Source organism: Helianthus annuus, chromosome 10, assembly GCF_002127325.2.
Source record: "Helianthus annuus cultivar XRQ/B chromosome 10, HanXRQr2.0-SUNRISE, whole genome shotgun sequence".
NCBI classification, from domain to species: Eukaryota; Viridiplantae; Streptophyta; class Magnoliopsida; order Asterales; family Asteraceae; genus Helianthus; species Helianthus annuus.
Genome location: NC_035442.2, coordinates 34,849,591 through 34,921,679, shown reverse-complemented (window position 1 = coordinate 34,921,679; position 72,089 = coordinate 34,849,591). Strand labels below are relative to the sequence as shown.

The following is a 72,089-nucleotide window of genomic DNA, read 5'->3' as shown; positions in this document are numbered from 1 at the left end:
TGAAGTTAAACCTTTTTCTTTTTTTTAAAAGATTACCGCCAACAACCATAGCTGTTAACCTTCCTTTTTGATCGAGCGGTTCCGGAAAATTTCCCAAATCATTCATCATTTCCTTTCCTATCTTTCTTGATTGCCAATCATGAGATCAATCATGATCTCGTTTCCATATTCTTTGCGAGACCCGTAGCTTATAAATACCGGCTTGACTTCACTGCCGAACCCGTACCACAACCACCTTCAAAACCACCGGAAAACCTCCGCTCCTCACACGCCTGCAACTCTCCCCGGAAATCCTCGCTTGTCTCCTGTTTACCGTCGGAAACCCGGTTTTCGTCTGTGCCGCCGCCTGAGATACCAACTGCTGCCGCTGTGACCACCGGGGACTCGCCGGAGAAGACGACCGGTCCGGTAACCCTTCTCTTCCTCCGGTTATATATTTTTTCCGATCGACCATCGTGTCGGTTGTAATGTTATCACTGATGTTATTATGGTTATTATTATTAGAATTATTAATATTATTATTAATAATTAGTTTATTATTAACTAAATGAATTTAACTAGTAATTTTATAAAAATCCAGTTATAATTCAGTCATATTTACTATCAATATATAAAATCAGCTATATAAAGAAAATATTATTATTATTATTTATATTGCCATAAAACACTGAAATTGTTTTATTTATTTTTTTAAATATCAATATTTATAATATTGGCATTCTCATTAAATATAGATTCAATATTTTTTTAATAATATTTTTAAAGATAATCAGATATATTATTATTATTATATGAATCCAGTTATATTTATTCAATTATTGTTAATATCTTTTAGCAGAAATTTTATTATTATTATTAATTAGTAATTTCAGAAATTTCATTTTAACTATTCATCAGATTTATTTTTCCATATTAACCAAAATTACTATTAATCAGAACTATTAATGATATGTATTAACAGTAGTATTGTTATTGTTATTATCAGATTTATTTTTATAATTATATATATCAAAATTATTATATATATTAATCCGAATTATTGTTATTATTAACATTATTATTGTTAATATCTATATAATTCCGGATTATTATTCTTATTATTAATGTAGTCATTATTATTGTTAATATTGTTTAATTCGAAACTTTTATTATTGATATTATCAATGCAAATATGATTTTAAATATTATTATTAATCAGATTCATTAACGATATATATTATTCAGAATTTTATTATTTTAATTGTGAAATATTATCATTATAAAATCGGAATTTTTGTGATTAATTAGAACTAATACTATTCTTATCATTATTAATAATATTATTATCATTATTAATTCCACAAATTTCCGTTATCATATTAATCAATTTTACCCAACATTAATTAACGAATTCCCAATCACAATAGGGTAAATCTCTTGCGCTCGTTTACAATTCTCTTGGACAACTCTTTCTCTTAATCTCATACCAAGAAACGCAACGCACTCTAAGGTGAGTATACATGACCCATTTTCTATTTTCCACTTTTGGGTGCAATATGTATTCTATATCAAACATCACAATCACATCAAACATTTTATGCACACTCTATCCTTACTCTATGTGATACATTTTAATCATGTTAGACATGTTATGCTAATGTAAACATTCATGACTATGTGTTCATTAACTTCGTACAAGCCTCCCCTAACAATGGTAGCGCTATAGGTTGAGAAACGCCCCTCCCGTTATATTAACGGGTATTGTTAGGTTAAACTATGTTAAAACCACCCTGTAGATTTGGGTTGGACACTTTAATTGCGTTAAACTTTGGTTTGGACACATAGAGTAACATCGTTTCGAGTATACTGTTAACATGGTATTGTATTCACATTTGGATATGAGCAACATTTTAAACACGTACTATGCTATGTAAGAAAACTTGTATACTCGCCAACATGCTTTTGTTGACTTTATTTTAATACATATTGCAGGTTGATTTATCAAGATACAAGAAAGCAAGCTAGGATGGCCTAGAAACTCATTTTACAAATAAACTATTGTTGAATTTATAATTGGATGTTTGAAACTTTGTATTATCCTTTAGAATCTAATAAAATGATTTAATTTATATTGTCACATTTAGTGTTATGTTGTTTTGAGCAATTTGTTCGTCTCATCCCGATGTTTCCGCCATCGGTTGGGGTGTGACAAGTTGAGACACCAGTTGTTTCAACAGTTGTTAGTCTACCATCCACCACAGCTCTATCCTTTCCTATATCTCAACCAAGGCTCTTTAGCAGAAAAAGAAAGCCTATTACTGCCGATGAAAGGATACATGATCCAAATGCTGAAAAATATCCACTAGAGCTTAAAGCCATCAAAAATGAGATGAGGCAGTTTTATACAGAAACAGATCCCTCAAAAAGAAAATTTTCCTCACTCATTGGCTACATAGCTCCAGAAGATATAAATGATTATCTCAGGATAAAAGCAAGGCAAGCTAAAGTTAAAGCTAAGGTTGACAGTGAGAATGAAAGGCTAAGCGAAGAAGGCATTGCTAATAGACTGAAGTTCTACCTTGCAAAGGTTAAGCAGATGGAAGAATATGCACAAGAGCTAGACACAGAAAAGGCTGATCAAAAGAAGAGATTGAGAGAACAACTTCTAGCCTTCATCATGAAAGACAAGTTCTACCCTGCTGAAGAATCTCAGTTTAAAGAATGGCCTTTAGTAGCTTTGAAGCATGAGGCTGAAAGGATCCAAAGAATCAAAAATGATCCTTCAAAGAAGAAAACTGCTCCAAACTGGAGTAAGTACAAAAGACTCATTGCTGATCTCACTGCTGAATATAAAGGAAAGAAGAAGGAGTTAGTGGATGCTAAAGTAGACACTGATGAAGCCATACAAAATGGTCTAGGCAGCAAACTGATGAAGCCTATGAGAGGCTGAAGAAAAGGAAGAAGAGAGAACAAATGATGAAGATGGAACAACAAATTGAAAACCTCAGAACAATGCTAAAATCAGCATACAAACCTATTCTTGTCTCAAATCAAGAAGAAGGTACACAGATGTCTGAAGAAGAGGTCAAGGAAAAAGAAGCAGAGTTCTTCAAAGACACCATCATGAAAATGGGTCTGAAAGAAGATAGCTCATCAAAGCTTCAAAGCCTTTTTGTGAAGGTACTAAACAGCCCTGCATCCCCAAACACTGCAACAGGCATGATAGACAATGAAAAACAAGAGCTTACTGGACAAGAAACTGCAGAAGACATAGCTGCAGCAAACAAAGTGATAGAAGAAGCTTTCAAAAGAATGTCTGAGAGTTTGCATGTGTTTTCAAGGCCATCATCCCTCAACTCATCTGATAATAAATCTCTCCCAAGAAACCCATTGGATTCAAAAATACTAAAGTGGAAGTCTGATCAAAAGACCCACGTATTGACTTTGCTCAGATCCAATGGTGAGGTGAAGCATATATCAAGGAAAGAAGCACTAGGCCTTAGTGTTCAAGATTTGCAGGATCTCCTTGAGCTTTCACTGTGCAGGGATGTAGATGACCAGAGTGCCAAAGAATTTGAAGTTGAATTTAAGGAACAAGCTAGGGCACTCTTGATGAGTAATAAAGGTCCTGAATAAGGAATGGTTTTGGCATTATCTGTTCCAGGGGGAGATTGTTGGGATTGAACCCTAACAGAGGAACAGATAATGTAAAGCCAAAACCGGATCCCATCAGTGGACACTTAATAAGCAGCAGTTTACTCTAATCTCTCCCCTTGACAGTGGTTATCTAACAGCTGATGGATGTTAAGTGCTGCTCAACTACAACAACTGATAAACCAAACTCTGATGATTATCTAACAACTGCTGAAGACAAACTCTGTTGCTCTATCTACTGCTGTATCCTAAGTACTGCTGAAGACTCAAGCACTGCCCTCTCAAAGACTGATCACCTTTGAAGAAAGCACTGAAGACTCAACATCTGTGCTAAGGCTACAACAGTGGAACGTGAAGCAGTAGTTTCCTTATGTTTTGTACTTTAGTCATTATCAGATGTTACATAACAGTAGTTTGTATAGAACAGTATTTATAGTTTGTTAGGTCGTTAGATGTCACTATCATGGTGACGTCAGCTGAAGCATATCAGTAGTTTGGTTTGCCTATAAGTATGACAGTACTCTGTACTGTTACACTTGATCGTTTTGAGTGAGTTTTTCTCCTCAATTCATCCTTTCATCTTGTGCAACCAACTCTGGTGTATCAGGCTGAGGGGGAGTTTAGATTGTAAGCCTGCACTGTAATCTTTTGCTTTTATGTAAATCTTTTGACTCAATGAAAAGCAATTGTTTATCAATCTACACTTTCCTTTGTTTGTGTTTACAAAGCTTGCTACTCATTTCCGCTGCACTTATTCGTTTTATGCAAACAAACACAATCACAGACAGCCTCAGATCCTAACAGATCTTCTATTTTCTGGACCGAATTTGGATCCCTAAGCGGACCGAATTGCGAAAGATTTTAATGGACGAAGCCCACAAATCCCGGTATTCTATTCATCCCGGTGCCGATAAAATGTACCAGGATCTTCGCTACAAGTACTGGTGGCCAGGCATGAAAAGGGATATCGCTCTCAATGTCGAAAGATGCCTGACTTGTGCAACGGTCAAGGCTGAACACCAAAGGCCCTCTGGCTTACTCGAGCAACCGCCAATCCCTATATGGAAGTGGGAGAGTATAGCTATGGATTTCATAACAAAGCTTCCACCCACGTCATCAGGTCACGACAGCATTTTGGTTGTCGTTGATCGTTTGACCAAATCAGCCCACTTCTTGCCAATACGGGAAGACTACAAGGTAGAACGATTAGCCCGAATCTACACCGCCGAGATCATTTGTAGTCATGGTACACCTCGCGACATCATATCTGATCGTGACGCCCGATTTACCTCACGATTGTGGGAAACGTTTCAAGCAGTTCTTGGTACGTCGCTTAACTTAAGTACCGCATTCCATCCTCAAACTGACGGACAGACCGAAAGAACGATCCGTACTCTTGAAGACATGCTCCGTGCGTGTGTCATAGACTTCGGTGGTAATTGGAATAAATATCTGCCGTTAGTCGAATTCTCGTACAACAACAGTTATCATACCAGCATCCAAATGGCACCATTCGAGGCTCTATATGGAAGAAGATGTCGATCGCCTATTGTGTGGCACGAGATCAGTCACTCGCAATTAACCGGTCCTGAGCTATTACAAGAAACGACTGACAAAGTCCTCCAGATTCGAGACAACTTGTTGAAAGCTCGAAGTAGACAGAAAAGTTACGCCGATAGACGACGCAAGCCCTTGAATTTGATGTTGGCGACTACGTACTCCTAAAGGTATCACCTTAGAAGGGTGTGGTCAGATTCGGCAAGAAAGGGAAACTAGCGCCTCGATATGTTGGACCTTTTAAGATTCTGGAAAGGATCGGAAAAGTCGCTTACAGACTCGAACTACCGGAGGAACTTAGTAACGTCCACCCGACTTTCCATGTGTCAAACCTCCGAAAATGCCTGGCTGAGCATGATTTAATTGTACCTCTCGACGACCTTCAAATAAACGAAACGCTGCACTTCATGGAAAAGCCTGTTGAAATCATGGATCGCTAAACCAAGCAGCTCAGACGCTCGCGCATTCCTATTGTGAAAGTTCGATGGCAAGGCAAACAAGGCGCAGAGTTCACTTGGGAACTCGAAAGCGACATGAAGGCGAAGTACCCGCAGCTGTTTAAGTGAAAGTCTAGAGAGAGAAAGTTCTCAAACGTGATTCACGGTGCTGTACATCCTTCGACCTGATTTCGGGACGAAATTCCCTAAACAAGGGGAGACTGTAACACCCCGTGTTTCCGGAAGTCAAAGTCAATATTGAAGTCAAAGGAAGAAAAGATCGCTAATTGCGATCTGTCACACCTTGCTCAATCCCTGTTTTGACTTCTTTGACTGTAGTTAGAGTATTTTATGTTTTTTTCGTTTGTTGTATTATGTGGAGTAATAAATTACAATCGAAGTAATCAAAGTATGTTTCTCGATGCAAACCGCTTTACGACTGTGAATAATAGGAAGTAACAATGCGATAAAGTCAATTAATCAATACTCGAGCTAATCTAATCATCATCGAACTCGAAACTATGCAACTTTGGTGTTATTATACGTGTGTGTGTGTGTGCCTTATGTGTTACTTGTGCATGTTTACTTTATGTTATGTGTGGTAATCAATCGAAATTCAAATCAAAATCGAAACCCAATCGAACTCAATCGAAATCGAATTATGATAATTGGTGGAGAAGAGATAGTGCGAGATATAGATGCTTGTATGTTAGATATAGTAGTTGGGATCAAAAGTAATTTGAATAGAAAACTCTATCGTACTTGCATCGTCCTCAATCGAAATCGAAATATGAAAAATCGTCGCACCGAACACGTGAATCAGGCAGCTGAACGATCAGGCTACCAGCCGATCGAACAGCCAGTGTCCGATCGGACAGGCTGTCCGATCGAGCTGCCTGGCCGATCGGCCAGCCCTTTCCTCATTTAGCATCCTATAAATACCCCTGTCATTGTCATCCTTTCCACTTTTGGAAACCTCTGTCCGACCAGCACGCTCAACTCATCCTTTTCTCAGATTTCTCTCGATTCCGGTAAGATCTCATCCTAAATCTTGTACTTTCTTGATCTACACGCACTCCTACACCTTTCTATCTTTCAAATCTTAACTTTTAACCGTGAGATCATCAAGATTCAAGTGTTCTAGGATGATGTCATCATGGTGTTCTTGAAGAACTTCATGTTTTGGCCTCAATCCACCAAGAATAACTTAGATCTAGCCGATTTCCACATAAACAAACAAAGATCTGTTATAGATCTAAACATTTACATGGTGAAAAGGATTGAAAGATGGTTTTCCAACTTTCTTTCAACTCTTTTACACTCAATGCCTTCAAAACCGATAGAAACGGAGCTTGTGCCGACTTACTAATCATCCTAGTAGTTGTGCGGTTCAAGATACGGATTCTATCCACGAGGTTCACCGATTTCGGGTTCAACGTTAAACAACCGTTCCGAACAGTTCACTGACCAGGTTGGGTGATTCCTGTCCGATCAGGAGAACCAAGTAAAGACGAGTTTTTCTATTGTTCAACTCGTTCTCAAAATACCTCAATAAAACGACAGACAAATCAGAACAGCCAAGTGTTAAACGAACAGGCTGACCAGGTCAGGATGCTGACCGATCGAACTGCTGTCTGAACAGACAGCCAGCCGATCGGACAGTCAGCCGGTCGACCGGCCAGCCGATCGGCTAGCACAAGGTCCCACACTTAATCAATTTATTATTTTATTATTTTGAAGACTAGTATTGAACGAACTGCTGTTTGATCGGACTACCGACCGATTGGATTACTCTTCGGATCATGAGATACTATGCTTCAACACTCAATCGATTTTTCAACATGTTCGATGCCCTAGGAGTGCCACCTGATCGAACAGCCATCCGATCAGGCGACACCCTGCTGAGAACTTGTCTTGCTAAAAGTACCTAACCGATCGGGTTGCCGGCCGATCGAACGACCGTCCGATCGACCGACCTTAAAGGTAAAGATACTTCAATGTTTTCAAATGCTACAACGAAAACTTCAAAAGGTCAAAACCATCATACGCAAACACATCCTACCCAAAGGGAGAAACAATCCACTCGAACAGACATCCGATCGGACTCTCGTCCGGCCGGACAACTGTCCGAACGGATTGTCAATCGAACGGTCAGCCGTCCGATCGGACTACCATCCGATCGACCAGCTGTCCGACCCTCCAGCACTTGTTTCCATTTTAGGCGTTGCTTATCGTTATGCTATCGAACTATTCAGGCTAACTCTACTCTCAAGCGCTCCCTTCAATCCATCAACCGCTGTGAGTATACTCGAACCCTTTTTGCTTTAGCACTTTTGGGTGTTACATACGTTACTTATCCTAAATCACAATCGAACACACTACTCAATTACTTTAAACGCTAACCGTTACCGCATGTATTACGTGACTAAATGAATGCTTGTTGTTATGTTTACACGTGGAATGTTGTCTACCTGCCTTAACGACGATAGTACTATAGTTTGGACTCAGCACCCATTCACACGGGGGTTGTTAAGGACAATTACTTGCATGGATTACGGTGGTAATCATGTATTGCGAACTGCCACAGGCAGTCAACCCGCAGTCATTGGTGTCGATAGATCCATGTCGATAATTAACATGCTTCATTTTCCTCTGTGTACGTGCTGGTTATGCGTAAACTATTTCGAACTCTATATGCTATTATCAAACTTGTATGCTCGCCTTTACATTCTATGTATTGACTTTATTTTAACGTATGTGACAGGCAATTAGGATGCTTATCTGCTAGGAAGACGATGCTAGAATAAGCGTCTAGAGCATAGTTGTCTGTAGATCTTGCAGCATGAGTCTCTAAAAGCAGATGAATAATTTTTATATTTAAATCTGAGTTGTCGGAACAAAATATTTGCCTGGATTTTTATCTGTAATAATTTGTTTGCTATTTGAGATACGGTATGGGACGTATTATTTAAATTGAATAGTAGTGATAATTGTTATGGAAACTTCTGGACAATCTGTTTCGCTCAGTGCCATGCCCCGATGATTCCGCCATCGGTTGGGGTGTGACATTTTTCCTACACCAATTTACAAAACACGTGGGCAAGAAGACTTTATGGGGACCGACCATCTTCGGATTACGTAAACTCTTTTAAAACAAAAGTAGCATTTCTATTCATTACAAAATACATTATGCTTAACCAATGAGTACTTTATATCCTCTTACATATGCAAACTATATTCTACCCTTCAAATCAAGCTCAATCTAATTTTGATTCAATAAACTCAACGTTTCGTTTAAACAACTATACATGCATATCATCATACATATTTTAGTCAATATCTCGGGATAACATCATTCATACCGTTCGTATTTACATACTCAACCTTTTGAATGCTTTTATACGCTTAAATCCGCTATGTCCCAACGTACACTATACACGTAAATTTTATTATTCGTACCTACACTTATACGCATACATTTTATGCTTATACTTATACTCATACTACTTGTACGTTTTATGTTTATACTCATACTTACGTGCATATTCATACTTAAACTTATACTTATACTCATACTTTCATTCATACTCATGATTCATACATTCGTACCTGTATACGAGCGTAATCCGAGTGATTCGCTTACGTGGGTCCCATACATACCTAAACATGGACTTGCTTATATACTATATTCTTATACGTACACATTCTTATTTTTAAATTATGTATACCCTGATTCATACACAACTAGTACAAGCTATGCGGATCATGCGACGATCAAAATAATCGCCGGTGCACACGAGATTATAGTGATAGGCGTATGAAAACCATAGAGCATACTACTGTGTATGGTAAGACACGGAACGTAACATGAAACCGAATAACGAGACGGACATAACATGGTTAAAACATGGTGGATACGCCGCCGATACTTCCTATATATAAGTGTTTTCACCATGTTACCAAACTTTCGTAAACGTGCCATGAGAAATTCAGTGTTTTGCAGACCTTTTGACCTAATACAAACTTCAAACAACTGACAAACGCATTATATCCGATTATCCATGACGAGACTTCATCTTTAACACGCTACTTTCGTCTATCTAATACTTATATCATTCATATACTTGCATTCATTTAGAGTCAATCGTTCGCCCCATACTCCTATTATTCTCCATTATCCTTTCTTTCATACAAACCTCGTTCACAATCAAGCTTGTTTAAACATTCAAATCCTAACTTATCTCATTACCTTTAAAAACCGTCTTTCTATTTTTTATTCTTGTGTAAACGTATTTAGTAGGCCGCTAATACTTTATTTTACCAAATTTTCTCGTTCCACTCGAAAGGCAATTTTTATGAATATGTGGTTTTATACTACCCTTAAAAACTTCCTATATAACCTACCTCACTCGTATTGATTACAAACCATTTTATAAAGGCCTCCTTCGTAAATACAATACATTGGTAAAGCAACTGCAAATTTAGCTATTCAAAAATCATTTTACCTATACACGTTTCACTCATGCTTATGCCTCAAAACCATTTTTAGCCAAACAAATCCTTTTACAAACCTATTTTGGCTATTCTCCCAAAATTTCATACTTTTCAAAACGTTTCAAAATTTCCAAGTCTCAATTTTTGCGAAAACTCTTTCAAGTCTACCTCTTGCATAAATTTCGGGATGAAATTTTCTAAAGGAGGGGAGACTGTAACGCCCTGCGTTTTCATACTTTCCATATTTAGAAACCATTGCTTGAAATCCTATTTTTGGAAATCTCGCATTCTTGTAATCATTCTTTCATTAAATACAGGACTTGGTTCTTAAATAAAACTCGTATTTCTTTAAATTCGTGATAAACATACCCTCTACATATTCATACGTTCGATTTCGTGAAACAATTGTTGCTTATTCGTAATTCTTGGAAACTATGTGCTAAACTTGCAAATATGTGAAACTTATGCATAAAACGTGTTTTGATCGTAAACGATATTTAAATACGACCTTCGTACGCTTAATTATACTTGGTTTATGTCTCTCATATTCATTTTGCCCTTAAACTATGTTTTATGGCGAAAATAGTCCCTAAAACACCTAAAAACCCTAATTTAGAAACTTCAGGGGCCAAATTGCAATTTAATGAAACTTCTGCCTCCCTCCTTGACACGGCCCGCGTAAACTTTCCCTGTTCCTTATGCGGCCCGCGAGAGAAGGTAATTCAGAGCCAGCTCGTTAACAGCCTTGGATTGGTCGCGATTTTGGTGAGTTTTGGTTGGTTCTAAGTGTTTTTCTTGCATTTATGACCCACAACCACTAACCCCAACCCTTCCCCTATGAATACCACACTAATCCAAGTCTTTCTCACTTTACAAACCCTCTCAAATCACTCTCAAGCTCCTAAAATCGTAGCTGCAAATCAGAATTCGGACAGAAGCATCAAGCTCCACTAAAGTAAGCATAACTTCTTCGTTTCTTGTCCGTTTTAGCTCATTCTTTTTCCTATGTGCTTGGATTTTCCTTAGCTTCGATCATGGGTGATTCACAGTAAATAAGACCCTGGAACTCTGGCAAAAAGGGTCCAAAGTTCACTGTTCGTTTTGTTTTGAATCAAACTTTGTTTATACTTGTTTAAACTTGAGTCTAACTCACTCAAACCCACGTCCTTGTGCTTATAACCACTTCTATGGTTAGTTAAGCTTAGAAACGGGGCTGAGACATACGAAATCAGAGGTTAAACCTCACATATATTCTGTTTTGTTTAGGGTTTTTGACCCACAAGTGATGTTCAAGCTTCAAGCTTGATGAAGGTGTGATTGTGGACTAACTTGGGTTGTCCAACATAAAATCCCCACATTACTTGATGATTTCTCATAGTGTAGTCATTTACATTCTTGTATTATTCATAGTTCATGACCCTCCTTGTATGTTTTTACATCAAGTGTAGTGGTGAACACATAAGAGGTGCCTAAATGGAAGCTTGTTCTTCCTACCTCCTACATGATTTCCATGATACTTAGAGGTACCTAAATGAAGATCCTAATCTTCTACCTCATGCTTGACTATTGGACATACTAATATATGATATATAACCTAAATGATATCTATATACATTCGAACTTTTGATGGTTAACTTTTGTTCATTCGTCAAAGTGTTAGAATAACATCATCTAAGGACATAAGACTTGTACGATTCTAATGGGTATATTACTCATGAAAACATTAACCCTTGAGGTTTCATAGTGTCAAGACAAGTACTTAATGTTACAAGATGATTACTTTTCATATACATACTTTTCATGCACTTTAAACTTCACATCCTTAGACCAAATGTATACGTCTTTTAAAAATCCCTAAATGAGCACATTCAACCTTCTAACTTCATCAACTTCGTCACATTGGATAATCGAAAAGCATATGCAAATTTTGTGAGTACACTTGACCCATTTTCCTTTTAATACACTTTGGGTGCAACATGTTTTACTTGTTAAAAATGCACGATTCACAAACATGCTTTATTCAATCAATCCTTATACATGCTTTGTTATGCTTAAGTTCATGCTAGAACTCATACTACTTGTTAACCCGCCTTAACAATTATAGCGCTATAGGAGTAGCACACCACCCGACGGGGTTTTGTTATGTTATATTCTTTACGGTCTCGATAATGTTATATCGAGGGATGCTATTATTCATACTTTACGGTCTCGATGTTGCTACATTGAGGGATGCTATTATACTAGTAGACACTTGGGTTTTGACTTTTAGTTATGCATGATAGTTTGACCTTGTATACCAAAATGCTATGTTGGATTGAAAATACTTTTTATACATGTGACACGAGTCTAAAACTTGTGTACTCGCCAATACCTTTGTATTGAACTATGCTTTTAAAACATGTTGCGGGTTTAGCGATGATGTTGATGATGCATGAAATCTTGTAGGATGCTTAGATACACACTTTAAAATTTGTATTCATATTGTATTATATTTCATTATTCATGTTGTTGTATTTTGCTTCAAATCCTTGTAATTAATTCTTTAGAAATGGAATGAAATTATTATTTAAATACTTGTCACAATTATTAGTGTTATGATGTCTCGAGCAATCTATTTCATCTCACTCCGATGTTTCCGCCATCGGTTGGGGTGTGACATTTGGCCAAGGACTGCACTACACTTATGTTTGATCAATGACTTAACTACACTTATGTTTGGTCAAGGACTACCCTACACTTATGTTTGGTCAAGGACTGCACTTTTGTAGATGATTATGTACACTTATGTTTGGTCACCACACTGCACTGCATTCATGTACATGCAATATGGACTATAATATGGTCATTTGCAATTTGGAAGATGATTATGTACATGCAATATGGTCATTTGCACTTTGGTATAGAATGTGCAGTGCTTATGGTCATTTGCACTTTGGCATAAACTATGTACTGCAACATGATCATTTGCATTTTGGTATAGAATGTGTAGTGCTTGTGGTCATTCTTCGGCATAAACTATGTACTGCAACATGGTCAAATGCAATTTGGTATAAGAGTGAAGTACTGAATTATGGTCAAGGACTGCATTTGGTTCAGGTCAATGGACTGCCAATGGCTATAATCAACAATAAAAAATTTGAAGACTGAGAAATTTCATTAATAACTTAAAAGATCTACAACCGATTACAATGACTACTTGAACAAATACAACCATATGACAATGACAAAAACCAAAGTTAACACAAATGGCTTCTTCCACATGCACTATATAGCACCTATCTGTCCTCTCAACTTATTGTTCTCTTCTGTAAACAGCATATTCTGCAATTCCAAGTTCTAAATCTTCAATTCTTGGTAACTCTTTGAACTTGAATTCTTTAAACTTAAACTGCCATTTGAATTAAATTTGAACAAATTGTCAACATCTTCTTTCAACAAGAAGAATTTGAAGTCAGCTCTCTAAACACAAACATGATAAAGATTAGATTTTCAACTCAATAACAACAATGCTTAACTGAATCCAGAAAGACGGAACTTACAAGCCATTTAGAGCAACCATAAAATTCTTGACCATTTCTTTGGTTGTTTCGTCCAACCACGCGAACAACTACAACAATCTCGTCATGACAATACATCTTTCCATCCAAATCAAGTTTTAATATTTTAGACTTCCTGTTTGCACTAGATACAGAATTTGAACAATAACTCATGACGAATTGGAATGAATTGGAGTAAAGAGAAGAACTAGGGTTTAATTATTTGGTTTCATGTATGAAGATGGAAAGGATGATTGCTTTAATTGGGGGAACGAATTAGAACTAGGGTTTCATAATGTATAACAGTGGAAGTGGAGGAGATCATAGGGTTTTATATGGAAAATGTGCCACGTAATCGCCATGTAATCATGTCTACCTACCTAGGAAAGGTGATGACATGTAGGATCAAAAACTAACAGAGTTAGTAATCTGTTAAAAGAGTGGTGCTAGCACAACCTTAAAGTCAAGTTGGAGGTGTCGGGTGTCAAAGTGTTAGTTGGGGGTGGCAATGGCCAAAGGTCGATAGTTGGAGGTGATAAAATCCAATAACCCTTTCTTTTAAAACAATATATTTTATAAAAATTCCGAGTATGTTGTTTCGATGTTTTTTATTTTTACATACGTCTAGATATAAATTCTAATAATAACCATTTCGACATTAACCAGTCCCGATACTCATTTTGGTAATTTTGAATATAAACTTAAAATCAACAAATGTTCAAAAAATTATACCGAGAAACCCACCAAAACCATATGAACAGTTTACAATACAATTAAATCAACAAACAAAATCAAGTCATAATCACCCTAGCTAATCAAAAGAATCAAAAAGGTTCTTTTGTTGTGTACAATAATATCAAATCAATAAGCAAAATCAAGTCATACTCACCCTAATCAAAAGAATCAAGAATATCGGTTAATCATGTTCACCAACTCCATCTCGGTGATCTGCTTAGACATCCGACAAAAAGCGACAACGAATTAATGAAATTCAATCTGCGCCATTCGTCGCATATCTCTAACTTGATGAAGGAGCCTCTGGAGGTCTTCGTTTTGTTATGTGCCGGAAGATTCTGTGCTAATATATGTTCAAGATTCAGGGTGGCGTATGTTGCCACCCTGATGATGTTGAGGAGCCCTGTTATCTCACGTCTTAGTCGGATCAATCTACTATTATATAAGTCGATGCGAAATTCCGCGGTCAATATGGCGCTCTCCTGTCTGGTAGTCTCCATAGTGAACTATGTGTTCTTGGCGGGTGGTGGTGGTTGCCGACCGGTGGTGGTGGGGTGGGGTTGGGTGGTTGTATGTGTGAAGGTGTGGAAAGTTTGTAAATTTGTAATTGTGAATGGGATGTGTATAGTGAACTAGGTGTTCTTGGCGGGTGGTGGTGGTGGTTGTCGACAGGTGGTGGTGGGGTGTTGGTACTAGGTAATTTTTTAAACACCGGTATGAATCGGCCGGTTATACCGGTAAAACTGGTTATCGGACACGGGCCCCGTAAGATAAATGCCGGTAAAATTTGAAAACTATATGTTTTATGTACCGGCGGTAAATCCGGTTCAAACCGTTGAACATGATTGCATTAACTTAAAATTTGATTTTTTTTAATTTTAATAGACTACGAGATTAAAACAATACCTACATTCCATATTTCCGATAATTAACCTAGCGCCTTCCATTCCACTATTCCATCACTACTAAAACTGTTACCCACCTCGTCCAATGTTATATTGTTTATAAGCATGATTGCAAAAGTCGATAGGCGCTCCCTAGTCAGTCGACCGGGGAGTTGAGAGTACCCAGACTAGGCGGAGAGTACTCGGACATGTTAAATTATAAATAAATTAGTTTTCAGAAATTAAATATATGTCAAATAACATAAATTTACTAATAGTTATAACAAAATACGTGAAATTGATATTCACTTCTTTAATATGATAGGCATAGATAATATATTTGATTTTTTTTAAGTCAAACTCGGCTCGAGTTAACCTACTAGATCCGATTTTTGCCGACGTTGACCGCGTTTGATCGATTCCGAGTAATTAGACGGAGTTGAAGAAAGTCGTCTTGGCAACCTACCTTGTAGCGACTACTCTGGGAGTACTCGGCCTTGGAGACCTTGTTTTACAACCATGTTTATAAGTAATAAAAATTCTTTTAAAAATGCTTATTATTCTTCTTGTTTTTTAGATAAAATCGTGATCGGTTACATAAATCTTGAACGAGATTTGATTATTTTTAGATGAATTTGTGTCTAATCAATTTATAGGGTTAACTAGTAACCCAGTTGAACCGTCTGGTACAACTCCATTCAACCAGTTGAACCATTTCATAGCCCAACCCGATATGACTTAAAAATCGATTTTTAAAACATTGGGTACGGGTGAAGGTGTGGAAAGTTTGTAATTGTGAATGGGATGTGTATAGTGAACCGGGTGTTCTTGGCGAGTGGTTGTGGTTGTCGACGGGTGTGGTGGTTGCCGACTGGTGGTGTTTTACGAACCGAATCGTTAAACAATTGATCCAAGAATAAAAGATAGAAGCTTGAGAGAAATTGGGATTTTTGGAAGAGACTAATTCATTTCATTCATTCATGAAAAGAACTAGATATACAGACTCATTTAAATAGAATGTTAACCATCTAACCAACTACTCCACTAACTCAACTAATAACTAATAATATGAAGACAAAAAGGAAAATCATGCAAATCATGCAGAAACAAGTAAACTGGTAGGTAACATGGTGGTGGGGTGTTGGTACGGGTGAAGGTGTGGAAAGTTTCTAAATTTGTAATTGTGAATGGGATGTCTTGTTATAAGAGAATGAGATGTGTTGTTATAAGAATCTTGAAATAAAAAATAAAAAAAGGAAAGTTGTTATAAGAATCTTGAAATACAAAAATCTTCAGAGCATTCACAATGGATCCTTTATACTTTATATGTATGTGAGTATAGCCTCTATATGTAAATTGTTGTTAGTGTAGGAGAGAGAAAAAGAAGAAAAAATTAATGTTTATCAGCAAATTTGGAGGAGACACTATTCACAATACTGTTCACTTCTGTATTTTTTTAATATTGATTGGAACTAGTTGTGAATGGATGAAAGAGAAAAGGTAATAATAAAAATATAAAAATATTATTTAGTTGAAAAGGGGAAAGAAAAAGGTAGTGTTTTTTAGTGTAACTATAGAGATGGAGTAAGAGATTTAATTGTGAATGCTCATATAAGTTTTTTTTAACGATCTTGATAATTTTTTTTAATGATGAAATATAAGAATGTAGATAATTACATGAAATATAAGATGTTTACAAAAGTTTAAAAATACAAAAGTTGATGTGTTTACAAAAAAAATAAATAAATAATAGTAGTAATAATAATAATAATTGTAGGATCGTGTCGCGACCCAAATGAGTCAAACAGAAGAGCTCTTGATCTGTTTCAGAGGCGGAAACTAAGAAACAGACTTGTAAAACAGCTTGTTTCACTTTAAATTGCCTTGTATATTGATATAAACCAGATTACAATCAGACGGCACTTCGGCAGCACTTTGGTACCGGAAACATGAACAGTTACTAATGATTTCGCATGAACACATATATATAGGCTCGTAATTCCGCACGAACTGGATCTAAACGGAATTAGCTTCACGCAAAACTTAATTCCGCACGGAATTACATGTGCATCACTTTCATGCGGAATTAGATCATTCATGCGAAATTACCTTTATATCCAATTTCTCGAACTACGTGCCCTGATCTAACATTATACGTATAAGACTCGATACAAGACGAAGTCGACAGACGCATGCACCAACAGACTCCCCCTCGAATGTTGACGAGTCTTCAGTGTTGAGTCTTCAACGTCTTCAGTCTTTATCAGTCTTAGGGCTCTTTCCAGAATCTCGATCTTACTTCTGCTAATCTCCCCCTCGGATGATTCTCTAACAATTTTTGATCATCTTCAGAATCAAATTCCTAGCTCTTGCATCTTCAGACTTTCTTTCTCTAACAGACTTCCCCTTAACTTGTACTGGGATCGTAGTCTGGCTTTTACATGATCAGGATCGCAACCTGGCTCTATACACTCAATCAGAATCCAGGTTATCCTACACATCTCTTACCCAAAACATAAGTTTCATAAAATTTAAACTATAACAAAAATTGAAACCATATGTAGATGACACACTCCAGAATGATTTATCATTTTAAGAATTCTGATGATCACTTGCAAAAATAACTTTTCAAACAAACTCTTTACAAACCTGTTCATCATGCTCAGCACTTGGAATTTTGAAAATCAGCTTTTCATCATCAGTTGCCGAAAATCTTCTTGAATTTTTGAAATGAAATGCAGAAAAGAATTATTTACAGACACTATTTTTGTGAGTTTGTGTAAGAGGATCATATCAGTTTATGAAACAAATCACTAACACCGTTAAGCTTTAACATTTTAAGTTCTAAACAATTCAGTTAGATTGTCAGTATATTGATCCACTTAAATTTTCACACAAAGTTCAACTGTTTCGAGATACGTGATTAATGTCTTAAGTACTTAAACTTATTCACGTGTCCCACCACTTGAATATACTCCCGTATCCAGATCCCAATATTCAGTCTTACAGGTGAGTATACCTAGATGATATCTGTTAAAGGGTTAAATGCGAAACAGTGAGAGCTCAGGTCAGAACTTCCGTTCAGCAGAGAGATGACGGCTCGACTTTTAGTGTGTCCCCTTTAGAGGATCTTTTCTTCAACAGCACATGATTAGCATTTTTCAATGTTTCATCATTTTTATGCTAATGTGAGCTTATATTTTAAAGCATATGCAAAGTATTATACGGGGACTAGCCTATTGCTTCCGCAAAATCAGAAGTTCCGGGATAATACCCCAGATATCACTGAGTATAAAGACCTAGTATCTCAGAAAGAGAGACCTTTCAAACAAGATTTCGAGGGTTACCCATATATTCAAGAAATGTTACCCACTAGATAAGCAAGTATGAATATTTAGGTTTATATCTCGAAAACAATTTACTAAATGTGCAAAAACCTACTGACACATCCGCAGTGAGACTGTTTATCACATTTGACTTTCCATTTCTTTAGCATGCTGTGACAGTCCACTGATGTACTATCATTTCCTCTTTTCTACAACAAAACTCATTTTTGATTTTATCATGTTTTTGGCTTTATCAAATTTCAAAATGGTTTTTTCCGGAAAATTAGTTTCATTAAAACCACTTGTAGGTTTGGGGATCATCATCTTGTTTTTCAGAACTACCACATGTATGAAGATTACATCAAGTTCAACCTAATGACCTTGATTAATCACTTTGTTAGAACAAACATCTGTACCACTTGTAGGACGAAATCACTTTTCGTGAATTTCTCAAGAAATGTGCTGATTCATGCTCCACACTTACCAACCTGGGAGCTCCGGCAAGTCAGGTTTTTAATCAAACATTATGTCCACCCAAGCCTGGCCAGCCTTGGGTGATTTTGGTACACATCTGTCCCACCAACATTTTGATTTATAAAACTCTTTGGCACCTTTTACCTTTCTGTCAACCATCTTATCGAAAATATGTTTTACTTTCCCGTTGAAAGCCTTCTCAACATCAAATTCTTTCTTATCAGCGAAGAACTGATTTGAGATCTCAACCTTCCCAACTTTTGACTTCAAATTTTCCTTTGATAATGGAGGAAAATTTTCATCGTTCACCTCTGGAACGGAATTCACAACATTTTTCTTACTTTTCTCAACAAACGACTCCTCTGATTTTATAGAATCAGATTCATTGTCAGAACTACTCTCAGATTTAACAACCCATTTTTGCTTGTTCATATCACCTTTTCTTTTGTAAAAATGTTTTGAAATCTCACTTTTTTTAGAAATAGATTTTTCAAACATTTTATCCTTTTGCAAAGTTTGTTCTGTCTTATCAACAAATTTCCTTCTCGAATCAAAGTTAGAAGATACTTCCTGTTTTGTATAGTTGGACTTGGGACAATTCCAAGCAATATGTCCAACTTCTTGGCATTTAAAACAGGTTCTTCTGTCAACTCTTGTAGCAAACTTTCTCACATTCTTCTTCACTTCAGCAAGAAACTCCTGGTTTGACTGTTTCTAGAAAGATTTCTTTTGTTCATCCTCTGAACTTCCACCTGCAACAAATTTTGTTTTTGGTTTAAGATTTTTCTCATTTTTATAATTTTCTGGTGAAATGAAACCAAGACCTTTCTTTTTGAAGTTACCATTATGGTTTGGTTTCTTTTGGAAACTATAACCACAATTATAACCCATTTTCTTGTTTACTCTTTGCTTAATTCTTGAAGTGTAAGATTTAGGTTTTGCAGAAAGATTTAAATCTTTTATTTCAGAAATATTAATTTCTGTTAATTTGAAAACCTGTTTGATCATTTCAGTCTTAACACTTATTATAGGGAATTCTTCATTAGAAAATAATTTGTCCGAATTATTCAAGGTATATGCAACCTTAAACACTTCATCATACAAATTATTCTTTGATAACAAGAATTCTTTATTGTAAATCCTCTTGACTGGCGAACTCGGACTCTTTTCTGACGAACTTGAATTCTCAGATTTAAACTCCGACTTTGACTCTTCATCCATATCCAACACCTGATCGACAACTTTCTTTACTAACTCAGACTCATGATCAGTGTCAGACGCTGTGAATGTGATATCAATGTTGTCTGGTAACTCATCAATGGTTTCAGACTTTAACTTTATGTTCACTGCCTTTTTTAGATGTTCCTCATTAGGATTCCTAGGGGAATAACTCTCATAGATTGGAGGCGGACACTTGTTATACTTGACACTGTGTCTCTTACCAGTATCAGTATCTTCAGTCTTTTTCTCCTTGAATGCCTCGAGACCTGCAACAGTAGGATACACACGATCAACCAAATAATCACATGTTGTATAACTCAACAATAACCTTTTGATTCTTTCACTCTCAATCTTTTCAAGTTCCACTTCTTTCTTCAACTGTGCACAATCTTCAATATACTCATTAATGACTTTCTGCTTTATCATTAATGTTGAGTTCATCTTTGTTATAGCAGCTTCAATTTCTGAGTTTGTCTTTTTCAAACCATTTACTGTGTTGTTCAGGACATCATACGATTCGTTCACATACTTCACATCAGACAGTAAATCTTCTTTAATCTTCTCTAATTCAGCAATCTTCTTATCTTTCTCATCGCAATTCTTGCAAGATTCTGAACATTTCTCATAAGGTTTAGTAACCTCAACTATCTTTACAACCTCGACAATCTTCTCGACTTCAACGAGTTTCTCAACTTCAACAACTTTTTTTATATTTCAATGATTTTTTCAACAATTTTCTCAACCTCGACTAATTTTTCTACTTCAACTATTTTTTCTATCACTTTCTCCACTTCAACGATTTTCTCAACTATCTTCTCAGTCACTGGTTCAACATTTGTTTCTCCAGCTTCTGTCTTTGCCTTTTCATCAGCCAGCATTTTTGCTGCTTCCAGTTCTCTCTTCAATCGGGCAATCTTCTTCTGATTCAGCATCTCCATTTTATCTACAAAAAACAAATTAAAACTATCAGGATCTATACCTTTTCTAGCTTTGTTAAGATAATCTTCTTCATCATCGGTATCAATATCACTTCCTAGATCTGGAAAAATCGATATTCTTTTCGAACTAGATTTGTCTTTTTCTTCTTCAAAAACTCGGGCAACAAGAGCTGAACCAGGTATGTATTTGTCCCAACTGAATCCCTCTGCAACTTTTTCATCATCTTGATGAATAAGTAAAGCTTTCTTCTCTCCTTCTTCAATAGCACGAGCATGTGCAGTTTGCGGTTGTTGAGCAATCTGATGGAAAATTGATTTCTGATAATAATTGTTCTTTTCTTGATTCTCGATTGCTTCTTGGTTTTTACACTCTTGTTTAAAGTGTCCTTTTCCTTTGCAACGAAAACAGGTAACTTTTGACTTGTCAAATCCTAACGGAGAAGTAGCCAAACCTCGAAACTCATCTCTACCAGTAAGTTGTTGAAACTTTTCTGCTCTTCTACACGCACTAGCCAAACACCATTTCACATCCATCAATTCAAGTTTCTCAGCATCTATTTGATCATAATCTTCTTTTGCAAGCATCGGATTTCCAATCTTTCCAGCAATCAAATTTTCATAAGATTCCAACATAGCAACAAGTGATGCCATGTGCTGCTTGGCTATTTCTGGAGACAAATTCTGACCATTTTGAATGTTCAAAGTAACATTGCATTGAAGATTTGTAGAACTTTGTTGTTGAAGACTTGATGTTTTGCTGTTTGGATCAAAACTTGAAAATGATGAAGAATATCCACCACTTTGAGTTGTAGTGCTAACATTCGGACTAGAGGATCCATCAGCACTAAAACCAGTTTGGATCTTTGGACCAGGAGTAGTAACTTCAAACTTATTTCCTCGATAATATAAACTGACATCTTGTTGAGCATTTGGATTCTTCATAATTGCTGTTTTCTGGATATCCAACTCATGCTCTTCAATCTTCTGAATAAACTGCACCAGATTCATATTTTCAGATTTTCTTGTGTGTTTTAAGATCAACAAATACGTTCCCCACTTGTTCTGTGGTAACGCATCAGCAAGTTTATCCACCCACTCATCATCATCTTTCGTTATCTCCAATCTTCCCATTTCTAGAACAAGATGACAATATCTGTCGATGGTTGTTTTTGTTGATTCACCTTCGAAGGCTGTAAATGTATCAAATGATTTCTTCAACAATCCCTTCTTGTTTTTGATCATATCAGCACTACCTTTGAACTTTTGAATCAATGCATTCCAAATCGACCTTGCAGTACCCGAATGTTGAAGTAGCACAAAGATATCTTCTTTAACTGCTTGCTGGAGAATGCTGATCATCATCTTTTCACTTGTGTATTTCAACTTATCACCATCAGAAAAATCACTAAATGCTTTTTTAAGCCCACGTTTGTTTTTCGGTTTTTCGTAATCTTTTTCTAGTGCACACCATGCATCAAACTTGTATGTTTGCACCCAGTTCTCAAACCGACTCTGCCATCCTTTAAAATCTTCAATATACATCAGCTTCGGCGGTTTTTGGTAAGTTCCCGTCTCGTTCTCACTGTAAAGTGTTTCAGCAGCAGTAACTGGAGCAACGGGTGTCGCAAACGCATTGTAGAATTCTTCTGCCATGCTTCGGTAACACAGTTATCAAAACAAACATTTTTCAAACGAAATTAATGTTTCACACGGTATCACTTCAAGTGAAATTATCTTCAAACGAAAATACCTGCACCAGACAACTTCAAACGAGATTAAAATTCAAACGGAATTATACTTTTCAAACGAAATTAGGTAATTCCGTACGGAATTACTCAGCTTCACACGAAATTAACTTTGGCACGGGATTATACACACGAAATACTAATTCCGTGCGGAATTAGATGCAGTTTGAAGCGAAATTAATTCCACAAAGTATTTCCGTGCGAAATTAAGGTCCACTTTCAAACGGAATTATGGTGATGTCATCATGTTCGAACTGAAGTTCATGCGGAATTACTGATTTTATCAATTTTAGTTTGAATTAAAATCCAGTATTCTCAAGGATTCATTAAAACACTGTTATACTTATGATGTGTGAAATTCAGATCATTTTAACCGTCACAATTTGTTTTAAATGAGAAAAGAAGGTGTAGAAGTAAGAGAATGAGATGAAATCAAGCTGAAAATTGCAGAACTCCTCCTCCTGAGCTCTGATACCACTTGTAGGATCGTGTCGTGACCCAAATGAGTCAAACAGAAGAGCTCTTGATCTGTTTCAGAGGCGGAAACTAAGAAACAGACTTGTAAAACAGCTTGTTTCACTTTAAATTGCCTTGTATATTGATATAAACCAGATTACAATCAGACGGCACTTCGGCAGCACTTTGGTACCGGAAACATGAACAGTTACTAATGATTTCACATGAACACATATATATAGGCTCGTAATTCCGCACGAACTGGATCTAAACAGAATTAGCTTCATGCGAAACTTAATTCCGCACGGAATTACATGTGCATCACTTTCATGCGGAATTAGATCATTCATGCGAAATTACCTTTATATCCTATTTCTCGAACTACGTGCCCTGATCTAACATTATACGTATAAGACTCGATACAAGACGAAGTCGACAGACGCATGCACCAACAACAACAACAACAACAACAACAACAACAACAACAATAATAATAATAATAATAATAAAAGGTTGTATACTTATTTCTCAGACTCCTCTACTTTACTTGGAGATCTAAAACATCTATTTTTTTCTGTCTTTATAACCAGAGGGTAAATATTCTAAAAAACAAATATACAGACAGTACCGGCTCAATCAATATGAAGGCCTTAAGCAAACTAAATATTTCAGGCCCCTATCCTTTCTAAAGAACATGTTACAAAAAGTATAACAAATTGTTTAAACTAAAGTATAATTTAATGAGGCTAAAAAAAAGTTTAAGAGTTCGCGGGATTAAACTATAGTAAGTGTGAGGCTAAAAATCAAGCTATCAAAATATCATACATTGAGAATAGACTGGGTAAGAACAATTGACAAAAAACTAGGACAATGACAATCAACAGCAAATAAGTCTGCAACATAATCAAGTAAAAGGTCCGGTCAATTTGTAGCGTACTTAAAAGAAGCAAGGAACGTAAACAAAATACAATACTTACAATTTCAAAACAGCGTCTTAGCAAAAACATAACAGGGCCGTGACCTTCGATTTCAAAAGAAGTGACCCATAACATTCAATTTCAAACTAAAATTAGCACATATATTACAAATTGTGTTCGATTACATTAGCATAAATCAGAAAGAACTCAAGATAGACGGTTCGATTCACCAATTGCTTGACAATCACCGCCTTTGGTTGCTGTGAATGTCATTGCCAGATGACGCGCAGACCTAAAGGACGCCTACTCGCTTTCAATTGTTGTGAATGTGCGACTGATTGAGTAATCAGATGCTTCATAAGGGATTAGAATAGAGGCGGCTTCTCAATCCATGTTCAAATGGGCTAAAAAGACCAAATAGCATGTGTAATTTTTTTTAAACGGGCGGCCCTAATCAAATGGTGGCCTAAAGCTAGGGCTTTAGAATGCTGACCCTTGGGCCGGACCTATATACAGATTACGATAAGAAACAACACCAAGATCATAATTGTGGTAGGATACAATTAGTGTACCTTTGTCACTGACGGACCACTGAAGTATTATCGTGCCACCGGTGGAACCACCTTATCATATTCATCTCCATTAAGCTATAATACCTACACAATGTGAGAATCGAACCCAGGACCTAATGGTCCCTAAGTCTTATCTCATCCCAAGATGTCACTAGGCTATAATGTCATGAGTAACTAGGAACCAATTTCTGACTAACAGTCGCTCAGTCACTCAGTAATCTTTTACTAACACTAAAATAAGATTTCTAATAATAGTATTCATGTCTTTGTCAATGGGATTCATATTCCGATGTATGGTCACTCAATAATTTGTCACTAACTTTAAAAATAAAATTTTAGATAAGATTATCACCCATATTTTAATGCGTTGGTCGGTTGGATATTTTGTCGATAATCTGTCGATAAGAGTTACTTCGGTTGGATACTCAAACATTAGTTGTTTTCAAATGATTTTTTTCGCTCCATGCTTATAAATACTCTTAGGTGCTGTTTGTTTTTTCAGATGTAAAATGTCTGTAGTCTGCGAACCACATCTGCAGGCATCTGCAAGAGAAGATGTGGCCCAAATGTCTGCAGTCTGCAAGAAGAAGAGGGTTTGTTTTTTTCCTTAAAAAACAACTTCACACATACAACACACACAAGCTCTCTCTCTCTCTGCTCTCTCTCTACAAACTCTCTCTCTCTACAACCACCACCACCACCGCACCACCTCTGCCACCACCACCGCCTCTCTCTCTCTCTCTACGGTCTCTCTCTCTCACAGAACACTCTCTCTCTCTCTACAACAACCACCACCACCGCACCACCTCCGCCATCACACAGGTCTCTCACAGGTCTCTCTCGCTCTCACAGATCTCTCTCTCTCACAGGTCTCTCTCTCTCTACGGTCTCTCTCTCTCACAGATCTCTCTCTCTCTCACAGGTCTCTCTATCTCTCACCGATCTCTCTCTCTCTCTCAGGTCTCTCTCTCTCTCTCACCGATCTCTCTCTCACACAGATCTCTCTCTCTCTCTCTCTCTACGGTCTCCCTAAATTGATGGGTTTGGTGGTGGTGGGTTTTGACGATGGTGGTGGTGGAGGTGGTGGCGGAGGTGGTGCGGTGGTGGTGGCGGATGTGGTGGTGGCAGGGGAGAAGAGGAAGAAGAAGAAGGGTGGGTGGTGTGTGAAGATCTGATCTGATCTTGAAGCTATAATTCATAGCTTTTTTTTAAGCTATTAAAAGCTATTTTAAGATCTTATTTTTTTTTTTAACAAACAGTCTTCAAGGGCTTATGTCTGCCCGCCCGCAGACATAAGCTCTTTACAGACAATATAAGCAAAAACAAACAGAACCTTAGTTTGACATGTGAGCTGCGAGTAGATTATGTCAATGATCCATTAGTGAACTCTATCGATACCCATCAATAAAATCTTTACCCATGCCTTGTTTCCGACGGAGTATACCGACAATTAGTAATCTCACCAAGGGACTTCTAAAGAATTTATCCATCACTTAAAGGACATTGTTTTGTAGTGTGTAGCACTTATAGTTAAGCTCAACCTTTGGTCATTAAATAATTTGATAATTTATATACTCGTGCTTGAACTTTATAAAAGCTCGATTTCTTTACAGTTCTAGACTTTAGTTATATAAGTTCTTAGATTATGCAAGCCTTGTAAGTTGACTTTTTATTAAGGGTCAATATATGTTCGTTTAAAATTAGTTTTGTCTTATTTCTAAGAAAGGTAGAGCAAGCTGAAAGCGGTTTAGGTTTTGCATACCTGGTAATCCGGTATATATATATAGAGGCAGGTTAACGTACAAATGTCCTTATCGTACATTACGTACGCTACAATCTCAGCCGTCCGATCATCTTCTCGCATTGAATTCGCATGTTGTTTTTTTGTAACAATTTCGCATGTTGGTTTTTTAACATGCGATTTCATCAAAATTACCACATGCGAAATTGTTACAAAAAAACATGCTATTTCATCAAAATTATCACATGCGAAATTGGTACAGAAAACAACATGCGAATTCATCAAAAAATATCACATGCGAAATTGTTATAAAAAAAACAACATGCTATTTCATCAAAATTATCACATGCGAAATTGGTACAAAAAAACAACATGCGAATTCATCAAAAATTATCACATGCGAAATTGTTATAAAAAAACAACATGCGATTTTAAAATGCGGGAAGATGATCTGACAGCTGAGATTGAAGAGTACGTAATATACGATAAGCAATATTGTACAGTACTCTTTACCTACATATATATATATATATATATATATATATATATATATATATATATATATATATATATATATATATATATATATATATATATATATATATATATAGGGTTAGGTTCATTTGTGAACAATCCACATGATTGTAAACATTAGTGAACTAATTCTAGCCCTTGATTATCAATACACAAGTGTAAATCAATGGTCATGATTTGATGATAAAAATACACTAGTATATACACTAGTACACTGGTGTATTTGTAAACTGAGTGAACAAATCCTGGCCATTGATTTATACTTGTGTATTGATAATCAAGAGCTAGGATTAGTTCAATAGTGTTCACAATCAAGTGGGTTGTTCACAAATGAACCTAACCCTAAAAAAGTGGGGAACCGGGGAACACTCTTGAAAATTCAACTTAACATGTTAAAAATCAATTTAAAAAAAAATCAGCGTTATTGCTTATAAATACATGTAGAAGCATTTTTAATAAAAATCAAAAACTAGAAATATAAAAAAAGGTTTAAAAAACAGTTGATTACACGCACCTTAACATATTTTTCGCTTTTAAAAAAAAAAAACAAATAACAACTGATAAATTGATAATCGCTCATAAATTATTCTTAATAACCACTACAATATGGGAACATAAAATCTATCAACATAACAGGCAACACACTATGAAAGAAAGATTCGATAAACAAATGCACTTATACCATTTTGAACTTTTCGTATAATCTTGCATCATCCAAAAAAGTCGACAACTTATTATGCTAATAAACTAAATTCAAATGAACTCTTAAGGCAAGATTGTGATAATAGTAAGTAGATCATCAACAATGCTGCAGATCCAGGGCTTGTAACTAATCAGAAATATGTGTGTAGTATGTCTTTAACCAGATATGGATGTTGGTTTGGATCAATGTGTCCCATTTTGTAAATTTGGTGTTTTTCTACTTTGTTGCGGTTGTTTGCGATTAGACGTTCCTGTTTGGTCCTTGAGTTGCAAGTTCAGCTTGATTGTCCAACGGCATGTATTGTGCCATGATAGCCCTGATTTCAGAATCCATGTATGTCTACAACAAAGATTCAAAAAAAAAAAAAAAAAAAAAAAAAACCCCATAAAAACACCATCCAAGAATCTTGACAAGAATCTAAGAAGTAAGTTAAACATGTGCAAATGAGGGGATGGAAACTGGCCATGATAGAAAAGGTTGCAAATCATAGTTAAAATGGATAAGACATGGAAATAGTAAGGGCGCTACTAATCCTACACCACCCCCAAACTCAAATGGCCGTTCGACGAAAAACTTAAACTGCTATTTAAAGGTTAGGGGCCTATGACGCAAGCCCTAACATTCAAACGGCCATACGGTGCAACCTCAAAAGACACCTTGAAACGGTGTGGGATTAGATTGTCATTTATACATTTATACATATGAACTTGTAAGTATCTCTATAAGCATAGTTTTTACTATTTTAGACACTAACAATTACAATGTAAAGTTATTTTTTTACGCGTTTACATAAACAGTTATGAATTCATGTTTGTCGTTGTGAGATACAAAAATAATGATTATTTCACATTCTTTGTATAAGGATAAGGAAACACAGAAGAGTTTACTCGTGATAATGCATACCCGGATTCTGTATTTGTAGAATGTATACGCTACACCTCCAACAACTACCATACCAAGAACGACAAGCCACGCAAAGCCCCATCCGACTCCCCGCCTCGCATCTTTACCTATTTTTCAACAAGCATAGTAAATCCTCAGTGCTCCAATAAATTGTATAGTTTGGTTAAATTTAATTATACCATTTTTAGAAATCAAAGAAGTGCTAGTAAACTATTCAAATATAAATATTGGAGGGTACTAGATTTAAGACAAACAGACTCAAAATTTTCTTGTTACAAAAAAAAAGGTGTAACAGGAAAAAAGAAAACTTACTTATACATATGTCGTGTTCTCTAATGTAGAGCAAATCGCCACCACACTGACAGTCGTAACTACCCCACGTATTCTTGCATTTGCAGTCAGGACACTGACAAGCCATCTTCTCTTCGCATTCATCTATGTCTGAAATGTATATAGTAAAGGTCATAACTTTAATAATGTGTTATGATGTCCTATGGCAATTGCTCAGTGTTTGTTTTGGAAAACTTTCTAAGGGAAATCGTCATTAATGGTGTTATTTTTTGCAAAAGTACTTGGAAAAAGTGTGAACAGATGATATATTTGTTGTAATACCTGTACAGTTTTTAACTCCATCTCCCCTAAATCCTGGTGGACATGTGCAACCCTTAGAATGATGATCCTAAATGAAAAATTGAAACATATAACAAAAAAATGGGACATCAAAAGATGTTATAATAATATAAGACGTATAATGATCAAGAGATCGATATAGACACATAGATAGAGATCGAGCACTAACGATACAAGCAGAATACGTTCTACCCTGTTGGCTATCTTTCCAACAACCTCCATTGTTAAGCCCACAGCGTAAAGCTCCGGACGCTGCAACAGAAATATCGCATTCGTAAAACTACATCGACACAAGATGATGCATTACAAGTTACCTTCACAGTGTTTGTAACCATCGCCAAAAAACTTTACACCCTGAACAATTGGGCATTGACACACTCTCCCCCTGAAAGTATCCTACGCAAAGCAAACCATAGAAACAAGATTCTATATGAAACACCTAAAGTAACAAACAATAAACATTATGAGAAAAAGCTCTCCATACCCTGCAGGCTGTGATATTTGTAGCTTTGTCTATCCAGCATCCACCATTGTTTTCCAAACACTCATTTGTTTCAATTCCTGAAAGCAGCATATAAACAATTAAACATCACTTGCTTCAAAAAATAAAGTATTGTTATACATTCTTTTAAATTTATATATTCATAAATTTAGTTTAGAGTAAATTACGATTTTGACCCCTGTGATTATATCACTTTTGCCCTCTTAGACCAAAAAGAAATCATTTAACATCTGAGCCCCCAACGTCTTTTTTTCTAACCCTTTTGGCCCCTAACACTAACCCCATCCATTTACTTTTAGGGGCCAAAAGGGTTAGAAAAAAAGACGTTGGGGGCCAAAAGGGTTAGAAAAAAAGACGTTGGGACTCAGATGTTAAAAGATTCCCTTTTGGGCTAAAAGGGTAAAAGTGATATAACCACAGGGACCAAAATCGTAATTTACTCTTTAGTTTATTAAGTTATTTATGACGCTATCTGGTTTTTGAATCCAGTCTGAGCAGTGAACTAGTAAGGCGGTCGGTTTGATGACTGATCTGGTTATAAAAACATTGAATTAAAGTTTACATGTGAACTCTTGTAATGTTTGAAGTTTAAGTTCTAAGCAAATATGAGAAAATAACAAGGAACATATCTAAAGGCAAAACTAACCATCTCTTAAACAAATGACTGGCTCCGTTGTCTCCTCGAATCCCGAACAAATGGCCTTCAAAACTGTTCCTTTATCAAGCTTACCTGAATCAAGTAACAGTTATGGATATCATAGTCTACACATTAAAACTTAAACGCTATAAATCGTTTAATCTACACTATTTACATACCCCGATATTGTCTGTTGTTTATGATGAGAGTTGGTAATATAGTGACATCTCCACGGGAACCTTTACCGATCTGTGAAATCACAAACTTAACCTTGTTAGAAGTCTTGATTCCAACATACCGATCATGTATTACTATAAGTTATCGTGTATTACTGATCAACTATTTGTAAGAGTACTGTAGAAATAATTACAATGAAAATGTAATCAAATTTTAAACTAAGATATTATGATACGAATAATAACTTAAATTCTTCTTAGATTGATCAACAAACCTGCGCTTTCTGCTCGGCTTTGAGCACTTGGTTCTCCGCATCTGCTCCAGTATCGCCCACGCATTCTTGTATTTTCTTCACATCAACACCTGATAAAGATAGCACAAGAAGCCAACAAAAACTCAATTTTGTTGCTCAAAGAGTTCTTAACTTATTTTTTTAAGTCACAAGTATTTTAAACTATAATTAGCCACTAGATGTTCTAAAACCTCACCAAGTGATGCAATTACGTCTTCTGCACACTCTTTAGTGTACTTCTCCTCTCTCATCGGACACCGAATAGCAAAATCCGTCACATAATCCCACCAAAGCCATGGTTTTCCAGATTCATTAGCAACTTTAAAAAAACAAGCTTGTAGTAAATTTTGCTCAACAACATCTTTCCCTTCATACCCGCGACTAAAATCCTCATCCGGATCAGGAGCGCAATATCTTCCATTATTAATACACTGAGACTTGCATTGTCTACTCAATATAAAAGCCTCAGGGCAATACCAAGTGATATAATGTGGTGTAAACTGAGTGTACCCTTTTTTCTCCAATATTTGAGCCACCCCTTTAAAATCTTTAAGAAACTGTTTCTGGCTATCGCATTTGGGCCCGCATTCGTCATTGCTGTTTGTCCAGAACTCGTATTCAACGCGATCATCAGGGTGTGGGAGAGCTTCTCTCCAGTCAAGATTTACTTTCACCATATCTGGTTTGTTTAGAGCTTTTTTGATGGCTTCCCCAAGGGATAGACTTATGAGGGCTGATGGGATAGATATGTTTTGTAAGTAATCGGATCGTGCATGACCTTCTTCTGGTGTGTCCATGGTGATCAGTGGCTCGGGCCTGTCGTCCGCAACTAGAATGGCTGCAGCCCCAGCTTTCTGTGCGTTCCATGCCTTTAATGTAAAATAACAGTCTGCCGCCAAAAACACATGTAATTCAACTTAAACTGATAATAAATTAAATTTCTCAAAAAAAAAAAAATTGTTTCTTGTTCTCTTTTCCTATCAATGCTTATGAATGACAAGGAAACTACTATCATGTTCTTTTGTTGTGGTTTGGCTGTGAATAGGGGTGTAAACTAGCGGAGTCGCTATGATTAACTCAAGATAAACTCGACAAAAGCTTAAATTTAGATGAGCTTAAATGTGCTCGAACCGAAATTCATATACCGAGCCTGGTAAGGATTGAATGCCTAAACGAGCATATTATTTATATATATATTTATTAATTTTTATTAAATATATATTACATAATAAAAATAAGTATATATAAATGATAAAAATAACTAAGTAATATATTATTTACATTATGTTATATATATGAGTATAATTATAAATATATTAAAAATAATTATATATTTATATATACTATTACTAATTAATTAAATAACTAATAGCAATAAACAAGTCGAGGCCGAACTGAGCTCGTTCTTGAAAAACTCCTCTTGAGCCGAGCTCGGTTCGTTTACACCCTTATTTGTACGTGAGAGTAAAACTCCATGGTTAAGCGTGTTCGGATGGGGGTAAATTCCAAGATGGGTGACTCCTGGCTCGTAGAAGTCTACCCCCGAATAAGCAAAAAAAAGGTAGTGAGTTCCTGGTGGGCAAAGCATACAATATCGGTTAATATAAAGGTCTGTTACAGAATCCGTTGTGTAGATTTTCCAGACATTGTGTTGATTATCATATTCGACATAAGCAATCAATCCATGATGAAATCATTTATTAGTAGATATGAAAATATGAGATCGAGAGCGATAGAAACAATGGATTGGAAGGTAAATTTACCACCGCGATCAACGAGAAGGAAAACAGGAAGACCAGCACCAGAATTGAAATTGAAAGAAACATCATCAGTGAAGCTCTTGCATGCCTTTTGATTAGTTTTAGGATAAACAACAGCACCAGCTAATGTTCCTCCATATTGAGGAACACCAAAATTACCAATTGCACATTCATAAGTATCTTTTAAATTTTGTGGTGATGTCACCCTCAAATTGTTCTTCTCAACCACAAACCTCCCCATTGTTGATTCACACATCAACAACAACAACAAAACACATATCGCCGCCCCTACTTTCCCTTCCATCATAGTTGTTTGGAAGCAAAAGAGTTTTTAACTATAAAAACCGATCAAGCCGATTATATAAAAACCGACAAAGGTGATACTTTTATAACAGTTTCATTCACTCAAGTTGATAAAATGGCTTAGACATAAGAAACCCGACACTGATCAATCTTGATGTCGATTTCGATGATTCTTTTTTTATGAATTTGGCATGGATTTTAGTTGGATTTGGGATAGGGTATCAAGATGAACAAAATAAGAGAAGAAGGCAATGGTATTGAAATGTGAAAGTTTTATTTGTGAGACTAAAATGTGGTCTTGTCTACAAGTGTAAATCATAGAGATGTTTACAGCCAGAGAAAGAATAGAGACTCATGTGGTACAAACCACAATTTGATCAAGTCTTTGTTTCATGGACAATTTCTAAATATAGGTTTACTTGGATAAAAATAGGATCTTCAAGACACCTAAAGCCTCATGAACAAATATAGGTTCACAAAGAGAAAATGAACAAGTTTTAAATTTATTTCACAACTATAATAAAAGAATATCAATGTAAATAATAATTAGAAATTGGGGTGTCAACACCACTAGAAAACAGCCATATCAGATTGCGGGTCTAACCCCACACATTTAAAATCTTGTAACCCAAATACAACATGTTTAACCTATTTATCTAAACGTGTCAAGCAGATAGACAGGTTGAGTTGTAAAATATTGGGTTAAACACGTCTAACTTTTACACTACTCAGTTCATTTAAGCAGGGCATGTATGACGAATCAAAACATGATTATTTCCGTGATAGTTTTGTCGAAAATTGTCTCCCCTAATTAGAATTACCCAATAAATACACAAACAAGTAACAATGCACAAAAAGAAAGTTACTGATTTTAGTGAGTTAATGATTTTAGTGTAATCAAATCATTTTATAGAATTAAAACTTATGCAAGCCCATAAATATGCGTGATGAATGTCAACGGGTTGCGCCCCATAACAGACCCATGTGCCAGTATGCATGGCGCGCCAGGCGCGGTTAACTTCCAAAAAAAATTCATGAATCACACGATGTCTCAACTCAACCAAAGAAACGATTTTTCTAAAACCATGCCCCTTGTATATATTCTTTCAAAAAAATGCCCCTTATATAAATAATACCATTTAAAAACTTAAAAATCGAAATCCACATGAATTTAGTAATTTCTACTTGACAAAGCAAAAAAATCCAAGCAAGTCCAAAAATGGAAATCATCACCAATCATAAGCTCAAAGGTACACATAATTTATGAGCAACTTATAGTTGTCAACATATTTTACATCTGATTGATATTGATTAATTCTCAGTAGTCATAACTTAGCAGTAGCCTGCTCCAGAACACAGATTAAGACATGTTGAACTAAGCCTTATCCACCTGCAATAAAAAAATAATTAAAAAAAACCCTCTTATGGACTCAGTCCAACCTCGAGGCCACGTAGAAAATAAAAAATATAAACAGAACATAATTAAAAAAAAAACCTATGTGATTTACCTTCCTCATAAGGATGAATAACCTCTGATCAAGCTCAAATTTAGCTGCAATTGAGGGGTCGCCCCTCAACAACATTAATAAACCGCCGAATGAAACATAAATGTCCCTGAAGAAAAGTGCAAGTAAGATACAAGTTGAAGTCATTGTAACCAAATTGCACCCGATTAATATCTACCCTGCTGTTCATATATAAAAAAAAATAAAATAAAATAAAAAACTTTTAGATTTTTATTTCCTTATTTATTTTTTAAAAAACACTAAAAATGTCATATGTACCTCTAACACTCTCATTCACTGAATAAACAAAAAGAACCCACTGCTTCTATCAGTGGCGAAGCTTGAGATTTCTGACCAGGGGGTCAAAAATGTATATACCCAAAAATTTCAATAAAATCGGAGTCAAATACGTATATACCCAAAAATTTCTATACGAAAACTACATACTCTCCACTACTGAGCAAAAAGTTCGGGGGTCGGCCGCCCCCTCCCGCCCACTAGAAGCTGCGCCCCTGGCTTCTATGGATCATATCAACCCGTAATGTTCTTTTCTTTGGAACACGTTACAACTTAGAAGTAACTAATTTTATTTCACTCAATAGGAAATGATGAATATGACTTTTATTCTCATGTTTTAAAAGAAAAATATGATATTGTGGAATTTTAAAAGACATGTATGAAGTTATGTACTTCTTAACTTATTTAACATATATTATAATGATCCAACATACGCTTTAACATTGGCTCCGGACCCTTCCTCGGATATCCTGTACAATTTGCCGTGCATCACATACTCAAATTTGTCAGCAAGAGACTTTCTGCCACCCTAGAGATGGAAAAGGAATCTCATAACGTAAACAAATTTCTACGTTTATTACAATATTAACAAGTGTAGAAATTACCGGAGTAAAAAAGCCAGTGTCGGGAGTTCCATCCAAATTTAAGGTAGATGCTAAAACCATCATAAACTTATCACCGACATGCATAGGATAAACCTCTGTATTCACATCCAGCTGCATGTACATATCAAGCTGATCGCTCCTTGCTTCAATGCGATTAACTACAATTCACAAACAAGAATTAACAAAAACTATTTAGTCATTGTTTTCTTGTTTGACACCCATAAGATTTCTTGATACTATGCTAATCTCATAGTTGTGGATAGCGAATAGCGACAAGGCACCTATAGGCTACGTAGCGAATAGCAACAAACAGCGACGGCTATTTTATAAATAGCGATTACACTAGAAAAAGAATTTTGAAAATTTTTATATGTATATTACATCAAAATACCCTTGTATATATGCTATTTTACATGTATATTTAACAAAAACCTATGAATCCAGCTATTTTATAGTTATATCTAATTGCTATTTACATCAAAAAAAAAATCGTTATCATTGCTATTTGTCGATATGGCCCATATAGCGACACTACATCGCATGGCTACATAGCGCGCTATAGCGGTCGATATAGCTGCTATTAACAACTATGGGTCTATGGCTAATCTGTTGTCAAAACAAAAGTAAAACAGCTCCCTGAATTTGCAAAAAAAAAGTGAAAAGTGAAAACATAGAAACACGAATTGGAATTTTTTGCACAAGTAGGTGATTTGGCTGGCCTACAAAAGAGCACATCTAGGTGGCCTCTAATTATGTGATCACATCTAGGTAAGTCTTGATATGAAACAGCGACATTCAACACAAATTCCTGCAAAACTGCCACCAACCTGCCAACATTCAGTTTGTTCCCGAAAGTTGCTGTTTAGGACAATGATCTTCTGAAATCGCTGTTTTGGTTGGTGATGTTCAATAAAGTCGCTATTTTGGTTGTTGCTGTTTTGGTTGGTGATGTTCAATAAAGTCGATGTTTTATTTGCAGAAGTTATGAATGTCGCTGTTTGATTTTTATACATTACCGTCCGAAAGTCGCTGTTTCTTGTCAAGATGTTATTTAAAGTTGCTATTTCATATTTATACATTCGATAATGTTGCTGTTTGATATATATTGTTTTTTAATATTTGGCTCGGTCTCATGTTCCACATTTTATGCATATCTTTTGTGTTTTTTTTTTATAAAATACGTAGGTAGACTAGTTCGTATGAGTTTGTTTCTTTCTATTTTCCAGTTCTCCATTGTAACCAGTAGTTTTTTGAGCATTTTGAATACAATCAGAAAATTGCCCCAGTGTTTTGTCTTGTTCTGTTTCCTGCTTTGATTACCAACATATATAACTTCAATAAATTCGTTGTTTTGATCCCATACCTTCATAAAGAGTCAGGTTCATTTTCGAGAACATCTTGATATAATAAAAACCATGCTTCATCATGTGTTTTTTTGCAGAAAATGAACCGGGCTCTTAATGAAGGTATGAGATCGAAACAGCGAATTTATATATATCAAACAGCGACGTTATCGAATGTATATATATGAAACGACTTTATCGAATATATTGATATGAAACAACAATTTCAGTTAACATCTTGATATCAATCAGTGACTTTCGGTAATGAATCAAACTCAATCAGCGATGTTTATGAGAGTATACATACAAAACAGCGACTTTAATAAGGTATCGAAATCAATCAGCAACATTCTTGTAATGTATATATAGTAAACAGCGACTTTCGGGAACAAACTGAATGTTGGCAGGTTGGTGGCAGTTTTGCATGAACTTGTGTTGAATGTCGCTGTTTCATATCAAGACTTAACTAGATGTAATCACATAATTAGAGGCCACCTAGATGTGCTCTTTTGTAGGCCAAACCACCTACTTGTGCAAAAAATTCCACAAATTGCAGACAAGCCTAGAATCAACCTAAACTAGCCCTAAAGAAGCCTAAAACATGTCTAAGACTAAAACCACTAAAAGATGTATTTTTTTATACTCTACGCCCCGTATAAAACAACCCTTTCTTTTTAAGGGCCTTACACTGAGGACCAAAGCTCACCGTTCGCGCCTTGAGTGTGCCTTCAACAACTATGAGTAAACCAACACCAAATAAAACCTATTTCTTCAGGCCAAATCATTTTTTTTTTTTTGATAAAACACACTTAAAAATCGTTTCTTTGCAGAACGAAGTTTAGTTTTTACAATTATTATATTCAAAATAAGACACTCCAAAAGATATGTAATGTTCAATAAAGTTGCATGACTTGCAACTATGAAACAAATGCCTTCCTTCATATGAATATAAACACCCCTGCAATTTAATTACGACTATCCCTGTTACATAAGTGAGCAGAATCTATCTCCAACTTGTGCTTTCAATAAAGAAGGGCAGGCCCGGTTACAGTTCAACACAAACAAGAGTTCATTTTTATGAACTTAAAACTTGTTTGCAGCCTTATTCTCCCAAACAAATCACTATTTTAACTACTCTTCAATAAATTATTATATAAAAAACAGAAATATATAACTTGAAGCAGGAATAAAGTAATAACCTTTGTCAAATTTCTTGCCATCCGGGTCAAGCTGATCAACCCTAAATATGTCTTCAAACAAGGTTTCAACCATTCTTCAGCCGCTAATTAAATTATTAAATTAAACTCACCTACAAAACAGAACCTTAATATATCAAATCAATGAAATTGAAATAATTCTTTGCATCTCAACATATGATTGACCGATCATCAATTCTCCAATAACAACCGAATTCAGTGGTCGAACTTAACGCAGAATGCAACAAACAACATATATCTACAAACTATTTGAAAACCTGAGAAAGTTTATGAAACCAAAATCACTAAATTCTCAAGCAACAAGTTTCAAGTTCATTGAATGATCAGTTTTCGCATGTAATTTCATAATATTGAAGTTGAAACAGAAGAAGATAAGATCACTAACCTGATTAACTGGTACGTGGTAGCGAGTAGTGTGGGGGAGATGAACCCAGTCGATTATTGCTTCTGGTATACAATTGACAAATTAGGTTTAAAAATTGGGGAAAATTTGAGTGAATATGGAATTGGGTAATTGGGTTATTTGAACGATTGAAAAATATGGGCTTAACTTTTTCTTTTGAGTAAACTGCCATTTTGGTCCTTGTGGTTTGGTTATTTTTGCCACTTTAGTCCAAAACTCAAACTTTTTGCATCTGGGTCCCTGTGGTTTCAGTTTTATTGCCATTTTGGTCCAAAAATGAAATCAGATCATATTTGTTTTATAAAATCCTACAATTTTGTCATTTTCCTCATAGGCAAATTAGGTCATATTTGTCTTATAAAATATTGTATTTATTTATAAAAAGAAATGATAATTTTACCACTCCGGAAAATGACAAAATTTTCAGGATTTTATAAGACAAATATGACATGATTTCATTTTTGGACCAAAATGACAATAAAACTGAAACCACAGGGACCCAGATGCAAAAAGTTTGAGTTTTGGACTAAAGTGGCAAAAGTGACCAAACCACATGAACCAAAATGGCTCTTTTCTTTTTTTTTAATTGTATTTTTAGAAGACTGGGGTGAATCAAAATTTCGGTAACGACAATCATGGTTGTAAAAATTGATAAGTGTTACTCGAATGGTGAGGTATCGAAAGGTTTTTGAAACAACTTATTAGCTTATTGGCTTTTTGGAAAAGTCAGTAAGGAGTGACTTATTGATTTAGAGCATACGTAGTGGGGCGGTATGGCACCCCATAGTGCCGCCATGGCGCCGCACACACCGAAACGCGGGGCGCTATGCCCAAAAAAAATTTGAAAGCGCGATGAATATAACGGCGGTATAAATGGGGGATTTGATTTTTTGACCGTTGTAAACGGTCATTTTACTAAAAAGAAAAAAAATCAATTTTTTTTTCAAACTTTCCTTTAAATCAATACCTCCTCTCCTATTTTTTTTACCACACACACTCAAACACACTTTATCTCTTCCATTTTTTTTAGAAATCCTTAAATTTTATACAATGCATCCATTCAACCGTGGCTTCATTCCTCCACGATCAAGTGCGGACCCAAACCAAAGTGGTAATCCTACTCGCCCCGTGTCGCCGGTTCCCACTAGACCCAACCCTTTCGGCTCTGGTTTTCTCGATTACAATCAACAAAGTCCCGGGTTCATGAATCTTTTGAACCAACCGCTATCATGGGACCTTAATCTCTACGGGTGGAACCCGAATCAAAACACCGATGGGATGGGGTCGTCTCAAGCGTTTGGGTCGGCTCAAGCTTTCGGCTCCCCACTACACGAACCCGATGTTGTTCCGGAAACACAACCCGAGGTAGCGGAGACGCAAAAAGGAAAAGGAAAAGCAAAACGGCCACATAAAAAGAAAGTGGAAACCACCACCCGAGCGAAAAAAAATGTGATAACGTGGGAGCCCGAAGAGGAGTATGCGTTAACCCGCGCTTTCATCGATGTTTCGGAGGACCCGGTTATATGTATGTTTTTTTTTCTCTGTTTTTTTTTTCATTTTTTTATTTATTTTCTTTTTCTATTTATTTTCTGTTTTTTCTGTTTTTAATTTATTTTCTGTTTTTTATTTATTTTCTGTTTTTAAATTTATTTTCTGTTATTTATTTATTTTCTGTTTTTAATTTATTTTCTGTTTTTATTTTTTTAAATTTTAGACTAACATTATATTTTGTTTTTTTTTTAGCAAACAATCAAAGTAAAACCGTTTTTTGGAACCGAATACGAGAACTTTTTTTCGATCTCATGGGTAGAGGAGACGAATACCGCCTACCGGACTCTATATCGGGGAAGTGGACCGATATAAACAAGAAATGCACAAACTTTCAAACCGTGTACCAACGCTTGTTTTCCGGATGGAAAAGTGGAAGTAACGATGAAGACATTACGCAAGCGGCATTGGTCGAGTATACGGAGGCTAATGGCCATTTCCCGTACATGAGGTGTTGGCAAATCCTTCGCCATAGCCCCAAATGGGCCACCGTATCTACTCCGAGTGGTCGGTTCGGGAAATACACGGCCATCAAAGAGGTCCAAAACAAACGAGTCGGGTGAACCCGAAACGCCAACCTCCGATGCTCGAGACACCGACTTGAACGAGGATATTCCGGATGACGAGCCGGTGGAGGAGCTACCAAGACCGCCCGGAAGAAAAAGCCGGGCGAAAAAACCCGAGTCGTCGTCGATGTCTATGGGAACGGATATGAGTAACGCATTTTCGGAGATAAACAAGCGACTTCAAGACATACACGAACTCGGTAATAAACGTTTGGAGGAGAACCGCGAAGTTACGGAGATTATGCGGGATAGACAATGGGCTCACGACTTTGAGTTCTACTCGAAACCGCATGACCACTTAACGGGAAAAGCTTTGAAAATGGCGTTGGCACAAAAGGAGCGGATTGAAAAAAAAATATAACCTTTGATTGTGTAATTTTTTTTATTCTAGTTTAATGTTTTTTTTTCTAGTTTAATGTTTTTTTTTTATTTTATTGTACTTTTTTTTATTTAATGAAATGAATTTTATTTTTAAAAAACTTACAAATGAATTAAAAAAATAAAAATTAAAAAATGAGTAATGATGACACAGGGGCTTTATGACTACGGCCTCAAATTGCATAACGCCCCATAAAGCCCCGGGGTGACGTGGCATGCCACATGTCGCATAACGCCCCCAAAAGGGCTTTATGACTACATGGCCTTATTGGTTTTTCCCCCTCACATACACCCTCATTGCCAAACATCATTTTAGTTCAAAAAGTCAATAAGTCAATAAGTTGTTTCAAAAAGCCCAGCCAAACATGCCCTAAGGATGGATCGAGATTAATCGGATTAGAACTTTATATGTACTTTATCAAACTTATACACATACAAAATTTTATATATAATTTTTCATAACTTGTTAATCGGATTGAATTAATAAATATACTTATTCAAATACTTAAAAGATTTTGACTGATTGTAGGATCGTGAAATGACCTTAATGGGTCGATCAGAAGAGGTCTTAGACTGAATCAGAGGCGGAATTCATTGATTTAGTCTTTGTTTAGCTTGTATAACACCAGAAATACTATTTACTGTCTCTTGTATTGATCAGAAAGCAATTACAGACACGGAAACACTTCGACGGAGCTTCGCCGTCGGAAACCAGAACTGTTACAACTAATATCGCTTGAACGGTATTTATAGGACATGTGATTCCGCTTGAAACACTTCAAGCGGAATAACATCTCGAGCGGAATCACTACTCAAGCCAAATCACATGATTTCGCTTGAAGTAATTCTTCTGATTTCGCTTGAAATGACCATGTGTCATTTCAAGCGGAATCACCTATAAATTCCATTTCTTCATTTTGCGTGCACTAATCTATCAGTTATAATCTAAGACTCGAACAAAGATGAAGTCGACAGACAACTGCACCAACAGACTCCCCCTTGAATGTTGACGGAATCTTCAGTGAGAGTCTTCAACATGACGACTCTTCAATCTTGATCGGTCTTCTTTCTTTCTTAGCATGTACCAGGATCTTCTCTTCGGCTCTAACCTCGTCAGACTCCCCCTTTCAACCTGCTGGGATCGTTGTCTGGAATTAGCTATCACCTTGAGATAATTCCCTGGCTTTATCTCTGATTAAGTTCTCCACAGGTTCTGAATTGCATCCTGGCTTTCCGTAGCAACAGGATCAGAAACCTTTCTTTCACCTACACATATCTCATCCATTCATAAGATAATCACATTTTCACATTTGAAATCCTATCAAATTTGAAACATTCTAAAATCTGATTCAAATTAAAGAATCATCTTAAACATTTCAAATCAATTATCCAAACCATCTGTTCATCATGTTTAGCCTTTGGAATTTTGAAAATCAGCTCTTCACCATCAGTTGTCGAAAATCTTTTTGGATTTTTCAAAATATGTAAAATAAACAGAAATTTAAATGCAGAAATGAAATATGTACAAACATTATTTTTGTGAGCTTGTGAAAGAGGATCATATCAGTTTTGAGACACATCACTAGAACCGTTAAGCTTTTAATCGTTTTAAGTTTTAAACGATTCACATAGATTGACAATATTGTTGTCCACATAAACTCAATCTAAAAACTTTCGAAATGCTTACCGATACATTAAGGTATATTAATTATGCACTAAGTTCTTATGGACCCCACGATCTCAGCATATCCCCTCATCATGCAATACACTAACTCAAGTAATGCCTTTAAACTTTGATCAACTGTGATTTGTGCGAAAACAACACAGAATGTTTAAACATTAACAATCAGGTCGATACTTCCGTATACGCAGAGAAAGTCCAATGTTTAAACAAAATAAAGAAAATAAAAACAAGTTGAAATTGTTTAGGCTTTAACTGTCACACCCCAACCGATGGCGGAATCATCGGGGCATGGCACTGAGCGAAACAGATTGTCCAGAAGTTTCCACAACAACTATCATTACCATTCAGTTTAAATAATACGTCCCATACCGTATCCCAAACAGTAAAACAAATTATTACAGATAACAACTAGTCAAATACTTTGTTCCGACAACTCTGATTTTAAATATAAAAACACAGCAATTATTTATCTGCTTCTAAAGACCCCTAGTTTGAACACTACAGACAACTATTTATTGGGGGGCTCCAGAGCTTTATTCTAGCCTCGCTTCCCTAGCAAGTAAACACCTTAAACACCTGTCACATACGTTAAAATAAAGTCAATACATAAAATGTAAAGGTAAGCATACAAGTTTGATAATAGCATATAGAGTTCGAAATAGTTTACGCATAACCAGCACGTACACAGAGGAAAACGAAGCATGTTAATTATCGACATGGATCTATCGATACCAATGACTGCGGGTTGACTGCCCGAGGCAGTTCGCAATACATGATTACCACCGTAATCCATGCAAGTAATGGTCCTTAACAACCCCCGTGTGAACGGGTGCTGAGTCCAAACTATAGTACTATCATCGTTAAGGTAGATAGACAGCATTCCACGTGTAAACATAACAACAAGCATTCATTTAGTCACGTAATACATGCAGAACAGTTAGCGTTTAAAATAACTGAGTAGTGTGTTCGATTTGTGATTTTGATAAGTAACGTATGTAACACCCAAAAGTGCTAAAGCAAAAAGGGTTCGAGTATACTCACAGCGATTGATGGATTGAAGGGAGCGCTTGAGAGTAGGGTTAGCCTGAATAGTTCGATAGCATAACGATGAGTAATGCGTAAAAAGGAAACAAGTGTTGATGGGTCGAACAGCCTGGTCGATCGGACTGTAGGTTCGATCGGACGGGTTGTTCGTTCGGTTTGACAGTTCGTTCGGACAGCCTGTTTGGTCGGCTGGACTGTTCGAGTGGATTGTTTCTTCCTTTGAGTAGGATGTGTTTGTGTATGATGGCTTGTCCTTTTGAAGTTTTCATTGTAGACATTGAAGTGTTCTTACCTTTCAGGTCGATCGATCGAACGGGTCGTTCGATCGGTCGGCTTAAACGATCGGTCAGGTACTTCAGTAATAAGTCCTCAACAGGATGTCACCTGATCGGACGGCATGTTCGGTCGGGTGGCACTCCAATACGTCGAATGAGTTGAAAATCGATTAAGTGTTGAAGCATAGTATCTCATGATCCGAAGAGTAATTCAAACCAAACCGTAGTTCGATCGAACAGCACTTCGTTCAATACTAGACTTCATGAAATTGTTAAAGTGTGGGGCCATGTGCTAGCTGATCGGCTGGCCTTGTCGATCGGCTGACATGTCCGATCGGTTGGGCTGTTTGTTCGAACAGCCTGTTCGATCGGTCAGCATCCTGACCTGGTCTGCCTGTTCGTCTAACACTTGGCTGTTCTGATTGTTTGACGTTATATCGAGATATTTTGACTACGAGTTGAACCATAGAACCCTCGTTCTTGCTTGTTCCTCCTGCTCAGACAGGAATCACCCAAATCCGGCCGGTGAACTGTTCAGAACGGAGTTTAACGTTTAACCCGAGATCGGTGAACCTCGTGGATAGAACCCAAACCTTGAACCACACAACTATTAGAATGATTAGTGAGTTGGCTCAAGCTCCGTTTCTACCGGTTTGAAAGCATTGAGTGTAAAAGAGTTAAAAGAAAGTTGGAAAATCCTTCTTTTAATCCTTTTCACCGTGTAAATGTTCAGATCTGTGATGGATCCTTGTTTGTTTATGTGGAAATCGGCTAGATCCAAGTGATTCTTGGTGGATTGTGGCCAAAACATGAAGTTCTTCAAGAACACCATGAAGACATCATCCTAGAACACTTAGATCTTGATGATTTCACGGTTAGAAATCAAGATTTGAAAGAAAGAAAGGTGTGGGAGTGTGCATAGATCAAGAAAGTACAAGATTTAGGATGAAATCTTACCGGGATTGAGAGAAATCTGAGAAATAGTGAAAAACACAAGCTGGTCGGTCAGAGAGTTTCCAAAAGTGGAAAGAATGACAATGACAGGGCTATTTATAGGCTTCCCAAATAGGAAAGGGTTGGCCGATCGGCCAGGCATCCCGATCGGACAGCCTATTCGATCGGACAGTCCGTCCGATCGGCTGGGCTGTTCGATTGGCTGAAAGCCTGATCAATCAACAACCTGTTTTGAGCGTTCGGTGCGACGATTTCTGATATTTCAATTTTGATTGAAGATGATATGAATATGATAGAGTTTCCTATTCAAATTACTTTTAGTTCCAACTACTATATCTACATACAAGCATCTATATTTCACATTCGATTTCGATTTCGATGTGATTGCGATTGAGTTCGATTGAGTTTTCGAGTTTCGATTCGATTGATCACCACACATAACATAAAGTAAACACGCACAAGTAACACATAAGGCACACACACGTATAATAATACCAAGTCGCATAATTCGAGTTTCGAGTTCGATTGATGATTTGATTAGCTTGATTATTGATTGATTGACTTTATCGCATTGTTACTTCCTACTATTCACAGTCGTAAAACGTTTCGCATCAATTAATCATTCGATTCCTTTGATTTACAACACTTACTCCACATAATACAACTAAAACAAAACATAAAATAGGCTAATTACAGTCAAAGAAGCCAATCTTGACTTTGACTTTGACATTTGAAGACACGGGGTGTTACATTAACCACCAGGTCGATACTCACGTATACGCAGAGGTGATCCAAAGCTTAAACGAAACACCAAAGAAAATAAAGCAGAACGTTTAGGCACTAACATCCAGGTCGATACTCGCGTATACGCAGAGGATGTCCAATGCTTAAACAAAATAAAGAAATAAAACAAATTTAAATCTTTGCAAAAGAAATACACAATCATAGTGTCATTTTCAGCAAAGTTGTGAAAGCTCACAAACTTAACCAGTTTTTATGCTTTTTGGCATTCAGCGATTACTGAGCAGGCACACAATCAAGAAGAACAAAACTAAGTACTATGCTTTCAATCATGTTTCCCACTAGAACTAGGCTTTTTCATTTATGTTTGTATTGTTATCGCAAATCTACTAGTCTAGCTGAGCCTATCGTCACATCCTTAGTGAGATCGTTTATCACTTTTGACATTACATTTCTTTAGCATGCTGTGACAATCCAACTGATCTACTATCATTTCCTCTTTTATCAACAAAACTCATTTTTGAATTTTTCAATGTTTTTGACTTTTTCAAATTTTCTAATTTTTTAAAATTTTTACTCCCCCTAAAATCAAAATATGTTTCAATTTTGATTTTCTGAGAAAATTTGAAACAACCTGTATAAACTTGACAACTTGATGAGAATCGCTTCAATTCTCCATTCACTTGGCATAAACAATCAGAACTCCCCCTTACAACAAATTATTCTCCCATTGTGATTTCAAAACACTTAAGTTTGTTTTAATCAAAATGGTTTTTTAAATTAGTTTGTTTACCAACCACTTGTAGGTTCGAGGTCACTTCATCACTTTGTTCTCCTCAAACACATGAAAGATTTATCATTTCCAGTTTTAAACCTCAACACCACTTGTAGTAAATCAAGTACAATTTAATGTCCTTGATTAACCACTTGTCGATCGAAATATCACCGAAGTGAATTTCTCAAGAAATGTGCCGATACATGTTCCACGCTTACCAACCTGGGAACTCCGGCAAGTCAGGTTTTTCTATTTAAACAGATTCACCCAAGCCTGACGGTCCTTGGGTGATTTTGAATTCTTGTTCAACAATGGTGGAAAATTTGCATCATCCATTGTTAGACCCGAATTCTCATTTTTTACCTCAACACATGGCTCTTCTGGCTTTACCACACCAGATTCATCGCCTGAATGTGGCTTGTCTGACTTTGATGAGCCAGATTCATTGCCGACACGTGGCTCCTTTGTTTCCGAAGAAACAGATTCATCACCACCAACTTTCTTTTTCTTCATTCTCTTTTCTGTCCTCAGATTTCTATCTGATGAATTCGTTTTGCTTGATTTGTCATTCTTTGGAGAGCAATCCAATTTATCAGAACTTTTATCTGATTTTCCAGTGGTATCCGAGGAAAAAATCCTTTCGAGATACTCTCTCGCTTTCTTCCTCTTCTTCCTTAGTCTGTCTTTCGACCCTTGTGAAAGCTTAACTTTCTTTTCTTGAACTTTCTGTTCTTTGGGCTTGACACTGACTAGTTTCTTTGCCATTTTCTGAGATTCAGCTCTCGATCTTCCCATTGATCTCATTGGGAAATCTCTGGCAATGTGACCTTTGATTTGGCAGTTATAGCATCTTCTCGTCTCATAACTCCAACTCTGGCAGTTAACAGCAATGTGTCCTTTCACACCACAAATGTAACACACTCTGTTATCATACCATTCACCACTTTCACACCAAACGCTCAGATCATAGCATTGTCTGGCTTTGTGGTAATCATCTCTCTTCCGGAAAGCTGGATTTGGCTTTGAAGCACTGTGGTCAACCCTGCACCACTCATTACCAACTATTTTTGAGTTTTGATTTTTCATTTTTTGTGATTTTTGATTACGATTGGATGATTGATCTGATGAGCTTTTATTTTCTTTTTGAACAATTTTCTCATTTTTAACTTTTTGTTTCTGTTCCACTTTCTTCTTCAAAGGTTTTTGCTTAGAGCATTCACCTTTTTCAGTTGATTGAGGAACAGTTTCTTGAAAATTTTCTTTTAATTTCAAAAATAATTTCTTTTTCTTAATTTTTTCATTTTCATCATCAGATTTCTCATCACAAACTTCAATTTTGACTTTGTTAAAATTTGTGACATTGTCACTTATTGGAGCAGAATTGATCGGTTTTGGACAAGGATGATTCAAAAACTCTGATGAGGTCACAAAACCTTTCAATTTCTTTTCAAGCTCATCAATTTTAGATCTTGAATTCTCAGCTTCATTTTCAAGCTGAGATATTCTTTCAAGATGAGACTTGATTGACTTTTCATTTTCAATCTTAATGTTTTCAAGAACAGACTTTTCATTGTCTAAAACTTTTATCTGTTCTTGAAATTTTGTTTCATTTGCTTTCAAATTTTTGTTTTCAAACTTTATCCAGAAATCTTCGTTTTCTGAAGATTTCTTTTTGCTTTCAAACTCTTTTTCTTTCTCTTTCAACACCTTGTTTTCCAATGTCAAACTGTTCAAATCACTCAACAGTTTGGCATTTTCAAATTTCAACTTTTCACAATTTTCTTGCAAAACCAAAATCTGTTTATCATCAGATTGCTTCTCATCCTTCAACTTTTTGATTTCCAATGTCAAACTTTCCGCATCCTTCAAGAGTTTGACATGGTCAACTTCAAGTTTATCATATTTAAAGCACACTGATTCAGAACTTGAAGATCCAATCTTCACAGATTCTTCATTCTTTTGAACTTGCTCTGTCTCTGTCCTTGTCAAGAATATGCCTGCACAAAGAGTTTTAACAAAATCAAGAGGATTCAAATTATTATCAATGTAACATCCCCTCTTATAGTCATATCTCATGATCCTTTGTGCAGCAAAGCATATACAGATTCTTCTATCTATTTCAGTAATTACATCCAAATTTACTTTATCTAGATTCCCCAAATTCAATTCATCTAGATTCCCTTTGATTTTATCTATTAACTTTTTCTTCTTATCAAAATTTCCATAACAATGCTTTTGAAGTTTATCGATAAAATCAGATGGATGTAATTTTGAAAATTTGGACTTTTGTTTTATATTTTTCAATACATCATCCCATTCAGCAGGTAATGCATCTGCAAGCTTTGATACCTTTTCAGAATATGTCAACTTTATCTCATATGTTTTTAACTTGTCTATTAAGTAATCAAATCTTTTTTTCATCTCTGTCACTGTTTCATTCTTTTTACAGACAAAATTTTTAAGTCTGAGCATCCAAACATTCTTATCATCTTGTTCATACATACTCACTCTATTCCAACCATAACCACTATTTAATCTTTCAATAAAATCATTTTCCTTTTCATCAAACATCTTTGCCATTTTTCAAACAGTCCCGACAAATTTCATACAAATAATCACAATCACACTTCAAGCGAAATAACAACTTGAAACAAAATAAACTGATTTCTCTTGAAATGTTTCAAGCGAGATTAGTTTTCAAGCGAGATAACGTTTTGAAGCGGAATCACACAAAATGTTTCAAGCGGAATAGTAATTTGAAACAGAACCACTGATTTTGAGCGGAATAGCTGATTTCGCTTGAAACTTCTCAAGCGGAATCACCAGTTGAAGCGGAATCAAACCAAAAATTCAAGTGAAATACCTTATTTTGCTTGAAATTTTAAGCGGAATCAAAATGATTCGTTCAAGCGAAATCAGGTATTCAGTCCATTTTTAGCATTTTTAGGCCGAATTTTAATCTGATTCTTTCAAGGCTTTGTTAAAATACAATTTCACTTAGGTGGTGAAAAATTCAGACCATTTTATCCGTTAAAACTTGATTAATTTTGAAAAGAAGGTGTAGAAATCAGAATTTTCTAGCGAAAATGAGCTGAACAGTAAGAACTCTTCCTCCTGAGCTCTGATACCACATGTAGGATCGTGAAACGACGTTAATGAGTCGATCAGAAGAGGTCTTAGACTGAATCAGAGGCGGAATTCATTGATTCAGTCTTTGTTTAGCTTGTATAACACCAGAAATACTATTTACTGTCTCTTGTATTGATCAGAAAGCAATTACAGACACGGAGACACTTCGACGGAGCTTCGCCGTCGGAAACCAGAACTGTTACAACTGATATCACTTGAACTTGAACGGTATTTATAGGACATGTGATTCCACTTGAAACACTTCAAGCGGAATAACATCTCGAACGGAATCACTACTCAAGCCAAATCACATGATTTCGCTTGAAGTAATTCTTCTGATTTCGCTTGAAATGACCATGTGTCATTTCAAGCGGAATCACCTATAAATTCCATTTCTTCGTTTTGCGTGCACTAATCTATCAGTTATAATCTAAGATAGGGCTGTTCATGAGCCGAGCCGAGCCGAGCCAGGCTAAGCTCGGGTTCGGCTCGATTATAAACCGAGCTGGCTCGGCTCGGATTTGAAACCGAGCTGAAAATCTAAGCTCGGGCTCGGCTTGGTTTTAAACCGAGCTAGCTCGGCTCGGCTTGGTTTGGCTCGATTTTATTAAAAAAAAAACAAATATATACCTCTTAAAATTTAATAGCCTAAAATATTATTCAATAATTTAAAAGAATATATTCAAAATAAGTTCAACCTAATACAATTCAAACCAAAATCAAGTTTAACAACGTAAAATAAGTTTTAATTTCAATAAAATTCAATATTAGTTCATTAGTATGGTAATCAATCTTCAAATATGCCATAAATATCAAATTACAAACCTATATACATGTAAATAATAATCAGTTTTTTTGTAATATATTATAATGTATATAAAATTAAAACTTATTATAAGTAAAATAATTCGAGCTAAACCGAGCCGAGCTACAAAGCGAGCCAAACCGAGCCAGCTCGGCTCGTTACGAGCCGAGCCGAGCTAGGCTCACCTTTCTAACCGAGCCGAGCCGGCTCGGCTCACTTTTAAACCGAGCCAAATCGAGCGAGCTTTTTCCGAGCTAAATCCGAGCGAGCTTCAAGCAAGCTCCGAGCCGCGAGCTTTTTGAACAGCCCTAATCTAAGACTCGAATGAAGATGAAGTCGACAGACAACTGCACCAACACTGATTTTGACCTTCTACCGATTTTGGGTTTGACTAGGAGAAATTTACCAGTTAACTATCGATTACCGATTAAACCTGATTTTAAAACATTGTTGACAACGATGACATGACGGTTCAACAAAGAAGTGGAAGGGGAAGCTAGAGATTTTGGGTGCTAGAGTTTTATACGTTTTGTCAAATTCTTGTAGCTTGTGGTGGTAATATCCTCCTTTTCGTCGTTTATCCTAATATATCTTTTTAGCTTTTGTAGCTTGTAGTGGTAATATCCTCCTTTTCGTCGTTTATCCTAATATATCTTTTTAGCTTATATTATGACATTATCACTTTATATCTGTAAATGAAATAAAATTATATAGAGTAAAGTACATGGATAGTCCTTGTGATTTTGTAAAATTTTGGATTTGATTCCAAGTTTTTCAAAAGTACACGGATAGTTCTTGTGGTTTGCACTTTGTAACGCATTTTGTCCCCAACCAACAAACCTAAAGGTTTTAGAAGGTCCAAGTTAGAGACTAAATGCATTAGAAAGTGCAAACTGTAAAGACCGTCCATGTACTTTTGACAAAAAGTTGAGGATTAAACACATTATAAAGTGCAAACCATTAGGACCATCCGTGTACTTTTGGAAAACTAGGTATCATATCAAAAATTTTACAAACCCACAAGGGACTATCCCTGTTCTTTACTCGATTATCTACTTTTAACATACGTTTATTGACCCTTACATTTTGACAACATTAAATGGACCTTCCTTTATTAACCCTTACATTTTGACAACATTCATTATTAACCCTCAAACTTTTGACATTAAACAATATTAACCCTCATCTTTAAATAAGTTACACATGTATACCTTTTTTTATCTATGCCTAACCACGTTAAGGTCTAAATTACTTTTACGACTTTACTCTAAATTACTTCTACAATTTTACACCACAAAGTCCAAGACATACTCTTTTTTATCTATGTCTAGTGACATTAATGTCAAGAACGTAACATGTGTAACAAAATAGAAAACACGTAATGTCATGCACACAAATTAATGTCACATCATAACACATGTACATCATAACACATGTAAAGAGCTCACAAACGCGACTTTACCGCCAAAGCAGGTGGCACGGGTCAAAATTTTAGTTATGCATATAGCAATACATATAGACAGGCAAACTCAAGCTTAGATCATTCGACTCATTTTAAATATTTTTACGGTCTAGGTCAGCTGGTTTTAACAACCGCTAACTAGAAATTCTAATTTCAATAACCCGAACTCGTTAAATTGGTCAAACCAGTTAACTATATAAAGTTATGAACTGATTGAGGTGTCTAACTTGCTATGGCATGAAAGGTTTTATCGGTTTCAATGGATTTTTCAACCACCATTACCACTTTCCAAAGGGGCTAGTTTCTCATTTTTGTGCAAAAGGCGAACAAAGTGAAGTACTAGTGTGCTCTCTAATTTCTATCATCATTCAACATCTTACAACTCCACGATATATTCAAAACGGTTAGCCACGTTTTTATACATACATGACACACGACATAAGACAACAACCTTGTTTGTTCATTCTCGTTTGTCTTCTGCTAGATCCTCAGTTAGCCCGATAAGATGATCAGTTGACCCCAAACCTTTCTTTTCCTTCCTTTCCATCACTGTGGTTCCAACTTCACCGCCCTCAACTTTCACTCCGGTTGTAAGTGATATCGCCTCCTCATCATAGTCGTCCCCTGTATCCCCTGCGTAAGCATATCTACAAGCCACACGACAAACATGTTATTCCTTAAAGTCTCCAAAACCAGACAATATTGCACAACACCCAATTAAGTAAAATAGGAAGGGCCAAGCAGGTTAAAAAATAGGTCAAAACTCCAAAAAAAAGAGGATGCGATTTTAGTATGAGCTGAAATGGAATGGGTAGGATTGACCTGCAAACACTGCTTTTGTCCATGTTTCATAGATGATTAATACGTCAAATATGATCAGGAAACTATCTATTTACAATAATAATACAAAGTTTGTTTTTGCCCTTTAAAAACTGTATTTTGTGCGAGATTTTCAATTCAACCCATTCTTTAAAAACTATCTATTTAAAAATAATGTGTATCAACACGGTTACAAGTAAAAAGACATTACTAGAATGGCCTCCAAAAATGAAGTTAAGGAATCTTGTGAACCCGTATCAACATGACACGTTTTGCATTATGATGACAATGGGTTAAAAATTTGTCAAAACGGAAATTGCAGAAAATACTCTTTTAACAATTACAAAAGAAAGAATTTTGTGGACCTGATCATCATAATAAATGTTAGTGAATTCAATAGGCAAGCAAGCAGTTGTGGGTAGATTTAAAAAAATGTTTAATATATCCTTTGATGATAAAAAAGGGAACTTTATATGATCAAACAAGCAAAAACAGATACAAAATACAGGAGTGGCAAAATGAGAAGATAGGAAGGGTTGGGTAATGGGGTCCGTTCACACCAGGTAACTTTTTGTACGATTCAGGCTGGCCCAAAATGCTTTTTGCACAAATTTTAATTAGAAACAAATAATTATCGAGTCAAATATGATTACAAAAAACATTTCATTTCAATAATAACCTACATTTAAAATAATAATATTAAGAAGTTTTATGCATTAAAGCACAATTTGAGCGACTCTCAACATGCTTTTCAAGCCATTCGATGTGTTTGCTTTTATCCATTTGACCCGATACTCCGATAGAAATTAATAAACAACACAAATTGATTCGTTCACAAGTTAACGGGTATAAATTACCGCATCTAATTCAGAGTTCGGCAATTTATCATTTTTGGTTCTAATGAGAACCTAGAAGATAGAAAATGTAGAAAAAAAAAGAAGAAAAATTAATAAAGCATTATAGAAACCTGTTACCTAGTGGGATTGCGAGAAGGAGCCCAAAGGATGCATATAACTACCAAAAGTGAAAAGGCAAGCAGCGACCAGAAGGCAGGAATAATCCAGTAAATGCGCCACAGCTCGCTTATTGGGTCGGTTGCATTAAAGTACAACTGCACCATTCATTGTTGAATTAAATATAATAACTAGCAGAAACAAACATAAAATAAAATAAACCCAAAAAGAAATCCACATTTATATCATAAAAAACATAAACAGTACCTCATATCCAATCCAAGCAATAGAAACAAGCACAAAAAGCGCAAGGGCATTTGTGAATTTTCTATAAACCTCCAGTTTTGCAATGCTTCTCCTCATCTAAAAATATATATATATCAGAAATAAGAAAAATGCATACGTCAAATACTAGTGGGGAACCGGCGGGGTCGACAATTTACACCGGTAAAGATATAGCCAGTGTTGTAAATATCGCTTGTATACGTAAAGATTTATAAGATACAATTCGAAGTGCATATACACATTGATGACTCCATAGTTTGTAAGATGCAATTCAAAGCGCATATAAACATTCAAAAAACAAATTTATTTAATAGCATTTATTTTTGTATAGAGTGGTATAAGGTTTTTTACTATTTTAATGTATTTTGGTCGATCTTTATTAACACAAGCATAAGACATGTCAAGGGATTAAAATTTTTATGATTTAACATATGATATTACTACTATTTTTTTACATAATGCCAACATCGTTAATTTTCACGTTATTTTTATTACTTACTTATCAATGGGTCGTTGGGTTATATTCATTTCTTACAAGTCAAACTGAAAAAATAGCAAAAAAGAGCATGGGCCATATAAGAAGTCCCAAAGTGTATTCTGATGCATATAACCTCCTAAATCACTCTATTCAAAACAATATCTAACTGTAACTAAAATAAATTAACACACTATTTTTATATAAAAATGTTTATCAAATTAACATAACCCACCCCGTTTCAAACCGCACAAAAAGATTGCTTGTTTTAAAACAAAAGGATTTAGAAAAAAAAAATTACCTGAAGCTTCTCCAACGTCTTGGATAAAGACGAAAATATCCACAAAATAAACCAAGCATCCAAAACCGCAACAGGCAACACCAAATACAGTTTCGTTCTTCCAGTAAAATCATTAATAGTCCCCAAATGTTCAACAATCTCAAGTGACTCAGAAGCAAGAAAATATACAAAACCAAGAATCAACACTTTCGAGGTCACGCCTCCTAGTGTGGGCCTCACCACACCGTATCCCATTGCCACCACCAATAGCAATAACCGAGAAAGCGTCTTCTTAACAGCACTAATTGTAACCGCCCATATCGTAATACCCACGGGTCGAACTCCAGTCACACTAAGATTTGAATAATCAAAATACCAAAACGCCATTTCACACATACCAAGAGCAATTACAGCCGAGATATGATAATGTAACTGCATTATATCTTTCCAAAACTGTACAAATCGTAAAAACCAACCGAGCCCGAGAATAAGGTACGCTAAAGACATGAATCCGTAAAACGTCATGAGCGGAACCATCTTCCCAGGTAAATAGCCATCGGGATTACGCCACACGGTTTTTCCAGTTATGGTTGTACCTTTGAGTTGTGGATCACAATACATAAAATAAAGATAATACATACCGGTTTTATCGATCTCAACTGACTGAGTATCCATTTTAGCTTCTTGATTGTTTCCTTCAAAGAAGGTTTGGATGCGTTTCGGCCATTCGGGATTATTTTCGTCTTTTTGGATAATAACTTCACCTACTTTGCAGGACCTGTCTGCAGAGAGCTTTGGGTTGCAACATAACACATTGGAACTGTTTTTCAGAAAATTGCCACCGATTCTTTCTGTATCTTTCACCTCGAATACAATAGCTTCGATTAATCCAGTTCTACTCTGCATATCATTCTGAATTTTTGCTGATTCACTTGTCCTCTTGAAGGTTACACTTTCAAATCTGAAATGTCAAAAGGGAAATACTTTAAATCTTATTTGCTTTAAGTATCATCATATTTCAGTTTCAGCAAGTATATGCTATATACGTCAACACAGCAAACAAATGAGAAACAAGGTAAGATAAGATATAAAAACTGATATAGTAAGAAATGTTTTATCAGGGTTATGATACAGGTTATGTTTCTCATGCTTAGATACTACTTCAAGATTAAAATCCTAAGGGTATTGCACATTTGCACTCGTGTTTGCAGTTTGTGTACCAATGTGCCATTAAATATCTATTAATATTGGTGATAATTCATCTTAAGCATAGAAGGAGGCCCAGGAGAAACTCATAAACCGTTGAAACTCTCTAAATAACTCATACAACCTCCTAAATCGTTTCATTTAAAAATTCTGATTATTATTATTATCGTTATAACTACTAGTTAAATTGTTATTATAATCATGATTAGCGCATCAGTTATGTATATCAAAAATAGAAAATAAACAAAGAAAACGCTAGCGGTTCAACCCAACCTAGTCCAGACCGTTACCCCCTACATTAAATACATGACGAGATCATTTATAAGAAACTAGGATAAGAACAAAAGCATTGTTCCAATAAGTAGGGGTGTTCATCGGTTCGGTTTATGGTTTATTTGGTTTATTCGGTTCGGTTTATTTGGTTTTCAAAATTTTGTACCCCAAACCAAAAACCAAACCAAACCAAATAAGGAATATGCAACCCGATCCAAACCAAACCAAATTCAATTCGGTTTGGTTTCGCTTAGAAACCAAATAAACCAAATCTAACCAAATTGTACTTAAGTACTTTTTTTCTAATTTATATTTATGTTTGTGTTCCAACTTCGGAACATCACAACTAATTTACACCTAACAATATATGAATAGAAGAAAGTTTCATTGCGAAATAAAATAAACACATCCATAAAGTAGTAGTAGACACAACCACAAAGTTAAAGTTTCAAAACATAGATCTTTGAAACTATCGGATGACTTAAAGAGTGGTTTTGAGTTGGGCTTTTAGATTTATATTTGGTATTTTTGGTTGCATAAAAATAACTATTTTGGGCTAATAAATTGTATATGATTTATAAAATATTATTATTTTTATTTAATAATTAATTAAGTTAAATGGTTTATTCGGTTATCCAAATAAACCAAATTAACCAAATAAAATAAAATGTGGATCCATAAACCGAACTAAAAACCATATTCACAATTCGGTTTCGGTTAGAAACCAAACCAAAAACCGAATTCGTTATTCGGGTCGGTTTATTTGGTTACGGTTACGGTTACGGTTTGGTTTACTGTTTTTATTTGGTTACGGTTTTTTCTGAACACCCCTACCAATAAGAAGTCAATTTATAATATACATTAAGATATCTACCAGTATAACTCACTAATCAAAACTTTCTCTACACCTGAAAACCTAAAGTATTTACTACTCCTCATCGAAAACAACTCAAATGCGGAGATCATGTAACAACATCAAACAAAATAACACTTAATATCATCCATACTCAATTTCACACCACTCAGTTTCAGTTATCTAACCCTAATTCAACCTATTCAACAACTCAATCAGTATTAATAACCTTCTATGATCCTTTTCAACAGTCAATAAACAAACACGGAGCAGTTAATCAGTAACAGCGAATGTATAAACTTCGATTGAGGGTATAACAAAACCTGATGAATGATTTTCCGGCGAGAGGCTTAAATTCCGGCGAAGTAAGTGACGTGATATTACTATTATTATCATGATGATCTTCGTGATGTTTGGAGGCGAATAGACCTTCACTGCCGCCGTGAAAGAGGAAGGCGTTCAACTGAGGAGTGAAATACTCGTTACGATACTCGTGAATCGAAGCTCCGATTGGTGCGATTAAGTAGAAGAAAGCGAGTGTAAACCCTAGCAGTAGTTGATCGCCATTGTAGAAGCGAAAGTTCTCTCTCATCTCTCTCTCGTCTCTGTTCTCTGTCTCTCTCTCTCTCTCTCTCTACGAATCTGAAACGTGACGACTGGGTACGACGTGGAACACTCTAGAGATCGGTTTCGGACTTCCGAAGTTTCGTTACGACGTAGTTTTGGCATTCCATTGATTTGATAACCGGGACTATTTCTTCTCAATTCCATCACATACAATATCCAATCAATTTCCGTCAAGTTACTGAGATTTATTCCATCATGAGACCATATGTAGTGGTTTTGGTGAACAAAGCTCCTACCCTTGGGCGTTTTACGTCATATGGCAGTACAGTCAGCAAGAGGCATTGTTGGGCGTTTTTTTCTAAAATGTGTATAGTGGGGATGTGGGCATTATATTAAAAAAGGGTGTTAAACAATTATAAAAAAAATCCAAAAAATGGTATTGGGCAACCATAGGAAAGAATACATGTGATTGGGCAAACCATTTGATGTTTGGTGTGATTTAAAAAACGCGGGGGGGGGGGGGTGGTTTGAAAAAACACGCTAGAGAACGCCCATGGGGTTGGGATGGGGCATGATTGGGCGTGTTTGGGGACTTTTTTGAAAAAACCACGCCCACTACACATGGTCTTAGTGATGGATTTTAGTGGAAATGTCCATCACCCAGAATCCACATTTCAATAAACCCAAAACCCACATAAATAGTCCGCCGTTAAAAATAGCTTAATGAATTTAAACTTTTTTCCGTATTACAAACTGATATTTGATGGATTTTGATCAGAACGAGGATACAATTCGATTTATGTAAAACTTACCTCGAAAAGATGCTACAAACTACTTGATTTTTGTTAATTGGAAGTTTAAACACCTGAATTGAAGCACCGTTTTCGTCGTTTGGGGCAGTATTTCGATGTAAAATTTACATCAATCAACGCGTATCCTCATTCTAATCAAAAGCCGTAAAATATCAGTTTGTAATTCGGAAAAAACTTGACTCCGTTAAACTATATTTAACGCAGACTATTATCAGCCAAAAGTGGACCAGTTCGGATTATTATCGGCCAATAACTGATTTGGGATTATTATCAGGAAAATTGAGAAGGCTGGGATTATTTAAATCCAACTTGCCCATTTATAATGCTTATTTTTTAACTGAAGAACTGTAACTGTTATTTTTAGTTTTTATGGTTTGTTGAAAATAACTATTACGGTTTATTGGTTTAAACATTACTAAAATAGTCCCTGTATTTTTATTTTTGTAACAATTACAGTTCATCCTGGCTAACATAATTTGGTTATTCTGTTAGTTCATTTGAAATGACCATAATGTCCATGTTATTAAAACTATAGTATAAATAAATAAAGAGGTAATTACACTTTTTGAACATGTGATTTGTTGAAAATAACTATTACAGTCCATTAGTTTAAAAACTGTCAAAACAGTACCAGTACTTTCACAACTTTCATCTTCAACAGCTTCATCTATCTACTATCCTTCTCCTTACTCTTCGCTCTCTCTGTTTCTTCAAATCCAGCCGGAACATCACATGTTCCGGCTCCAAACCCTCTCACTTCATCCATTTTCAATCTCTCCCACCACCATACACACATACCTGAACGATGACCACCTTCATCAAACTACCGTCCACCCCTACCCCCACACCCATGGCCATTGTTTTCAAACAAATAATTGGCCAACTTCTTTTCTACAGATGAATTCTACCAGTTCCAACCATTACACAGGGCACTGCCCAGACTCATCTCCCCGCTCAAGTTTTCCAATTGACGTCGATTGTAATAGGGGAAAGTTAGGTGGTCGGCGATTTTGATTCTGGTGTAACCGGTTGACGAAGGAGATCCGGTTGACGATGATACGACGGAGGGGAGCGGTGGTGAAACTGAGTTGTCGAAACAGAGTTGTGGAGCTGGAGCAGGTGATGTTCTGCAAGATCTGAAAAACGGGGATAGTCAAAAGTAAAGTGAAGGATACGGGTACTGTTTTGGGAATTTTTAAACTAATGGACTGTAATGGTTATTTTAAAAAAAAACACAAGGACGAAAAACGTACCTAACTTTTAATTTATTTTAATCTTAATTTTAATAATAGGAACATTATGGTCATTTCAAATACATTAACAGAATAACTAGATGGCATTAGTGAGGGTGGACTGTAATTGTTACAAAAGCGAAAGTACAGGGATTGTTTAAGCATTTTTTAAACAAATGGATTGCTATGGATATTTTCAACAACCCACAGGAACAGAAAACGTAATTAACTCTAGTTTCTTTAAGGGAAAACTAACTTACTCTGGACTAAAATACCTTTTTTTGAAAGCGTAGATCACCCGGTATACCAAGCTCCCAATTCAACCCTTACTATACGAAGTCGGCGTTATTTTGTTGTCGTGGAAGCCACTCCACGCCAGGCACACCGGCCCTTGTGGTGGCGTGGCGGTGTGGGCGAGGGGTTTTCCACCGATGTGGAGGGCTTTTCTTTGGTGATGTGGAGACTCTTAATTGGTGGGTGTAGTTTGGGTTGGTTTTGATTGGTTGATGTTTATTTTTTATTAATGACACCACTTTCATGTCTCTTCCACTTCGTGCTTTTTTTACCACGACCCTTTGCTGATGTGGCTACCACATGACGCTTCATACCCCCTATTCATGCCCCTCCACTCCGTATGGTCTTAAGACGGATTTCAATCGTCCATCATTAGTTTGACACTTCGAGGAACCCAAGGCGGAAAACCCATTAAGGGGAAAAGTTGAAAATCTTCCTACCTCACCTGAGCCACTTGAGATGGGATTATTGGTTTCATATAGTACTCTGTAGGATTTAAACCCTTCATCTTATTGATAGAGATGATACACCTTATAGCCACACCATGTTCCTTGGGTAGAGATGAGGTCGATAATGATATCATACTGTATAGTATCGATACCGAAATGAAGCTAAAATCAAAATCGAATACCGTATCATATATGTTCGGTCGATACCATGATATTAGTATTGTACGCTACCATTATAAGTCATGAACTGGTACTTTGTGGTACATTATAAGTTATATTAATTTACTTGTAATTTATATATACTCTAATTTGCAACATTTGGGTGCAATACGAGTTGTATATAATGCAGTTATGGTTGTACGACAGTTTTGAGAAAACCATCTGACAATAATAGCTGTCACTCAAGTATCCAAGCTGCACCATTTGAAGCTTTGTATGGAAGAAAGTGCAGGACGCCCGTTTGTTGGGCAGAAGTTGGAGATGTCCAACTAACAGAACCTGATATAGTCCTGGAGACGACAGATAAGATTGTACAGATACGAGATCGTCTCAAAGCTGCCAGGGATAGGCAGAAAAGCTACGCAGGCAAAAGGCGTAAACCTCTAAAGTTTGAGGTAGGTGACAAAGTGTTGCTGAAAGTATCACCCTGGAAATGAGTGATGCGATTTGGTAAGAAAGGTAAGTTAAGCCCGAGATATATATGACCATTCGAGATCATCCAATGTGTCGGAAGAGTGGCTTATAAGTTAAACCTGCCTGAAGAGCTCAGTGGTATTCATAATGTATTCCACATCTGTAATCTGAAGAAATGTCTAGCTGATGAGTCACTAGTCATGTCACATTAAGATGTGCATATTGATGAGAGCTTAAAGTTTATTGAAAAACCTTTGTCGATCGAGGATCGACAGGTTAAGAAGCTTCGAAGGAAGCAAGTGCCGATTGTAAAGGTCAAATGGGATGCCCGTAGAGGTCCTGAGTACACTTGGGAGGTAGAATCCACAATGAAAGAGAAATACCCTCATTTGTTTCAGTAAATCTCGAGGTTGAGATTTCTTTTAAGGGGGTGAGGATGTAACACCTCGTAAATTCATGTCCAATATTATATCGACACGTGTCATGAGCTTTAAACGTGTAAAGAATTAATTTAGAGGGACTAAAGTTGACAAACAAAGAAAGTATGTGAATAAAAGGATTCAAAGTGTCAACATCGGATAAATATACCTTTCAACGACCCTACACGATGTTTATACCCTTAAACGAATGAATTATGAATCGTATGAAGCCGTTTGTGGAAGAAAGTGAGAGTCTACAAACCGCAAGGGTTAAAAGTGTCAACATGTTTAATTTATACCTCTGAGTGACCTTTTAGCAAACTTGAAGCTTTGTAACGATTAATTATGCTCACTAGAATAAGTGATAAAAATTTCACACGGTTTCGATTCCGTATGTGAAGTGTTAAAAGCGTCAACGTTGAAATTTAGGGCTTTTCGGGTGATCATAAAACTAACCGGGGACTTAATAAAGTTTGTTTATGAATTGGGGTCCTTAAAAGTCAAGTTAGAGGGTTAAAAGTGCAAAATATCAAGCAAAAATCAAGTTTGGAAGGACCAGGGACCTAAAGTGCAAAGTTTGAAACTTGTTGACCTGAGCCAGCATCCATACCGGCCGCGTAAGACTTCCTTAAGTCTTACGCGGGCCGCGTAAAAACGCCCAGATGCCAAAATTGTTCACAGGTGTTGGTTTTGTAGGTTCCACCCCCTTTAAGGCCTTGTTTTACATACCAGGGGCTGTGCAAATGGGATTTCATGCAATAGGGACAGTTGTGATCATCTAGTAGCAACAATAGACTTGTTTGGCATGATCTTATGAGATTAAAGTCCATATATATAGAGCACTTGTTGCAACAAGTTCACTTGCTCATTTCAAAAATCATTCAAGGCATTCTCTGGAGCTCTCTAGTCATCAAACAAGTTTTCTTAGGTTCCATAATCGTGCTTAGGACTATTGAAAGCTTCCTTAACCTCTCTTAATTTGGTTTTATTAGTTTAATGGCCTAAAGTCAAACCCGTCGTAATTAACGTTTGACTTAGTGATTAATCACTAATGGTCCAGTCAATTTTCGAATTAAAAGTAGCTTTGAGTTGGTAATTATGTGGGTAAGAAACCCTTAAAAGGGCACCCTCTGATTCCCACTCTAACTAGGTCAATTGTCGGGTCAAACTTGATTATAAAAAGTCAACAGAAAGCTAATTTTCGAATAAACACATAATTAACAATGTAGAAGTCATGCAACCTGTTTTATCACTCATATAACTTGGTAATTAATGTAAGAAGATGCCTAAACATGTTCAACCCGACAATTTTCGGTTTAAACTCGGTTCGTAACCGAAAGTCGCAAAAGTAGACTTTTGCTTTGACTTTCAGTTCTGACCCAATGTAGCATATTTTAGAAATGCCTTAGAGCTCTATTAGGACTAGGTTATAGGTTAGTGTAACCCTCTGAGGTTATACAACTTGGTTCTGATGTGTGCGAGGTGTTATATATTTTTAATGTATATTTAAGCCCTTTTTACACTTTTAGCCAAGTTTTAAATTTATAAAACACGATATTCACTAACACTAAACACACATATGGGCAAGTGCACCCATCGTGGACGTAGTATAGTGTTGGTAAGATACCGAGGTCGTCCAAGGACACAAGAGCTTCTAGTACCGGTTTATCCTCAACGTCTAATCAAATCAAAAAGTTAGAAAAGGTTTTTAAACTAAGAAAATAAAAACTAACTAAATGCTGAAAAATAAAAATAAAATAAAAACAGATAGACAAGATGAATCACTTGGATCCGACTCGTGTATTAGTATAACCTTTGATTATTTTCGCACTTATTTAAGAGATTATCTTAGTTATTGTAGTAGGCCCCTCTTTTGAAAGCGACGTTACCCTCAACCCAGTAGTTTGAGTCAGCAAGGATACAATCCTAAAGGGTTGGATTATTGGAAGATAATGAATTAAGTTATTAATGCAAATTGTGGTAGGCCCCGCTTTTGGCGGTGACGTTACCCTCGGCTAAGTAGTCTGAGTCAGCAGGGATACAGTCCTAAATAGCCGGGTTATAGTATTAATAGTAGTTAACTTATGAGGGGGTCAAAGAGTTTGGATCCCCGCCATCCAATACCTATGGGCATTGAAGGAGATCCTACTAAATTTGACCCAGGTCCCTTGCAGGACCTCTAAACGCTGAACAAGGGCAAGACCCTTACCAAACCGTTCCCTTAACCCCCGACCAGGTAGCCAACATACCTCCATATAGACCGTGGAGATATGAATAGTGAAAATCTTTTATTTTATATAGACAGTAAAATAATGCCAAGACACCACGGACAAACGATAAGGAAAGATCACCTTCAACATAAGTAACTAGTTATTAAAGTCATTAATACAAAACCAAATAAAAAGTGCAAAAGATTAAAAATAAAAAGTATTATACTAAACACTTGTCTTCACCAAGTGATGTAAGAGACTTAGGCAAACATGGCCTTGATTGTCAAGAACTCTTACAATCAATCTTGGATCCCGAGACGACTCACACACTCTACGATGGACAATGGATGATGGTGGTGGATGATGGTGTTATGGTGGTGGTGGGTGGTGGATGAAGTGTGAGAGAGGTGGTGTGCCAAGGGATGAGTTGAAATGAAACCAAGCACTCCTATTTATAGGCTGAGCAGAAGGCTGGGCACGGCTCCGTGTCCGCTGGACACGCCCCCGTGCCCGTCTGACACTCTCTCTCTTCATTAATTGTAATTCGCAATTACAATTAATGCGACTGCTGTACTTTCACCACGCCCCCGTGCTCACTGGACACGGCCCCGTGGTGGGCAATGGAAGCTTCTATAGGTTTGTCTTTTCTGCTGCTTCTTGGGCACGGCCCCGTGCTGGCTGAGCACGGGGCGTGTTCAGTCTTCTGACTTCTCTTCTTTGCTTGGGAGGATGCCGTTGAGGGGTCGGACAATCCACTTTTGTTCCTTTTCTTGTATTTATGTTAGAATTAGCTGTCTTTTTGCTTCTTTTGTGAATTTGAGCTCATTTCATCCTGAAAATACAAAAGGAAGACAAAAACACTCTTTTTCCAACATTAGTACTTAAAAAGGGTTAGTTTTATGCCTCATTTGATGTAATTTATATGTTGCATTTTACACACATCAAATACCCCCACACTTGAACTTTTGCTTGTCCTCAAGCAAAACTCTTTAAATATGTGGCTTACACTCCCAAATGGAATAGGTAGAAGAGAAGGTTTTTGGCTTGTCATAGAGTGTCGGGAATCCAAAATCTTTTTGGTTTTATTTTTATTTTATTTGCAATCCTATTCGTTATGATTTATTTAGAACGTTTCATAAGAGAAATTACTTATTTAGGCTTAGCATGCCTATTTAAAATTTCATTTATATACAAGTTCACATACCTCACGGGAGAAATCACTCAACACTCGGCCGAAGGTGTATTTTTTTAGTGAATCACTCGAGAGCGGCATGGAACTTACTCCTACCATAAGCTTGCCAAGTAATCAATCCTCCTCCTTTTTAACTATATACCTTTGTAAATATCAAGAGGACTTTTTGGGTGAAGGGTTAGGCTTGGGCTAAAGGTGGGTGGTTGGGTTAGTGGTTAGTAAAAGGGCGAAAAGCGTAAAAAGCGTCGGTTTTCGTAAAACACTTTGTTTTTAGTGACTTTTTATTTTGAAGTATTTCTCCAAACAAGCTTTTGTTTTCATAGCTTTGTTTGTTTTTAACTTCATCATTAATTTTTTTTTTTTTGGTCACACGAAAAACCGAGCTTACGAAAAACCGAGCTTGTTAATAAAATAAAAGGTGAAAATAAAAAGGGTTTTTTTGTGGGTAAAAAGGGTTTTAGAGTAAAGAAATGAAAGGTTTAGGCTCAAAGGGGTTAACTAGGGGGATTTTGGGTAGGTGGTAAAAAAAATGAAAAATAATGGTGTAGAAAGAAAAATGGTTAGTCCTAATGCCTCTATCATTTACTTACTTGGGTTTAAGTTGGTAAGGACCGGGAATGAATCGTCGTGGCAAGTTCTAGAGTTGTAAGAACCAAGCGGCTGTTCACACAAGAAACGAAAAATGAGCATTTAGTCTAAGGATGTAAATTTGTATGCTCAATAAAGGCTCAAAACTCACTTTTGTGGGAATGGGTTTTTAATGTGATCAAGTATATATAATCAAATTTTAACTAAGCTTGTTATGCCGTTTCATAATTTCCTTATGTTGGTTCTTGTTATCACGACGCTCTCGGTTGTAAAATTTGTAAAAATATAACCTTATTAATCTTAGGATTCCTAACTTATACTTTAGACAAGTAAAAAAAATGAAAATTTTTGAAAAAAATTTGGGGTGTTTAGCGGTTCCAATAGAGTTTTGTGTAAGGCTTGTTGTTAGGACTTGCAAAATTTCAAGGTTTTAGCTCCCCCCCCCCTCCACACTTAAATTACACATTGTCCTCAATGTGTCCCAAAAATAAATTTTAGGTTGATTGGATGTGTAATGTGGTGTTAAAAAGCAAAGATTTATGTTACTGGCAGTCTGGACACGGCCCCGTGTCCGCTGGACACGACCCCGTGGTGAACTGCCAGTAACCAAAACTTACAGAAGGTGAACATGGGGGCATGTTGGTTAGACACGGCCCCGTGTCTGGCAAATATTTGCAGGACAGTAACCAAACAGCAGGTCTGGGAGGTGAACACGGGGGCGTGTCGGCTGGACACGTCCCCGTGTGGACAGTCTGTAAGCCTGAAAAACAAGTTTCTTCCCCCGGTTTCTCCATTTTGGGCCTATAAGTGCTAAGGTTTAGCACTCTAAGCCTTGGTTTGTACCTGTTTCATCACTCAATACCACACCAAGCAACATAAACATCCTACATTACCATAGTCAATTGTCTTCAAGCATAAAGTAAAAGAAAAATAAAATGGAAATTAAAAATAGTCAAGGAAAGTAAATTGTTCAACATTTGGCACGCAGGCCATAAATTGTTCGATAGAAAAGGGTACTTAAACCTGTGGGCTCACCATCAACCCGCTCCTTGTTCCTTCAAACCTCCTACTCCAAGTCTTCATCACTATCATCACCTCCACCCCCATGCCCCGCCATATACTCCCGGATGCTACCAATATCATCTTGTATATCGTTGATGTTGCGTTCAATAGCTCCGACCCGGTGGTATGTGTTGTTGGCGAGATTGTAGGTGTTCCTGGTACACATGAGGTTTTTCTGCAAAAGATCATGTAAGCTTTGAAAGTTAGGAAAACCGCCTCCTTGTGAGGAGGATTGACCCGGATCGCCATGGGGTTGGTACTGGTATTGGGGAGGTGGTGCATGAAGAACTAGGGCCTCCTGTGGGTTCCATGCATAGCCTTGTGTTCTTTGGAAGCTCACCATCCCGTCATCCGCCTCATAAAGTAAGTTCATGCTCGGCAAATGTGGTAGTCAACTCGTCCCGACCATGGACTTCTTTCAAAGGACCTCGGAATGTTCGTGAAATGCTTGAAAAGACGGTACACCCATCCCCCAAAGAAGATAGGTGTTGGAGAGCGAGCAAGGCGATTGAGATGCATGTTTCGTAACAGGAGATATGGAACATCGAGAGGCTTCCGGTTGTGGATGCACTGAAGGACAACCAAATCTTTCAACCCTACAACGCCACTACTGTCGTGACGCTGGTTAGTGAGTAGGTGAGGAGCCTGTGAATGTAGCGTCATAGCGGGTCCCTCAGTTTGGTACTCTTGGTGCTGCTAGGGTTGTAGATTCCTTCACCGATTTGGGCCCATGCGGCTTGACGTTCATTTTCATCCAAGTCTCGTAATCCCCCGGTGTTTTCCTCATTTCCCGATTCCTCTTCACCGTACAGTCCTATTATGGCTCCATACTGTGCCATGGAGATCGAGTACTTTGTCCCGCCACACCGAAATGCGACCCCTTCATTGTCAAACGGGTCACACCTCGAATTGAAAGCGAAAGTACTGTAAAACTCCATGGTGCATTGATGCACCGACCGAAGCCGAGTGTTCAAAGCAACTGCTAGTGGCCCTGTCACGATGTTGTTGAATCGGTCTAACTGGTTCACCATGGTTAACAGGTCCGTACATGCTCGCCTAGGGTACTCCTCGGGTCTTGTTTGAAGTATTTCATATCTTGCCCTAGCATCGAGTTCGCTTGCATTGAACCTTGTGAACTTTGCCATCTGAAAGAATACACCAAAAGTTAGTACGAAACAAAGAAATTCTTAAAGAAACTGTAAACAGTAGGCTGGACACGGCCCCGTGTTCAGTGGGCACTGCCCCGTGTCCAGGCGTCTGTGACCCAAAAACTTCATTTTTCGTCCCGGTTCCGAAAACCTGAAAATTTTTAGCCAAGTAGTTGCGGTTTCCTCCGAAAATGAAACCCTAAGTGTCGTTTTTCCCAAAACAAACCGTTTACCCTTCCAATTTCATCTTTTTCGGTTCAAAAACAAGGGTTTGAGGTTTTAGTCAGAAATCGAACGCATCTATCAACAATACATGCATATTTACTTCCTACTACACTAATCTAAACTACTACTAACAGATTTCATCAAAAATTTGAAGTTCGATCTGGATGAACATGAAGAACCCTAGATTTTTCCCCAATTTTTGATGTTTTAACTACATGCAAGTAACTAATCTAACTATTAAAGATGATAGAATCATACCTTGATGTTGTTAAACGTGGGAGTGACGTCGAAAATCTGCGGAAAATCGCTTGGAACCAGAGCGTTTTCGGCAAAACGGGGCGTGTGGAATGAGGTAACTGTTATGAAAAGAGGGTTTTATCCCGACAGTTGCCTCGACACGGCCCCGTGTCCAGCGGACACGGCCTCGTGCCGAGCAAAAAAATTTTTTTTTTGTGCTCGTGTGCATGCCCCCTTTTTCCGAAAATGGTTAGAAGAGTTATCGGTTTTTGATGTACACTCGCCTGTTCGTAACATGCCGGGTATGATGTTGATTTTATTCGTTAACCGTTTGAAGCGAGATCTCCTCTTCCTCATCCTCAATGGATCCTCGGTAGAGTTTTAGCCTTTGGCCATTGACTTTAAATGGTATCCCATTTCGAGTTTTAATTTCTACTGCACCGTGAGGAAAAACATGGGTGACGGAAAAAGGTCCTGACCACCTAGATTTTAGTTTTCCAGGAAATAATCGAAGTCGTGAATTAAGCAATAGAACTTGATCTCCTACCCGAAATTCATTAGACTTAATATATTTATCATGTAAATTTTTCATTCTTTCTTTATAAATTTCGGAGTTAGAATATGCATAGTTCCTTAATTCGTCTAATTCATTCATTTGACAAAATCGATTTTTACCGGCAGTTTCTAAGTCTAAGTTTACATTTTTTATTGCCCAGTAGGCTCTGTGAGCTATTTCTACCGGCAAGTGACAGCTTTTTCCATAGACGAGCTTATATGGGGTTGTGCCTATAGTGGTTTTATAAGCAGTTCGAAAGGCCCATAAAGCATCGTCTAATTTGTCAGCCCATTCCTTTTTATTTAGTCCTACGGTTTTTTCAAGTATTCGTTTTAAACCTCGGTTAGTCACTTCGGCTTGCCCATTTGTTTGAGGGTGATACGCTGTTGAGACCCGGTGATAGACCCCATACCTTGTTAAAATTTTTTCGAGTTGATGATTGCAAAAATGGGTACCTCTATCACTTATCAAAGCTTTTGGTGTTCCGAAACGAGAAAATAATTTTTTCAGAAATTTTACCACTACTCTTCCATCATTTGTTGGAAGAGCTTCGGCCTCCGCCCATTTAGACAAATAATCGACTGTCACAAGTATATATTTGTTTCCTTTTGACGGTGGGAAAGGTCCTATGAAATCGAGTCCCCACACATCAAAGATTTCACAAACGAGAATGCCATTTTGAGGCATTTCGTTTTTGGAAGAAATATTACCTGATCTTTGGCAAGCATCACATGTCTTTACAAGGTTTTGTGCATCCTTGTAAATGGTTGGCCAATAAAATCCTGAATCAAATACCTTTCGTGCGGTACTCGCGGCACCATGATGTCCTCCGTATGGACCTTCATGACAGTGACGGAGAATTCTTCGTGCTTCATTACCATGGACACACCTTCGGATGAGCTGGTCGGCACACATTTTGAAAAGATAAGGGTCTTCCCAAAAGTAATGCTTTACATCAGCAAAGAATTTCTTTCTTTGGTGATGCGGCCATCCTTTGGTGACTATACCGCTAGCTAGATAATTAGCATAGTCGGCATACCATGGTTCCTGTTTACTCTCCATCATCTCCAAGGACTCTGTGGGAAATTTTTCGTTGATTTGCTCGTCCCTGGTCGCTTCCAAAGCTGGGTCTTCTAGGCGTGAATGATGATCTGCAGCAGTGTTTTCTGCTCCTCTTTTGTCCTTGATTTCGATGTCGAACTCTTGGAGGAGTAGAATCCATCTGATCAAACGGGGTTTTGCGTCTTGTTTCTTGAAGAGGTACCTGATAGCTGCATGGTCTGTATATACTACAGTTTTAGAAAGAACAAGGTAAGAACGGAATTTATCAAAAGCAAACACCACTGCTAGTAATTCTTTTTCTGTAGTTGTGTAATTTTCTTGTGCATCGTTAAGTGTTTTACTAGCATAATAAATTGGGTGGAAATGCTTTTCTTTTCTTTGTCCCAAGACTGCTCCAACAGCAAAGTCACTTGCATCACACATGATTTCGAAAGGGAATTTCCAATCGGGCGCTATCATGATAGGTGCATTGACTAGCATTTCCTTGAGGGTTAGAAATGCTTGATTGCATTCCTTGTCAAAGATGAAAGGTGCATCTTTTTCAAGTAATTTTGTTAGAGGTCTTGAAATTTTTGAAAAGTCCTTGATAAATCTTCTATAAAATCCGGCATGCCCTAAGAAACTTCTGATTGCTCTCACGGAGGATGGTGGAGGTAATCGAGAAATAGTTTCTATTTTTCCTCGATCGACTTCCATTCCTTCGCTTGAGATTTTGTGACCGAGTACTATTCCCTCCGTTACCATGAAATGGCATTTTTCCCAGTTAAGGGCGAGGTTAGTTTCCTCACATCGGGATAGCATTCGTTCAAGATTATCGAGGCATTGGTCATATGAGTCTCCAAAGATAGAAAAGTCGTCCATGAAAACTTCCATTGTCTTTCTATCATATCATGGAAAATGGCTACCATACAACGTTGGAATGTTGCAGGTGTATTACATAGACCGAATGGCATGCGTCGATAGGCGAAAGTTCCGTAGGGGCATGTGAAAGTTGTTTTCTCTTGGTCTCCTGGTGCTATCGGTATTTGAAGGTAAACTGAAAAACCATATAAGAAACAATAAAATTTATGACCGGATAGTCGTTCTAACGTTTGATCAATGAAGGGCAAAGGGAAGTGGTCTTTCCTTGTTGCTTCATTTAATCGTCTATAGTCTATACAAACTCTCCATCATGTGACGGTCCTTGTTGGTATTAGTTCATTTTTCTCGTTAGTTATTACCGTCATACCTCCTTTCTTTGGGACTACTTGGACGGGACTCAGCCACGGACTATCGGAGATAGGGTAGATTAGTCCGGCGTCAAGTAGCTTGATGACTTCATTTTTAACCACTTCTTGTACATTGGGATTTACTCTTCGTTGTGGTTGAATTACTGTTTTATAGTCATCATTCATTAAAATTTTGTGCGTGCACATGGAAGGACTTATTCCTTTAATATCTACAAGCTTCCAAGCGATCGCGTTTTGTGTTTTTTAAGAAGATTAACTAATTTCTCTTTTTCTATGTTACTTAATTTAGAAGAAATAATTACAGGTAAACTACCATCTTTGTCTAGAAAAGCATATTCCAAACCTTTAGGAAGTTGTTTGAGCTCAATGGGTGGGTCTTTAGAAGACACTTTATTTTGTGGCTCATCTAGATCAAGAACTTTAAAGGTTTGTTCTATGGCGATTTCTTCTTCAACAAAGTGGTCATCTTCTTTAGTTGTATCGGGTGGTTCAGCTTCATCTTCAATTAGGGGGTCATTATTGCCAAAAGGATATTTCATTGAACGCTCAAGATCTATGCTCCTTTTGAATGCCCCTAACTGAAGAGGTAGATTGTTAAATTTCCGGTTTTTTCAAAGCTTTATGAGTTCGTACAAAAGGTTTTCCCAAGACTAAAGGGGCGTCATCGAGGATGACAAAGTCGGCTGGGATTACTATTTGATTTGTTTGAACCAAAACATCTTCAACTACACCGATTGATTTTATCACTTTCGATCGGATAGAAAAATGGGTATTTGAAGTGGAGTAAAGTCACTAATACTTAATTTTTCAAAAATGTAGTTAGGCATTATGTTAACACAAAGATCTTTATCAATGGTGATATTACTAATAAAGGAATTTTGAAAGAAACATGGAACCGGTGTAATGTTAATTTCAAAAGGATCTTCTTTTATTAGCGAGGTTTGATCGTTAGTTAACTTAACACTCACTATTTCTTTGATTTTAGCACTAGTGTTTAACTCTTTTAAAAACTTGGCATGAGGGGTTACTAAACAATGATTTTCGAAAGTAGGTGACAAGAGATTAACTTTTTCAAAATTAGACTCTTCTTGAATTTTAACATTATCGGACTCACCTTTTTCGTTGTTTAACTCATGTGTCGGTTTTTCACTTTCTTGTTCTTCCTTTTTCACATTTTCAACTATCTCTACGT

At 36.6% G+C, this 72,089-nt stretch overlaps 4 protein-coding genes across 5 annotated transcripts; 1 reads left to right on the top strand and 3 right to left on the bottom strand.

The window, feature by feature from the left end:
* Nucleotides 1-28,127: 28,127 nt before the first annotated feature.
* LOC110884504 (vacuolar-sorting receptor 2) lies at nucleotides 28,128-33,108 on the bottom strand. Of its 2 annotated transcripts, none has more exons than XM_022132224.2 (12): nucleotides 32,808-33,108; nucleotides 31,241-31,933; nucleotides 31,027-31,115; nucleotides 30,755-30,824; nucleotides 30,585-30,668; nucleotides 29,921-29,997; nucleotides 29,751-29,832; nucleotides 29,606-29,688; nucleotides 29,419-29,485; nucleotides 29,119-29,247; nucleotides 28,807-28,913; nucleotides 28,128-28,242 (listed from the first exon to the last, which is right to left on the bottom strand). In XM_022132224.2, the coding sequence occupies exons 1-12, from the start codon at nucleotides 33,106-33,108 to the stop codon at nucleotides 28,144-28,146; spliced, it is 1,881 nt and encodes a 626-aa protein (XP_021987916.2). In that variant the 3' UTR covers nucleotides 28,128-28,143. The 2 variants fall into 2 exon arrangements, with proteins under 2 accessions (XP_021987916.2, XP_035834867.1); XM_035978974.1 differs by having other exon boundaries at nucleotides 28,807-28,900; nucleotides 29,115-29,247; nucleotides 32,808-33,045.
* Nucleotides 33,109-34,261: 1,153 nt separating this feature from the next.
* Nucleotides 34,262-38,595, bottom strand: LOC110884502 (DNA-directed RNA polymerases II and V subunit 8A). Its single transcript, XM_022132223.2, has 6 exons — nucleotides 38,460-38,595; nucleotides 38,057-38,166; nucleotides 35,515-35,672; nucleotides 35,344-35,438; nucleotides 34,616-34,721; nucleotides 34,262-34,497 (listed from the first exon to the last, which is right to left on the bottom strand). Exons 2-6 carry the CDS (start codon nucleotides 38,127-38,129, stop codon nucleotides 34,483-34,485), a joined length of 447 nt encoding a protein of 148 aa, XP_021987915.1. The 5' UTR covers nucleotides 38,130-38,166; nucleotides 38,460-38,595; the 3' UTR covers nucleotides 34,262-34,482.
* Nucleotides 38,596-39,527: 932 nt separating this feature from the next.
* LOC110881031 lies at nucleotides 39,528-40,588 on the top strand. Its single transcript, XM_022129418.1, has 2 exons — nucleotides 39,528-40,002; nucleotides 40,221-40,588. Exons 1-2 carry the CDS (start codon nucleotides 39,528-39,530, stop codon nucleotides 40,586-40,588), a joined length of 843 nt encoding a protein of 280 aa, XP_021985110.1.
* An 11,535-nt stretch (nucleotides 40,589-52,123) lies between these two features.
* On the bottom strand, nucleotides 52,124-57,701 carry LOC110884501 (transmembrane protein 87B). The gene is made up of 5 exons (XM_022132222.2): nucleotides 57,306-57,701; nucleotides 54,672-55,611; nucleotides 53,878-53,973; nucleotides 53,632-53,768; nucleotides 52,124-52,485 (listed from the first exon to the last, which is right to left on the bottom strand). Exons 1-5 carry the CDS (start codon nucleotides 57,572-57,574, stop codon nucleotides 52,299-52,301), a joined length of 1,629 nt encoding a protein of 542 aa, XP_021987914.1. The 5' UTR covers nucleotides 57,575-57,701; the 3' UTR covers nucleotides 52,124-52,298.
* Between the last annotated feature and the right edge of the window lie 14,388 nt (nucleotides 57,702-72,089).

Coding starts and splice junctions, on each gene's coding strand:
- LOC110884504 (XM_022132224.2), bottom strand. CDS start 33,108: ATGGAAGGGAAAGTAGGGGCGGCGATATGTGTTTTGTTGTTGTTGTTG. Junction 30,825..31,026: donor AAGCCGAGCAGAAAGCGCAG/GTTTGTTGATCA, acceptor GTGATTTCACAG/ATCGGTAAAGGTTCCCGTGG. Junction 28,243..28,806: donor TCTACAAATACAGAATCCGG/GTATGCATTATC, acceptor TCTTTGTTGTAG/ACATACATGGATTCTGAAAT.
- LOC110884502 (XM_022132223.2), bottom strand. CDS start 38,129: ATGGTTGAAACCTTGTTTGAAGACATATTTAGGGTTGATCAGCTTGAC. Junction 35,673..38,056: donor TGGCAAGAAATTTGACAAAG/GTTATTACTTTA, acceptor TGTGAATTGTAG/TTAATCGCATTGAAGCAAGG. Junction 34,722..35,343: donor TCCGGAGCCAATGTTAAAGC/GTATGTTGGATC, acceptor ACTTTTCTTCAG/GGACATTTATGTTTCATTCG.
- LOC110881031 (XM_022129418.1), top strand. CDS start 39,528: ATGCATCCATTCAACCGTGGCTTCATTCCTCCACGATCAAGTGCGGAC. Junction 40,003..40,220: donor TTCGGAGGACCCGGTTATAT/GTATGTTTTTTT, acceptor TTTTTTTTTTAG/CAAACAATCAAAGTAAAACC.
- LOC110884501 (XM_022132222.2), bottom strand. CDS start 57,574: ATGAGAGAGAACTTTCGCTTCTACAATGGCGATCAACTACTGCTAGGG. Junction 53,974..54,671: donor AGACGTTGGAGAAGCTTCAG/GTAATTTTTTTT, acceptor ATATATTTTTAG/ATGAGGAGAAGCATTGCAAA. Junction 53,769..53,877: donor TTGCTTGGATTGGATATGAG/GTACTGTTTATG, acceptor TGAATGGTGCAG/TTGTACTTTAATGCAACCGA.